The sequence below is a fragment of the Sciurus carolinensis genome, chromosome 11 (genome assembly GCF_902686445.1).
Source record: "Sciurus carolinensis chromosome 11, mSciCar1.2, whole genome shotgun sequence".
NCBI lineage: Eukaryota > Metazoa > Chordata > Mammalia > Rodentia > Sciuridae > Sciurus > Sciurus carolinensis.
The window spans coordinates 73525525-73597613 of record NC_062223.1 but is presented as its reverse complement, the minus strand read 5'-3'; the positions used below and the strand labels follow the sequence as shown (position 1 = coordinate 73597613).

At 37.4% G+C, this 72089-nt stretch overlaps 4 protein-coding genes across 4 annotated transcripts; 2 read left to right on the top strand and 2 right to left on the bottom strand.

Moving 5' to 3' along the window:
• The first annotated feature begins 20363 nt into the window (after positions 1-20363).
• On the top strand, positions 20364-21320 carry LOC124960507 (olfactory receptor 51H1-like). Its single transcript, XM_047519322.1, has one exon. The coding sequence runs from the start codon at positions 20364-20366 to the stop codon at positions 21318-21320; it is 957 nt and encodes a 318-aa protein (XP_047375278.1).
• Positions 21321-43121: 21801 nt separating this feature from the next.
• LOC124960275 (olfactory receptor 51H1-like) lies at positions 43122-44069 on the bottom strand. The gene has a single exon (XM_047518985.1). It carries the CDS (start codon positions 44067-44069, stop codon positions 43122-43124), a length of 948 nt encoding a protein of 315 aa, XP_047374941.1.
• An 11099-nt stretch (positions 44070-55168) lies between these two features.
• Positions 55169-56164, top strand: LOC124958167 (olfactory receptor 51T1). The gene has a single exon (XM_047515935.1). The coding sequence runs from the start codon at positions 55187-55189 to the stop codon at positions 56162-56164; it is 978 nt and encodes a 325-aa protein (XP_047371891.1). The 5' UTR covers positions 55169-55186.
• Positions 56165-63104: 6940 nt separating this feature from the next.
• LOC124959582 (olfactory receptor 51G2) lies at positions 63105-69396 on the bottom strand. The gene is made up of 2 exons (XM_047517987.1): positions 68479-69396; positions 63105-63152 (listed from the first exon to the last, which is right to left on the bottom strand). The coding sequence occupies exons 1-2, from the start codon at positions 69394-69396 to the stop codon at positions 63105-63107; spliced, it is 966 nt and encodes a 321-aa protein (XP_047373943.1).
• Positions 69397-72089: the final 2693 nt, after the last annotated feature.

The window sequence follows — 72089 nt, the reverse complement described above, 5'->3', positions numbered from 1 at the left end:
TCCATGTCCTGCAAGACCCCATTTGTCTTCATATTAACTCTGAATGAACTAAAAGAGACATTTGCAGTGCTGAGCATCAATCAATCTAACTGGGGATAGGTGGTATATCACATAAATTAACTAATAAAATAAAATATCAAACCAAGAACATTATGAAATATGAATACAACAAAGTACCTATGCATAGAGTGAGCATAACCACGAACACCACCGGCAGCAACAACGAAGCAAGCACAGTATCTGAGGTTGAGCAGTATAACTACCTAGGGAACAAATGGCTAGCTAAGGAATGTAAATAATAAACTGCCATGTTCTTAGCTTCCAATCTTTGTGGGTGGTTGGAATACAAGACAACAGGCAGGGTGACTCTCCCTATATTCACATTACTTCTAATGCTGTGTCTTCACCAGGGTTGTCTGTGGGATTCAGTTTTACTCAGAAGAACCCGGAACAAGGACCTCAGCAGATTATCATTAGGGCAAGAAGGCAAAAAAATCAGCTCAGTTTTAGGGATAGAGATAGCACCTTGAATTTTCAAGGTTCCCAAATCCACCATCCAGGACTTTGTCCATAAGTAAGTTTAGAGCTACACCACACAATTTTGAGACATTATTCAGCCAAAAGTTTGTCCATCAAAGTCTACTCTTTCTATTTCTAAAGAATGTCATTCAATTTTAGAGCCCTTTATCTCTTTGTCTAAGACCTTTACCCAATTTAAAATACTGCATACTGCTTTATAGCCCTGGCCTTTGTTCATGCAGCTATAGCTGCTTTTTCCCCATTTTCCATTTCATGGCCCAATTTTATCTTCCTGGAACTCATGCCACCAGATCCATCAGGCATTCTAATCTATTGCTCCCCTTCAGATGAATCACTCCTCTTTCTACCCTCTCTATACATGAACTTTAGGCGTCTCTATAGCAGAAACCAGCACACAATTGTAACCCTTTCCATGCCTTCCTATTACAGGGTGAGCTGTCTGAACATGGAGTCTATATCTAATATTTTTTATTTTTATACAAAGAATCTCTAACCATTATACCTGATGTAAATAACAAGTTGTATAACAAGTTGTCCTGAAGCACCTGCTTATACACATATTTCTCTCATTGCCTACAGCTCTATATCTTCCACTAAGGGCACTGTACTTTTCTTTCCACCTGCCCCAGCCTAATTTCTCACCCCATTTCCTGTTTAATTCTTCAAAAATTGAAATAACTTTCTGAGAAGGAAATTCTCCCTGTCTCCTTCCTGTCTTTCCTGACTTACAAAGAGGAAGTTTCACTCCTATCTCTCCTTTCTCTTTCCTCTCTTCCTTCATCATCTCCCCACTTCCTTGCTTCTCCCCACTTATTTTCTCTCTCACCCCATCTTATTCTTCTTTCCCATGTGTGTGTCTCCCTTTTGCAGTTCACTCACCACACCTAGCTTCTCCCAGCGACCCTCACACATTGCTTCAGCTGTAGTCTTTTTGTTACTGTGGCTGTACCATGTCTAGGGGGTTGGGTGGGGTGCGGGGTACAGGAAAGGTGAGCACAGGTGTCCAGTCTTTCTTTGCCAAGCCCTGTGGGACAGCCAGGGTGAGAATATGTGGTTAGTTAAGAGCCTGCTATTCTGCCCAGCAGAAAGATCATGATGACCTTTGAACTGTAGCAGGAATGGAAGAATCCCTCCATCCTTGCTATCTAGTCCTGCTCTCATAGCCCATAAAGCAGGTCCCCCATCGCCTCACATTAGTCAGGCACTCATAAGCCCTAATGCCCTGTCTTCTCATGACCTACCTGCCCTTTGGCCATTATCAAAAGCCCTTTCTGGTCTTTTTTTTTTTTTTTTAAGACACTGGCTAATGAGCCCCAGAGAGTGCCTTGGGCTCAATCCTCTGGGACACCTTTTGGTTTTGCAGCTTCTGGTTTTGACTAATTGCCATTAGCTCAGTGTGGTACCACATGGTGTTAATAGCACCAAGGTCACAGGCTCCATCTCTGTTGGGATCACTTATTCACTTTGCTTTGTACCTTCAGACTCAGACCATAATCAAGTTGAAGACCCCTTGGGCTATAGAGTGACCTCTTAATCCTTGTTATGGTTTGATCTCCATCTCTGGCCACGTGCATACTTTTTCATATAAAGTCAGATCTCTCTAAAATACATCATCAAGTTTGGGTCTCCTCACTCTGCTGGCTCATTTTGACTCACTTTTATCTCTTCTCTCTGTTCTTTGTGGTTTCTTATTTTTCCTACCATCTCTTGTTCTTCATAGATGCCTTGTTTTCTGATGGATCATGTATCCCAGTTTGTGGTTTTCCTGTCACACCCTGGGCATGATCTGTCAAATCCCCGTAAGCAGCTTGGGCACTCATTGTGTACCATGCCATCTACTGCTCCTCCCCTCCCTCTGACCTTCCAGGGGTGCTTTTGTTCCTGTAATCCCTGCAACAGGCCTGGGTAACCAGATCCCATATTGCAGGTTTATCCTGGCTGGTCCCTGTCACTCCTATACTCTTTTTTAGGAGACGGTGTGTTAATCTTTCTGTCCCCAGGGTATAGTCGAACATCCCTTGGATTCAGGTTACTGCATCCCTCCTCCCATTTCTTTCCAGACCATTTCATCTGGTGTGATCCGTTGAACCTAGAGGCTGCCCTCAAAAATACCAACTGTAGTTTAACTCCACCGTAAACGAGCAGGGAATATTTATTATATTGGCCTTAGCAGCTCAGAACCTGCACAGCCTTGTATCCATATCCTGCCTCAGCATGCCCCTTCAGTTCAACATAGCTCTCCCTAGCCCTTCATCACCCTGGAACATAAGGCTGTCTTTCCTCTGTGGGGCCCCTTATCTATCTGCAGACTGGTGTCCTTGACAGAGACATAGTAATTTATTAACATGACAACTGAACCTGCCCTAAAAGCTTAGAGAGAGAGTCAGAATGAAACTATTCCTAGGTCCCTCTTTTTCTCTTTTTTTCAGATGAATATGTCTATCATTTTATATTACCTTTCAGAGCCCACTGTATGGTGCCGTGTCATATCTAAACTAATCTGGGTGACATTCCTCACTTTTCTACTTTCTGTCTGTGAGGCTGTGAATCAGCTACTTCACCTTTTTCTTCAGTTTCCTCATCAGTAAAGAGCGTTTAGTTGTAATGTTAGTGAAATATCCAGCATAAAACATTATACCCATTTCTTACAGTATTTCCACATTAATCTCAGTTTCTTAAGTGTCTGAAATGGCTCTCACTCAGCAGATGGTTTTGAGCACCTGATATATGTCAGGTATTTTTCTAGGACATGACAGTTAACAAGGGACATGAGATTCTTTTTATGGATTTCATATTCCAGTAGGGAATAAACAAGTAGTCATGACAATTCAAGTTGACTCTTTACTAGGCATGTGAAACAATCAGAAAACAATCATAAGTTAATCCATGGAGAGCAGATAAATTCTATAGAAATGGTAACGTATCTGAAATGGTGATATTTAAGCCAAGACCTAAATGCTGAGAACAGACCACCCATGTGGAGATTTGGAGGGAAAGAGTTTCAGCTAGTGTGAAGGTAGAGAGGCCATGAGCTTAGTGTTTCTGAAGAATCAGAAGGTGCCCTGTGTACTTGGACTAGAGGGAAAGAGGAAAAAAATCACATGAAACAGCACTGAAGATATTTACAGGGCTGTACCAGATAGTGTCATCAGACATGGTTAGGAGTTTGTATTTTAAGTGCATGGAAAGATAATGGGGTATGTTTAAATTAGAGGAATGTGAAGATGAGGTTCATGATTTTAAAAAGTTATTTCTACTGCCATGTAGAGTAAGCATGGACTTTGGCAGACACAAGCAGAAGCAGAGAGACTCTTTAGGATAAACCATTCAAAACAATTAAGAACAGAGGAAAAGTGACTCGTTACATCTCTCAAACCAATACTTTTCTGCATATGTATCTCACACCACCATTCTTCTGTCAGGAAAAATTATAAAGTTATTGTTATTTTTCTTGACCATTCACTGAGTATTTAGCAAGTTCTGTTGAGACTCCATGGTACTACTAATCTTGCAACTTGTTCTTCTATCTTTTTTTCTGTACCTCATTTGTTCTGCATGAAACTTGTTTTGTCTCTGCTTCTCCATTTTCTCCTCCTCTTGTACAAAATATATCTGATCATTTAATTGTCTCTCACTGGATTTTTCCATTGTTCCCTCCTTGCCTCTTGGGTCCACTTCACATTTCTAAGGCATTCAAGACTCCTGATGCTGAGCTCCAAGGTTTTCCACTCTTCCCTCATTCTGCTAACCAGCAGTGTAGGGCTACTGCACTGTCTCCTAAAAATGCAAAAAATGCTTGATTCTTTTCACGGGATTTCATTTGTGCTCTTCTCTGACACTTGCCACTGACCAGCAGGACAAACTACACAGTACACTTCAGTAGTTCATGAAGCAGCTTCCGCTTTATTTGGATAACACCCTCAATATATAAGCAGTCTCATGCATAAGCAATTGTAATCAGATATGTCCATCCAATTCTATTAAAGGTCAAGTGATCACGAGCTCAAGCATACATGTAAGATATATCTGTCCATGCACTAGGCGGCTGAACTAATTATCATACAGCCAATGGTAAACGCTTCCTGTTTTTCTCAAGGCGCATTCAGCAGCCCTTTGGCTCTCTGCCAGTCGCCATCTTGGATGCATGTGGCGTAACCCTGGGTCCCGGGTCTTTCCCGCCACACTTCACTCTGCCTGAAATATTATTTCTAACAGCTCCTCAATCTAAGGTGCTAATTGTAAAGTCAGATGTGCGTGACCCAATGTGGCTGATCAAGGCTTTATTGGGGTTGGCTTTAGGGTGAGATTCACCATTCTCCAGGGTGAAAGCCAGGGTGGAGGGCCAGGTAATCGCACAGTGGCTCAGGATGGGGCAGCGTTTTGTAGTCCGGGATAGGTCAGGGAAGGCCTGAGGGTTTAGTGTCCCCCTGGGGTTGGCTGGGGACTCCATTGATTGATGGGCGGTTGCAAGAGGCCACTGGGGTTTATCTGCCGGTGTCTGATGGTGTCTGATTGGTTGTTCTTTGGCGCTCTCAGGCTGCCTGATGCCCACCCCCATCCAGCTGCTCAGATCTCCCTAACATGAATGATTCTCTAAGACTCAAATTTCACTTCTGACATCACATTTCCTCATTGTCCCTCTCCTCTACTCACGATGATTCTTGTAATTTGAAATCTCCACATTTTCTCTGATCTTTATAACCCATAGCACATTTAACCGTTCTACTGGTTATTGATACATTTGTTTTATTTTTTCCTCCAAATCTTTCATAGTCTTTTAAAAAACTGTGATTTTAAAAAAACATGTAATGTAAAATTTGCCATCTTAACCATTTTTAATTGTGCAGTTCAGTAGTGTTGTAACAGTGGTTCACTTTATGATTTGACTATACCCCTTGTTGCTCTAAAATTGACCAGAGTTTTTTCTTCGTACAAAACTTCTCCCTGAACTTACCCTAAACCCTCTCCTACCTGACCCTCTCCTTCCTGATACTCTCCTCCCTGATCTTGTCCTCCCAGGTCTTCTCTTCCCTAATCCAGGGTGCCTCTGTCTGGATCAGCTCTTTAAAAAATCCTTTTCTTCCTCCCCTACCCCCATGGGGAGAATCACAGATTCTGGGACAGGAGTACCCTGTGTTTTTGTTGTTAAAAAACTCAGTTCTTGTCTCTCATGCCAATCCAGCAACAAAGATGTAGTTTTGAGAAAAAGGAAAAAGAAGTTTTATTGCTTTGCTAGCAAAGGAGAAACACAGGGACTCCTGTCCCAGAGGCTGTGATTCTGCCCATCAACAGGAAGAGGGGGCTTTTAAAAAGGGGATTCAAAGGCTATATTCCACGTGTTGTGTTCTCTCTCTGTTGGAGTTGTTATTCTCTTGTTGATTTGGGAGATAATCATTTCTGAGATCTTCTGGTACAATCCCCAAAATCTGGGTTACTTCATTCCTGTGGTTGGTGTGTACTCAAGGACAGATAACTCTGCCTAGCATGGGGAAGAAAGGTAATCCTGTTTCCACTGAGGCTAGGGAGGGGGAGAGATTAGTGAGGAGCAGGGAGAGAGGAAGAGAAAGAAACATGTCTGTTGTAAAAATAAGTGACTGTGGCAGAACAGCAAAGGCTATCTTCAAAACATAAAGTGGACCACTGTTACACCATGAGCCACAGATAAACTTTTCCTACTTCAATGGCATAGTGGAGAAAAAATGACAGAAACAATCCTCCCAACGATAACCAAGGATTCCAATTTCTCTACATATTTACTAACTCATATTTTTTTCTGGGGTTTGTTTTGTTAATTGCTGTGAAGAGATATTGTAGTTAGATGATTTGCATTTCTATGATGATCTGTGATGTTAAATATCTTTTCTTAATCTTGTTGGTCATTTATTCGAAGACTATTTATTCAAGTACTTTGCCCCCATCCCTTATTTTTGTAGTGGGTGCTGGGTGTTGAACTCAGGACCTCACACATTCTAAGAAAGCACTTTACAACTGAGCTCCAACCCTTACCTTATTTTGCCCATTTAAAAATAAGATGATTAGATTTTTCTCATTGTTGAGTTGTAGGTGTATAATGCCAAATGTTTCTCCCAGTCTTTTTCACTCTATTATTTGTGATATTTGATATGCAAAGTTTTTAACTAGTCCTGTTTGTCTACTTTTGCATTCATCAGCATCATATCCAAGAGATCATTGACAAATCTAATGTCATGAAGTTTTCTTCTGTTTTCTTTTTTCAAATTATTTTAATTTTAATTTTATATATTTATTTGTTTCTGTGTTTTGCTGAGGATCGAACCAAGTGCCTCACTCATGGCTAGGCAAGTGCTCTGCCACTGAGCTACAGCCCCAGCCCCTCTCCTACGTTTTCTTCAAACAGTTTTGTAGTTTTAGGTATTACATTTAGTTAGTTAATTTATTTTGAGTTAATTTTTATATGGTATAAGGTAAAGATCTCTTTTTAATTTTTTTTGCTTGTTGATATTCAGTTTCCTCACCACCGCTTATTGAAAACACTGTCCTTTCCCCACTGAGTGGCCTTGGCATCCTTTCAAAGGTGATTTTACCATACATACCAGGCTTTATTTCTGACTCATGGTTCTAATCTTCTGGTCTATTTGTCTTTTAACTAGTGCCATAAGTAATGTACAAAGCTGCTCCCCCCACCCTTTCTGTTGCAGCCATTTCCCCGCCTCCCAACTACTGTCAGTCTGTGAACATCCTAGCTAGCTATTGGTTCATCAGTCAGCATGCAAGTGTCCTTCTCCATTATTGGTCCCCTGTTAGCCTGGCAGAATTCAACTGCTTAAGGGTAGCTACCCGGCCATTTTTTCTCTCTTGCTTTTCTCTCCCCCTGAGTCTCTTTCTTTCTCCTCCTCGCTTTCTACTCTCTAGCACGTGCCCTTTCTCTTTTCCTCTCATTTTCTCTCTTACCCTGCAGGGAGACACTCTGTTTGTTTAATAAACTCCCTTGTGTGATTTCCCGTGTCCGGTGTGGTTTTCGTGGGATTCCTTACACCATACCCTTTGTTTACTGTAGTTTTATAATATGTTTTGAAATCAGAAAGTGTAAGTCCTTCAACTTTCTTATTCTTTTCAGAATCATGTTTTCTCTCCAAGATCCTTTGGGATTTTATATGAATGTTAGGGAAAAGTTTCATTTTATTAATATATGTCATTGGGATTTTGATAGAATTGCATTGCATCTGTAGATTGCTTTGTGTGATGTGAACATCTTAACAATATTACATCTTTCAAACCATAGATATTAAGTCTTACTGTTTATGTGTGTTCTTTTTAATATCTTTGAATAATATTTTGTAGTTTTCAGTGTATAAATCTTTTCCCTTCTTGGGTAGGTTATAAAATATTTTATTTTTTTGTGAAGCTATGTTAAGTGGAACTATTTTCTTAATTTAATATTTGGATTGTTCATTTTTAGTGCATGGAAACATGGCTGGTTTTTGTGTGTTTATTTTGTATCTTGCAGCTTTGCTGAATTCACTTATTAATTCTAGTAGGGGTGTGTGTGTGTGTGTGTGTGTGTGTGTGTGTGTGTGTGTGATGTTTTAGGTTTTCTACATACAAGATCATGCCATTTGTGACCAAAGATAATTTTCTTTTCTTCTTCCAATGTGGGATATCTTATTTCTTTTCATTGCCTAAGTGCTTAAGCAGGATTCCAATACTACATTGGTTGGAAGTGGTGACAGCAGGCATCCTTGGCTTACTTTGGATCTTAGAGAAAAAGTTTTCAAGTTTTAATCAGTTAACTGTGACCTTTTTGTAAATGGCCTTTATTATGTTGAGGTAGTTTCTACTTTTCCTAGTTTGTTGAATGTTTTTTCATTAACAGACTCTGAAAAATGTAAAATGCTTCCTTGCATCAGTGGTTTTGTCCTTCATTCCACTGACATGGAGTATTGCATTGACCCATTTTCATATGCTAACTCATCCTTGCATTCCAGGTATAAATCCCATGTGGTCTTGGTGTATAGTCTTTTCAATGTGCTGCTATACTTATTGTTAGTATTTGTTGAGGAATTTTTGCATCAAGATCATTAGACCTATTGGTTTATAGTTTTTTTGCAATGTCTTTGTCTGCCTTTGGTGTCAGGGTAAAGGTGGTTTCACAAAGAAGCTTGAAAGTGTTCCCTTCACTTCAGTTTTAGAAGAGTTTTAGGAGGATTGGTGCCTTTTTTTTTTACAATTTTGGTTGACTTATCTAACGAAGGCATCATGTAATTTGCTACACTGACTCAATGATCTCCAATAACCTATCTTATTCTTTGATGATTATTTTCACTGCCTGGCTAAGTCTGCTATTGAGTCCCTCTAGAGTGAATTACTCAATTCATTTATTGTATTTTTCAGCTGCACAATATTCATTTTGTTCTTTCTTTGAAATATATTTTACATCCTTGTTGATGTTCCTCTTCTGTTCATGTACGATGTTCCTCATTTTATTTAGATGTTGTTTGTGTTGTCTTTTATTTAACTGAGTATCTTTATGGTGTTGTTTTAAATTTTTTGTCAGGCAGTTCATAAATCTGCATATTTTAGGGTTAGTTTTTGGAGTTTTATTTTAGTTCTTTGAACTGTTTCACCATTGATATGTCTTGTAATTTTTGGTAGGATTTGAGCATTTGAAAATGCAACCTAATCTTCTGGTTTGTGCCTACTGGCTTTCAGTAGGAAAAGATCTTCACCAAATAGCCAGGCTAGAAGATCTCTCAAGTATTTTCTGACCTTTTGGTCCCCCTGGTGTCTGCTTAGGGGACTGCAGCTGTACCTTGCCTCTGTCTTCTGTTTTCAGCAGCTTCCAAACTCTATTTCAAATCCGTCTGTGCACCAAATAAAGTGATACAGAAACCAGTCCTTTGAGCAGCTCTCAAACAAGCCAGAACCCCACACGTATGGTTCATTTCTTTGTTTCTATTCCAAAGGAGGAACCCGGGGATAGAAGGTTTCCTTTTGGTTGCAGACACTTCCTTGGGTACATCAAAGAATACAAACAGAAATGTCATGAATTTTCTTGACTTTTTGCTGGAATGACTTCTTGGTTTTTACACTGGTCTGAGTGCTGTAGTTACTCAGCTGGCTCCTACTGTTCTCACAGTGAAATTCTCACCTGTGTGTTGTGCTGACTTGTGACTTTGGAAGGAGAACTTGGAGCTTCATCATTTGTCTTTTATTGACATCACTCTTCCTCATGGGATCTTTATGTATTATTATTATTTTATCTCTGCAAATTTCTGTATTTATCAATATACCTAGAAAGTGCCTTTAATATTGTTTTCTCAACTACTTTTTAATTGATCTATTAATGAATGATGGCAGAGATGTCCCAGGAAGCTGAATCTGAGCTGTGAGTAAAATGGATAAGGGCAGAGACTAGCAACATAGAAATAGTCAAAAGTCCAACACAGTTGGACACATGGGAGATAATGAGTGCCTAGTTTTGGGCTGATGGGGTATTGGTGTAAAGGAATAGGTAGATGTACAAGAAGCATTTTAAAGAGGAATAGCATCTGTGCATGATACAGTGTAGATTAGTTTCTGCTAGTGCTGTTGTAACCTATCAACCCATATGCACATGTCTGCTGCCTATTTCCGAAACACTTTTGCCTGATATTCAAGATCTGCAACTGTACATTTTCTCCCTCTCTTTCTCTCTCCATTCTTTTCCACTGTCCCATGACATGGATTCTATCCAGGTAAAACTAATGACCTCATGTTATTACAAATAAGTGCATCTTACCTGTGGATTTGTGCCTATGTAGACATAATAACTCTCCTATAAAGCCCACATTAACTCATAATCTAATTCTTTACATCTACCAAACATTGTTCTGAGAAGCTTCTAATTTCTACATAAGATCTCACAGTATTCTCATTTCATGAATCCCTGTGATTTGAAGACATTTTTATGGTAAATGATATTGTATATGATTTCTCTGAGAGTGTCAATTATGTGCCTTGCCTCTTAATGGCCAAGTCCATTTTTCTCATTATTCCTTAATTCAAGAATGGGTACAGAGACGTAAGGATATGTCTTACACATGTGTTAAATGGAACTCTGTGAGTCAAGTAAATTTTTGTTTCAGATCTGCAAAACTATGCAGAAATTTGATATTTCCTAAAGCCAATGGTTTAGTTAGCTTTTTTGCTGCTGTGACCAAGACCCAACAAGAACAATTTTCAAGGAAGAAAAGTTTATTTGGCACTCATGATTTCAGAGGTCTTGGTTCATAGATGGATGACTCCATTGCTCTGGGCCTGAGATGAGGCAGAACAATATGGAAGAAGGGTGTCGTAGAAGAAAGCAGCTCAGGACATGGCAAGAAAAAGCAGAGAGAGCTCTGCTCACTAGGGATAAAATATAAACCCCAAAGGCACACTCCAAGTGGCCTATCTCCTTTAGCCATGCCTTAGCTGCCTTCAGTTGCCAACTGGTTAATTCCTATCAGTGGATTAAGATCCCAAAAAACCAAAGGATGAATGATATCGCTAATAAGTGGATGATGACACATAATGGGGGGTGGGAGGGGTTAGGGTTAGGGTTAGAGTTAGGGTTAGGGAGGGGGGCAAGAATGGAGGGAGGAAGGACTGTATAGAGGGAAAAGAGGGGTGAGAGGGGTGGGGGGGAAGGGAAAAAAATAACAGAATGAATCAAACAACATAACCCTATGTAAATTCATGATAACACAAATGGTATGTCTTTATGCCATGTACAAATAGAGAAACAACATGTATCCCATTTGTTTACAATAAAAAAAAGAAAGAAAGAAAAATGCCTCCCAACTAGGGAAGGATTAGCAAATGGCAGGTGGTCTGAGGTAGTAGACTGAGCTGGAATCAGAGTTCTAGTTCATTCAGGTCTGGAGACTTGAATTTGTCACTAACTCTGTGAGCCACATTTTGCCCATAGATCAGTGAGAACACCCATGCTCCATGGAATGCATGTGAGTCTCAAAGAGGTGTGTGAGAAGTGGACAAAGGTAATATGAAGACACAAGGAAAAACAAAATCCCAAAAAGCACTGTTTCTACATAACCCTAACTGGTGAGGTTGGAAAGCAGCAATCTCAGGTCATTGGCTTTCTCAAATTCCACTTGTCTCCACAGCCTTAAAACAAAACCAAACAAAACTTATTAAAGAACTATTTAATTTTATTAGGCATCTCCAACTCATCCCATCTACAAATTGATAGGTAGGATGCTAAAAAAAAAAAAAAAAAAAAAAAAGATCCACCTGATTAGGTTACACTGATTGGGTCATGGCTCTCATAATCTAACCATTCCGCCTCTGAATATTCTTGCATTGTCACACATGAGTTTTGGTGGATACCACATTTCTAAACCATAACAGTCAAAAATCTATCTTTTATCCCTGGTCATATATTCCATTTCTAGAATCTTGAAAAAAAATTATCTTCTGTGTCTTACTGCCCAACCTCCATCTACACCATTCTACTTGATGCCTTTCATAAACAACCCCAAGTGCTAAACATACCAATATAAACCTAGTGAGTTATCAGACTGGAGAGTAGCAGACTCCAAGTTGAAATTCAGCAACCATGACAGGTTATACCCAACCCCTGGGCAGATTAAATTACAACTGTTTTTTTCTTTTCTTTTCTTTTTTTTTTTTTTTTTTGCTTTCATTCATTTATTTCTTAAATTAACAAGTATTTCATCCACATGATCTGCATTGACTGATAAAAATGAGAGATTGTCTCCAGAGTCAACAATGTAATAACATAGGGGTGATAATCACAAAAACACACTATCAAAAATGATGCACTGCAGTGCAGTAATGGAAACTGGAGTCGATATTATAAAGCAAATATTTCCACTTTTAGTCAAGGAGAAAAGATCCTGGTGGTTTTTATGTAGAGTCACTCCTGTTACTAGGACTGCCACTGTGAGGGAGAGTGAAGGTATCCCTTTCCACCCTCGTTCTTCACTTCCCATCCATACAGCAGAGTGAAGCAGTAGAGTAGGGTTGAGTGGGGTCGCGCTGTCTCCAGCATTGCCTGCTTAAGCCTCCACACCCACATTACAACTGAGCCTAAGAAGAGAGAATTTACTGAAATTGTGGAAAGAATGGACATGTATGCATTTCAATAAGTAGCTTAAGGTAGGGGGATTGAGAGAAATCAGATCAAATCACCAAAGGTTTGAATAGTAGGGAAAGTTTTATGTATAGGAAGTGATGAGTCAAAGATTCAGTTGAGGAGGGAGTTCATTTTATGGTGAATTTTTGAAATCGCTTTTGATATGAGATAACTATTCAACCAAAAGTACATTTAAAATAATTAACAAAATGCAAATTCCCTAAATTAACAGAGCTATAAAATCTGACCAAATATATTGTCTTTTCAGCTTTCAAGATGTTAAAAGTTTTTAAAAATTTTTATTCATTTTTATTTTTACACACTGCCTTTTGGCTTATTGTGCACAAATCGGGTACAAATTTTCATTTCTATGGTTGTACACAATGTAGATTCACACCATTCATATAAACTTACAAGTACATAGGGTAATGATGTTTGTCTCATTCCGCTATCTTTCCTTCCTCTGCCCCTCTCCTCCCCTCCCCTTCCCTAATTTCCCGTTACACAATCCACACTTGCTTCATTCTTCTCTTATCCTATCCCCCGTTATGTATCATCATCCACTTATCAGAGAAAACATTTGGCCTTTGGTTTTTTGGGATTGGCTTATTTCACTTAGCATGATATTCTCCAACTCCATCCATTTAACTGAAAATGCCATAATTTTACTTTTTATGTCTGAATAATATTATATATATATATATATCACAGTTATATATATATGATATATATATATATATCACACACACATATATATATATATATGATATCATAGTTTCATTATCTATTCACCTGTTGAAGGACATCTAGATTGGTTCCACAATCTAGCTACTGTGAATTGAGCAGCTATGAACATTGATGTGGCAGGATCACTGTAGTATTCTGATTTACCCTTCACCAAATAGAAGAAAAAATATACCCGAATCTTCGTCATGTTGGCTTAGGACCAGACTTCCTTAACAAGACCCCCAGAGCACAAGAAATCGAATCAGGAATCAATAAATGGGATGGGTTAAAACTAAAATGCTTTCTCTCAGCAAGGGAAATAATCAATACTGTGAAAAGAGAGCCTACAAAGTGGAATAAAATCTTTTCCACATGCTTTTCAGATAGAGCACTTATAAAGAACTTAAAAAACTTTATACCCAAAATACAAAGAACCCAATCAATAAATGAGCAAAGGAACTGTGCAGATACTTCATGGAAGAAGATACACAAGTGATCAATAAACATATGAAAACATGTTCAACATCTCTAGTAATTAGAGAAATGCAAATCAAAACCACACTAAGATTTCATCTCACTCCAATTAGAATGTGTATTATCAAGAATACAAGCAATAATAGGTGTCAGCGTGGATGTGGGGAAAAGGCACACTCATACATTGCAGATGGAGTTACAAATTGGTGCAGCCACTCTGGATAGCAGTATGGAGGTTCCTCAGAAAACTTGGAATGGACCTTATTTGACCCAGTTATCCCATCTTATGTTACCCAAAGGACGTAAGATGTTAAAATTTAAAAAGAGGTATGGTGACATTTGCTCAGTTTTATACATGAGTTGTCATTGTATGACAGAAAGTTAAAAGAAATCACAATTATATGAGATAGAAATGATGAACTTGGATAAGTAATAAAACAACTTGGTTGAACAATTATAAGAAATTTACAGTGATTTAATCAATACCTTGGAAGAAAAATATGAATAAGAGCATGACTGAGCTGCAAGATGATATATTTATCAATAGTAGAAGATAGAGGACACAATATTACAGACATGAAATCTGTTATTAGTTAATATGTAAATTAATATGTTCGTTAGTTCAAATCTGTTGAAGGTGTGATTATGTGATACAGATTTGAATTTTATGATATTGAAAGAACAATCTGCACCAATTTGCAGGCCCACTAGCAGTGTATGAGTGAACCTTTTTCCCCACATCCTCACAAACATTTATTGTTACTTGTATTCTTTATAATTGCCATTCTGACTGGAGTGGGATGGAATCTCAGTATAGTTTTAATCTGCATTTCTCTAATTGCTAGAGATGTTGAACATTTTTTTCATATATTTGTTGACCACATTTCTTCTTTTGGCAGTTCCTTTGCCCATTTATTGATAGGGTTATTTGGTTTTTTGGTGGTGTTTTTGAGTCCTTTGTATATCCTGGAGATGAATGCTATATCTGAGGTGCAGAAGAAGATCATGCTAAATGAAATAAACCAGTCTGCCAAAACCAAAAGACGAATGTTCTCCCTAGTATGTGGATGCTAACCACAAATAGGGAGAGATAGGGAGGCGAAGAGTAGAAGTTCATTAGATTAGACAGAGGGGAATGAAGGGAAGGGAGTGGGGAGGGGAATAGGAAAGACAGTAGAATTAATTGGATATAACTTTCCTGTCTTTGTATATGAGTACAAGACCAGTGTAACTCCACATCATGTACAATCACAAAAATAGGATCCTAATTAGAATAAGTTATGCTCCATGTATGTACTAAATGTCAAAATGCACTCTATTGTCATGTATATCCAAAAAGAACAAATAATAAAAAGAAAGAACAATCTGCATAGATATTGAGTTCTTCTGGGACTGTCATGTAGAAGAATGGTGGGTGACTGAGCGTAGTGTGTGAACCTCATTCTGTATGAACATTTTTCCTTACATACCCATGCTGATCTAAGAACTGTGATCTCTAGAGCACATATAAGGCAGTGAGGAGCCCCTGCTCTTTTACTTCAATCCTAAGTGATTTCTATAATCTAATTCTTACAAATACCCAGTGTCTGGGTCAGTTTTTGGTGTGATCCTTTAGTCTCCTTACTAGTGAGGATGATAATACTCACTATTATCATCTACTTCAGGAGAATTACTGTGAAGGTTTATGAGTATTATAATGATTAAGGTAAAAAAATGAATGTGATAAATAATATTACTGACAAACTTCAGAATTAATATAGGATATTTTTGGTTATTACCATTGCTGTGGATGTATTGCTTTGTTATTTGTTATTATTATTATTATTCACAGGGCATGTAGAGAGAGTAACATTATCTGAAGATCATAATTGGTTACCAAAGAATATTCAATGTCTCTTGATTGATTGCATTGATTGATCACTAATTGAAGGGCTTCCTGCTTTCCTTTTGCACAGGACATAACTTACAATTATTAGGTTGATATTAAAGCCTGAAAAATATAGGTAAAACATCAAAACAATTACTTGCTGGGGAGTCATTTCAACTTTGGAATAGCTTTTAAATGCAAAATCCACGGAATCACTTTCTCTTGAAATTTTCCCCTGTTAGTTTGCTGATATTTTGAAAAAACAAAGGCATGGTTAGATCATGGAAACAGTGGGCTGGCACACATGGCCCTGAGAGACTGTGATTGGGCTGTGACCAGCCACTGGAGCTTATGCATGCGTGCGCACACACACACACACACACACACACATACACTCTTTCTCTCTCCATCCTACTCTCTCTCGATCCTAGTAGCTTCCTCGGTGACTCCTATTTCCCACACATGGTAGCTGGGCTGGTTTTACAGCCCTGGAGAGACCTCCTCAGTATTGGAAGCCCCTGGGATTAACTCTGCTTGTTGATCTGTGAATCTCTGTGGTACAGTAAGCAGAACCAGAGCAGCTCAGGGCATAAAAGTCCTCACTAGGTAGTAACCATGTTTTTGCCAGGTGAGCCTCAGGCTACTTAGGAATCCTCTTCTGCAAGTGCTCCTCTCAGCAGCCAGGTCAGTTTTAAAACAAGAGGGTAAAGTGCCATGGACAGCATATTTTAGGGTATCATTACCCACCACTTCTTTCTGTGACTCTTTTCTTTCCCTTGTTTTTCATTCCCCAACCCAAGTACCCTGTGTCCTGTGTCTTGTCCTCTCTTTCACTCACACCTGCTTTAAGAGAAAAATGTGAAGCCAACTACCTTTTTAAATCTAATGGCATATAGGATGACCCTTTTCTAAGAGAAGGAGAGATATTTGATCCTTTAAAATGAGTGCATTGTCTCTGACAGGGAATTCCTAGCCACTGGAATTAATGTAGGCAGAAGGCTCCTGTCATCTTTAGAACGTGCTGTGCATATTGCTATATTTGTTAGACATTGAATCTTTGAAATTCCTTTCATTAGACACTGATGTTTGGAGTTTGAAATTTTCCCCTTTGAGAAGGGAATTCATGCTCCTACCCTCCTACAAGGAGGGATGGTTACAATTAACCTCTCCATGAAGAGAGTTTATATTCCTATTTCATCCAGTCCTCCCTCCCTGTCATAGGTCCCAGAACAATGAAGGGTAAATGTCTTCTGTTAGTTCCAGTCCCCTCTTACTCTGTTATCCACCACTGTCCTAGAAAGCCTGGAATCCTGGACGTTCTTGACAGCAATTAAAGTTTCATTGTTTGCTGCTCTCATATAAATAGATTTTATAATTTTTTTTAATTCTCCTTGTGCTTCTTCAACACAGAATCTGTAGTGAGGCCACACAATTCGTGGCAACTAAGGTGCAGATACAGAACAATTGCTTGGTCTGTTTTTTCCCAGATGCCAGAGATGAAGGTCGAATAAAATGCCAAAGCATAAACTGAGGCCTAAGAGCTTAATCTTCAGGGTAGACTTGAACTCCATCTATTTTCTAGGTCTTGGACAATACAGATTAATGACAAAAAAATCTGAGGACTTATATGAGAAGGTCAGGAGATGCGATTTGGATTGTCCTCTCTGATGGAGTCCCCGGCTCCCGTTGCACTTAGTTGTAATTTTCCTCAACAAGGCTGTGTAGTTTCTTCCCCTATTTTCTCCTCTGGTTTGCTAGTAACAAGATGTGAGCCAGGTAAAGCTATTTTCATTGTCTAAGCTTTAGGACTTTGTTTAATAGTGAAATAGATTGATTTTTTTTTAAATCTCTGCTATTTTTGGAATTAGTTTTTTCCCTTTTTCTCTCATTTCTCTCCTCCTCTTACCTAAATTCTTCTCCTTCTGTCATTTTCTCACCTCTCAAAAATTTTCCTCATTCACTTTTTAGTTATTTGAAAAATTTAATAAACTTTTTCTTAAAAAAAAATTACTGAAACAGCCCAAAATGTAAACAGTTTATAGGAAAGATAGAAAATCTATGGTGGAGACCTAATAGGTCATGTATTTGAATAGTCAGTCAGTTATCTTTCATAATAGCAATGGAAGAAAATGGCTATTTATATAAATAAATAAAATGTTCAGGCTGGGGAAATCTTAATTACTAATCTTTAGAGAGGGTTTTTTGGGAGTTTTTTGAAAAGTTACATAGTTTTTTTTGATTCAGCATAAGAATGGGTCAGTCAGTGATGGGTACAGAGTCTGGGAGTCAGATGTTCAATAATTACAAAATGAAGGATAAAATATTTTTTTAATTTATTTTTTTATTTTTAAAAGACTGCATTTTGATTCATGGTACACAAATGGGGTACATCATTTCATTTCTGTGGTTGTGCATGATGTAGATTCATACCATTCATGTAATCATACATGTACATAGGTTAATAATGTCTGTCTCATTCCACCATTTTTCATACCCCACTTCCCTCTTGTATTTTTAAAAATTTATAAATTAAATGTTATTCTTTGTGTTAAGAGAGTATCTATTAGTTTCAACTTCCACTGATTGGAAAGAGCTCTAGCAAAAAACAACAACAAAGAAAAAACAATAAGGAAAAAAAAAACAAGAAAAAAAATCTAACCTCAATACTAAGAATATATGAAGCCAGGTGCAGTGGTGCACACCTGTAATCCCAGCAACTCTGGAGGTTGAGGCAGGAGGATTGTGAGTTCAAAGCCAGCCTCAGCAAAGGTAAGGTGGTAAGCAACTCAGTGAGACCCTGTCTCTTAATGAAACACAAATAGGGCTGGGGATGTGGCTCAGTAGTCAAGTGCCCCTGACTTCAATACCTGGTACTCCCCTCAACCAACAACAACAAAAAAATAAATAAGGAAAAAAATCTGAAAAACAAAACTTTTTATTCCAAGTAGTCATAATAAAAGCATAATAAGTCTAGAGTCTTTACATTTTATTTTATTTTATTTATTTATTTTTTTGACAAAATGGATGTTTGTTTATTATATATAAAAGCACAGATAAACTTTACAAACATAATTCTGAGAAAACATACCACACATGAAGACACGAAAAATCCCATACTGTATAGTCTTATTTTCTATAAAGTTAAAAAGAAGACACAATTTTCTTTTCTTTTTCTTTTTTTTTATTGTAAACAAATGGTATACATGTTGTTTCTCTGTTTGTACATGGAGTAGAGGCATACCATTTGTGTAATCATAAATTTACATAGGGTAATGTTGTTTGATTCATTCTGTTATTTTTTCCCTTCCCCCCACCCCTCCCACCCCTCTTTTCCCTCTATACAGTCCTTCCTTCCTCCATTCTTGCCACCCTCCCTAACCCTAACCCTAACCCTAAACCTAACCCTAACACTAACCCCTCCCACCCCCCATTATGTGTCATCATCCGCTTATCAGCGAGATCATTCATAGAGTCTTTACATTTTAATTCACACATTGAGCCTATGGGATAGGCATTATTATTGTCCACTTGTTCACACACAGGAACCTTATGGTAGGAACTCAATATGAAATGTATGTATCTAGAATTCTTAACAAACTCAATTCCAAAAAATTGATAAAGACAACAGATGAGAATCTTAAGGCTGAGAGCTTCTGAAAAGAGCATGTTCTACCTCTGGCTTCAATCTTGTCATGACTCCATTAAGGGACTCTCTGAGATAAGCAGTTACTGGTTCCAATATGATCATGTCTTCCAGATCTCCATTAAGGCCTTTATAATACTCCCTCAGTCAGGTGTGACATGATCACTGTGCTTTAGCAGAAGATTATGATTGATTTGTCCTAAAAATATCTTTAGGTGAGCCCTGGTCTCTTAATTCCATTTGGATATAATGGATTACTCTAAAATGAAATTTTCTTGTTGTTTTCCCAAGTATAATTTACTCTTCCTTCCACTAAGATCTTGCTAATGTAGAAATGACAAACTCATTTCATTTTAAATTATTTAAGCAACTTTCTGTGGTGCCTGGGATAAACATGATTCTGAGGTCACATCTAAGCTCAGGGGGATGAAGGAAAGTTAAGCTCAAAGTAGAAATATCAGCATGTGAACTGGATATTTCCCTCTCTACCAGGGACACAAGTCCTGCTGTATTCTGGAAAGCTCTGTGCATGAAGAGGTATGAATGTTGGTAGTTGCATCATTTGTGGAGAATTGGTTTCATATTTTTTTACTGATTCTGTTAGATTTATATGACTGTGTTATTTGTCCTCACCTCTGATTCACCAGCTCGAGAAATATTGATTAGAAAGCAACGGAAGGACAGATAGAAGATTTTTATCAAATTAATTCATGCCACAATGTGTGCTTTAAATTGAATGTAACTTATTTATCCTTGGGTGGGTCATTTTTCCCTGAGCTAGTCCAAATTCCTCAATAGGACATACCTTAGAGCAGTAATTTCAGGATCTCTGTTCTCTCCTATGCTCCCCCTTTCCCCTTTCGCATTGCCATAAGGGAAATAAATGGGTCCAGGGAAGTCAGATTTAAACATAAAATTAATCCCTATCACTGTATTTTTTAGGAAGCCACTTATCGGGATCCTACCATCTCCCTGTGTATACACATCACATTGGCTTCATGGCAGATAATAACCACTCCCACTTCCAACACTCATATTTTGTCTTAACTGGAATTCCAGGACTTGAACAGCAGTATTACTGGATGGCATTCCCTCTGGGCGCCATATATGTCATTGCTCTCTTTGGAAATGGCATCATCATCTCCACCATCAAGTCTGAATCATCCCTGCACATCCCCATGTACTACTTTCTGTGTATGCTGGCATTTGCAGACATGGGGCTCACTCTTTGTACTTTGCCCTCTATGCTAAGCATATTCTGGTTCGACTACAAGTTCATTGCCTTTGATGCCTGCCTTGTTCAGATGTACTTCATCCACACCTTTTCAGCCATTGAGTCAGGTGTGCTGGTGGCCATGGCCATTGATCGGGTGGTGGCCATATGGAACCCCCTTAGGTACAGCACCATCCTAACCAACAGAGTGGTCTGCAAAACGGGGATGGCCATCTTGTCAAGGGCAGTCTGTGTGGTCTTCCCCATACCTTTTCTCATCAAGCGGCTTCCCTTCTACCGCTCCAACATCCTCTCCCACTCCTTCTGCCTCCACCAAGATGTCATGCGACTTGCCTGTGCCAGCACCCGTGTCAACAGTCTCTATGGCCTCATCGCAGTTATCTTCACCAAGGGTTCCGATTCCCTTTCTATCCTCCTCTCTTATGTGTTCATATTCAGGACAGTGATGGCTCTTGCCTCCAGGGAGGGCCAGCGGAAGGCATTCAACACCTGTGTTTCACACATCTGTGCTGTGCTCATCTTCTATGTGCCACTGATTGGGGTTTCTGTCATTCATCGCTTTGGAAAGCACCTGTCACCATTGACTCATGCCCTCATGGCTAATGCTTACCTTGTTGTACCTCCCGTGCTCAATCCCATAGTCTATACAGTGAAGACCAAAGAAATTCGAAAGAAGATCATCCAGATATTTGTTCAAACCAAGATTACTGCAGAGGGATAGTCTATCTGTTTTAGAGAGAAAGAGCCTATTCTGTGAAAGCTCAATTAAGACTATGAGAAATAAAGACATTTATTTTTTTCAAGTTTTCTGTGTGATTTGATTTGGGCAAAGAAAAATTCCCCTGCTCATGGAAAACATTTGTTTTTTTCCTAGGCCAAATTGTCTTTTGTTTATTAGAGAAAGAATAGCATCTAGAAGAGTTGTACTTCCCTGTAAACTTGCATTTAAGACCAGGAACATGTCAGCTTAAGGCAGGAAATATTAATAATCCCACTTTTAAAAGTAACTCCTTTGAACTAAAATAGGCCACAGGTTTTATAACTCTTAAACTTAAGTTGATTAAATTAAAATTCTAGTTTAAGACTTAGAAGTTACCTTCATGAATTTAATAGGGAAGAAATAAACTATATCCATTAAATAATAAGAGAAAACCCTGTTATTAAATAGAATATGAATCAGAAAAATAATCACATTTTAGAATTAAGACTAATATATATATTAGTCTTAATATATATATAAGTCTTAATATATATATATCAATGAGCAGGGGTCAGTGGTATTGTATAATTTGAGATAAAAAAATTGAAGGTGAGTTTTAGCTATTCCAACTGAGATCTGTATGACATTGAACATTAATTTCTCTTAGTCACAGTTTTTCAATTAGAAAATGGAAATAATACCACTTTGCCTCCGGTATTATTATGAAATTAAATTTAATCATAAATTTAATCATCATAAGTAAAACTATCAAATGTGTAATTGTAAGAAATATTCAAGAACTTTGAATATAAGGGAATAAGAGGACTTGTATTTATAGATTGTCTATGAAGTAAAAGAAACATTACCGAATTCTTTTAGGTTATTTTACTTGATAATCATGACTTCTTTATCAGCCAGGAATAGAGGTGCACTGCTGTAATCCAAGGGACTTGAAAGGCTGAGGCAGGAGGATCACAAGTTCAAGACCAGTCTGGGCAATCTAGCAAGGTCTTGTCTCAAAAAAAAAAAAAAAAAAAAAAAAATAAGGACTGGGAAATGTAGCTTGTGAAAACAGTCCTGGGTTCTATTTCCTGCCACCCTCCCCACGCATGCGCACATACACACATGCACAAAACAGTTGATTTTTTGGCTAAGGCATGGTCTGGAAGATTTCCTATAGAATGTTGGACATCATAGGAGACAGGTAAGATGGATTAGGCGGAAAGATGGTGAAGGTATTCACAGAAGAGATTTAAAGAATCATTATGGCTTTTATTTGAGGCGATATACACTAAGTATAAGAAATGGAAAGAACCATGGTATGTTTATACTCTGAGCTACCTGTATCTGTTTACATGGTCAGATTATTTATAAAGTATTTGTCATTGAATTATTGCTCAAACCAGAGACTATTTTATAATTTGTAAGATTAATTCATTAAGATCGTACATACGAAAAAAGAGTACTTCCATTTACTTTCTGCTTTCATGTACATGATGCCTTACCAGATAAATTTTAGTTAAATAAAATAAGCTATTATTCTTAATTTTATAAGGTAAAGAGGTGTATTACAGACATACATCAAAATAATATAAATATAAAATGTCATTTAAATCTTCTGGACTTTATAGTTGACTTGAGGTCCACTATGCCTGGCAGGATTTAAGGGTTCACCAACACTACCACAGCTGCCTTGAGTCTGGAGCAGGGAATAAAGCTCCAGATCTCTTCTTGTTGCTAATGAGTCCTGCATGATGCATACCTATATTAAAACATCAGATTGTTCCCCATAATATGTATAGCATTTATGCATCAATTAAAAGTAAATAAATACAAATATATGCTAAGGAAAAAAGACTAAACCAAGAGGTACTTTCTCCAAATTGGGGTAGTAGGTCCTAGAAGCAGTAAAAAGTGACCAAGATTTTCAAGGCATGATCCTTGTCTCTGAACACATATAGGTCTTAGGCATTTTCCTCCATTTCAGAATTTTAAATTTAAGTGAAGGCAAAGAATTCTAAAATCATAGTCTGTGCTTTAGAGACAAACAGAAATGTTCTTCATAGTTATTTGAATTTGGTGCTTTAAGTAAATAAAGGTTGGCCTCAGAAAAAAGAGTAATGGTGAAGGAGATTGGGTGTTTCTCTCTATTCACTTTCAGACTACTTCTTATTCCCCCTTACAGGTGAAGATGATAGCTGCAGGTAAGTATTAGAAATAGCAACAATATGGTCTATGCCATCTGTTAACAGAAATAACTGATGTTTTGGATATTATCTTATTATCTCCAGAATTATTTCTATGTGAATATATTGAAAGCAACAGCTTAAGTGTTACATACCTTTGGATTTAAAACCTGTCTGTGCCATTGATTATCTGTAGTCGTGGACAAAATGCCAAATTAATTTAATACTCTCTATTCTAATCTATGTAATCTGCATAGGGATATTGCTTATTTTGTAGAGTTAAGGAGATTAAGGGAGTCAATGTATATAATATCTAGTTTAGGGTCTAGAAAGAGTAACATTCAAGAATTATTGATATTATATAATTATAATTATATAATTATATAATTGATATTATATTTATTCTCAGTTGAAAAATACACAAATTTTATAAACAACTATAATTCACAAATTAAAAAGTAAATACATAAATAGAAGGAAGATCAATAGAGCAGAATAAGGGGATCAGGTGGAGGGAAGAGATAAGGGTCAGAGGATGTACTGGGAAATGAAATAGAGCAAACTCTGCTATATGCATTTATAAATATGTCAAAATGAACCCCACAATTATATGCAACTATAATGCCCTAATAAAAAATATACTGAGGCACAGTTTTGTAACTTTATCTGGCTCACATGGCAAATAAGTGGGCACAACCACAACCTGAAACCACATCACTCTACTTCAAAGTTCATGCTGATTTCCACCAGGTTTCTCATTTCCTCTCCTGTGTATACTCAACGACCGTCTTCTGCTTCCACGAGGAAACAACTGCATAATACCCTCAAAATAAGGAAGTATAATCTAGTTCCTCTCTGTGGTAAGATTTCAGCTCTCCAGTAGATATCAATGAGAGAAGCTTAAAAAGGGGGCGATTTAGTGCAGTGTGATTGAAAGTAAGGTCTCGGTATCAGTTCTGACTTGGGAATGGTCTGTTATCTATCTATGCTGAGGTGAACTCAGAAAGAGTGTTTGGAAAAAGCTCAGAAAGAGTGTTTGGAAAAGTTTATGGCAATCTGACTTCTCAGTGATACTGAAGCAAATAATAATAATAATTATAATAACCAACATTATATTGATCTAAATGATTTGGAAAATAAAAACAAAGCTCAAGTTATTTTATTATGGATAGTTTTGAGAAACATGGGTTTAAGAGGGATGCATTCTATATAATTTTTGTAGTTTAATATATATATGTGTCTATGTATATGCACACATACATTCACGCACTTCAGTGAAGCACAGTAGTACATAATAATGAGGATGAAATCTAGAAGTCAAGCGTTGTGACAAAAAAAAGTACAGTGGAATGTTGGAAAACAAAATGTAAGCAAGAGGAATACCTTCCAGTTATCTGAAGATCACCTAGAAAGTGAAAAGTGCTATCTTCTTTCCCAGGTAAGGATGTCCTAAAGTCAGCATGATTTTTGACATGTAGACTTAATACTTTCAGTGCTGCAAATAGAGTCTATAATCAGAACTTCCAAGCTAAATTTAATGAGCCATGATATAATCCCAATTTTTCTATACCAGTTTTAGGAATCTAGGTTATGACTTTTTTTTAACACTCACACCTATGAATGAAGAATCAAGGAGCAGCCAGATGCTGTGGCACATGTCTGCTATCCCAACAGTTTGGGAGGCTGAGGAAGAAAGATCATGAGTTCAAAACCAGCCTCAGTAACTTAGTGAGCCACTAAACAATTTAGTGAGACCCCCATCTCAAAAAAATTATATATACATAATTTTAAAATTATATGTAATATATATGTATACATAATTTTTTTGAGATGGGGTCTCACTAAATTGTTTTTTATATATATACATACATATATATACTTGTATATATACACATATATATGTGTATATAGTATATATACATTATATATATGAACCTGTGGTTTAGTGGCTAAGTGCCCCTGGGTTCAATATCCAATAAACAAACAAACAAATAAAAAATAAAAGAAGGAACTCCACATTGATCTAGAGTCCTCCAGACAGACTTTCTACCCTTGCTCTCTGTTCACATTCCACTCTTAAGATCACAAACTGTGGTAGACAGGATAGTGGTCCCCTAAAGAGGTCCATGACCTAATTTCTGGAAAGTATGTTACATGGAAATATGGTCTATTTTAGAGAAGTGCCCATGTGCTGTTGAGAAAAAAGTGTATTTGCTCATTGATGGATGGAATATTCTGTATATGTCTGTTATGTCTAAATTATTGATTATGTTATTGAATTCTATGGTTTCTTTGTTTAGTTTTTTTTTGTTTTTTTTTTTTTTTTTGGCAGATCTATCCGGTGGTGAGAGAGTCACCCAGTATTCAAGTCACCCAGTATTATTGTTTTGGGATCTATTCGATTCCCGAAATTGAGAAGTGTTGTTTGACCTACATAGATGCTCCATTGTTTGGGGTATAAATATTTATGATTGTTATGTTTTGTTGATTTATGGTTCCCTTAAGCATATGAAATGTCCTTCCTTATCCTTTCTGACTAACTTTGACTTGAAGTCTACTTTATCTGAGGATGGAGACTCCTGCTTTTTTACTGAGTCCATGTGTGTGATATGTTTTTTCCCATCCTTTCACCTTTAGTCTGTGGGTGTCTTTTTCTATGAGATAAGTCTCTTGAAGGCAGCATATTGTTGGGTCTTTTTAAAATCCAATCTGCCAGTCTATGTCTTTTGATTGATGAGTTTAGGCCATTAACATTCAGGGTTATTATTGAGATTTGTATGCCTGGTCATTTTGGCTTATTTTTGGTTTTTAACTTGACTTGGTTTCTTCTTTGATTGGCTTTTCCTTTAAGGTAGTTTCTCCCTTTGCTGACTTTCATTGTTGTTTTCCATTTCCTCCTCATGGAATATTTTGCTGAGAATGTTCTGTAGTATAGGCTTTCTATTTGTAAATTTTTTAACTATGTTTATCATGGAAGGTTTTTATTTCATCATTGAATCTGAAGGTTAGTTTTGCTGTATATACGATTCTTAGTTGGCATCCATGTTCTTTCAGAGCTTGAAATATATTGTTCCAGGCCCTCTTAGCTTCTAGGGTCTGGACTGAGAAATCTGCTGATATCAGTTTTGGTTTCCCCCTAGATGTAATCTGATACTTTTCTTTCATGGCCTTTAAAATTCTATCTTTATTTTGTATGTTGGGCATTTTCATTATAATGTGCCTTAGTGTGGATCTGTTGTAATTTTGTACATTTGATGTCCTATAAGCCTCTTGTATTTGATTTTTCCATTTTATTCTTCAAGTTTGGGAAATTTTCTGATATTATTTCATTAAATAGATTGTTTATTTCTTTGGTTTGTATCTCTATGCCTTCCTCTATCCTGATAATTCTTAAATTTGGTCTTTTCATGTTATTCAATAATTCTTGGAGGTTCTTTTCATGATTTCTTACCATCTTCTCTGTTTGGAAACTTTATTTTCAAGATCAAATTTTTTGTCTTCATTGTCTGAGGTTCTGTCTTCCAGGTGATCTAGTCTGTTGGTGATGCTTTCTGTTGAGTTTTTAATTAGTTTTATTTTTTCCTTCATTTCAAGAATTTCTGTTTGCTTCTTTTTAGAATCTCTCTCTCTTTATTGAAGTAATCTTTTGCTTCCTGCACTTACTCTTTTAACTATTTATTGAAGTGATTTCTTGTTGCTTACATTTTTTTTCTCTCATCCTTTACTTTACAGATCATGTTAAGTATGTACATTCCGAACTCCTTTTCTGACATCTATGGTGCTGTTAATGGATTCTATTAATATAACATCTTGAATTGGGGCACTTTTTCCCCATGTTTTTTCATGTTGTTTGTGTATCTTCCCCTCTAGCAGTGTGTATCCAAGGTATTACAGTTTCCACTCTGCAGATTTAGAGTGTCCCTTCAGGTTTCCAATACCTCACCTTTAAAGGGGAAATCAATATTAATAGCACCCAATACAAACAATATATAATCTTAAATCAAATAGCCCCCATTTAGACATTAACAGTATTGTTGTAATAAACAAAGATAATGAGTTTGATTATTATCTACAGCATAAAAAATAAGGTCTATAATTTCTAATGGTGGATAAAGAGGATGGGGGGGTGTAGGATGTAATGTTAGTGAGGTAAGAAATGAGAATGTAGAGATACTAGATAATAGGAAGAGTGAAAGTGGAATCAAAAGAAGTTGGTTGTTAGCAGGAGAAAAGGGAGAAAGATACTCTGAGGAAACATATAAATAAGAGGAAAACAGAGAGAGTGAGAAAAATAAAAAGAATTTTAAAAACTACAACAAAACTATAATATACTATTTGAACTTCCCAGTCTTCAGTATCTTGATGCATAAAAGGTACTTGATTTCAAAGATAATGGGGATGTGAGCATGGGAAACAAAAAAAGAAAAAAGAAAAAAAATGGAGAAAAGAAAAAGAAAAAAAAGTCTTGAAGGAAAATTGAACTTTTGTTTCTGTTGGAGTTCAGTATCTTCTCTGCCACTCTTTTGGTAGGTGGGGTTGTCCGGAGTTTGCTGGTAACGCCACCCTCAGGATGATGAGAGTTACTAAGGTGGGAGGATTAGACTTGGAGGCAGGACTCCTGGAGGTTGGGTATAGTAATTGCCAGTCCCTCTGGAAGACAGCACCCCAGGACTCTCCTTTGTGGTCCCTCGTGTAACATAGGATCCTGGTCTTAGCCCCTTCCCTCACTTGTGGACCCCACAATTCCTGGTCTATAATTTAGTCTCTAAATTGTATCTCTCCTGCCCCTGCCCTTTGATTTCTCAGTCAAGAACCTCTCTCCCAGGAGATCCTGAGGGTTGAGCGCTGGGACCTGTGTGTCTTTCTCTGAAAGTTGTTCTGTATTGGGCAAATCAGGCATTGAAAGCTGTGGGTCAGCCAGGTAGCTGCAGGCACTGGGCTGGTTGGTGGCTAGGGGATGGTTGGGAGACTGGGGATTGAGTAGCCAGAGAACCCTGTTGATTGCCAAACCAGTGGGACTAGTTGCTGGGTGGAGTCATGGACCAGGCTGATGTCCGTCCTACCAAGTGCTCCTGAGTTGTCTCTGGGTTCCCAGTGGGTACCAGGCTGGTTGGCTGAATGAGCTGGGATCAAGATGCCCTCATACTCTTTTCCTACCAAGGTTGCTAATAAAAATGACTTTAAGATAAGGAGATTATCCTGGATTACTTAGGTGAGCCTAGTGCAATCACAGAGTTATCTAAAGTGAGAAATGGGGTCAAAAGCATACAGGCCAGGGTGATACCATGTGATTCCAGGATGAATTAAACTGACATAGTTGGCTTTGAAGGGGCTCACAAGCCAGGAATGGATACAGCCTCCAAAGGCTGGAAAAGATAAGAAAATGAATTATCCCCTATAGCCTTCTGAAACTAAGCCCTGTTGACATTTTGGGCTAAATTGCTGAGGTTCTCACTAAGTTGCTAAGGCTGACCTCAGACTTGTGATCTTCCTGCCCCAGCCTCCCAAGTTGCTGGAATTATAGAGTGTGCTCCACTGTGCCTGTCTCCAGGGCCAATAATAATAATAATATTAATAATAATAATATCTCTCTTATCTTCAGTCTGCACACAAATAATTATCTTTAATTGTTATTTGATTCTTATGAATAATTATATAATCTCCATTAGCCAAAAGCCATGGAGACAAAACTGTTTGAGATAAATCTTTCTTTGCCTTGAGTTTCAGGTAAAGTTGCTTTAGGGTGATGTCCTTAAAATTCTTAGAGGGTCTATTATTTAACAGAGGACTTTGTAAAGCACATCCTTAAGATCCATGAAGGGCCTTTTATCTGTTGTCAAAATTTACTGGGCACCCTCTTTTCCTCCTATGTTCAATGAAAAATTTATAGTCGTATCCCAGGTTTGATCTTTGCCTAGAAGCCATTTTTTCAAATTTGAGAATATAATAACTGTAGGGCTGGAATAATAGTTCATTGTTAAATCTAATAAGCCCCTGTTCATTTAGCTGTCCTGTATATATTATTAAAATGAAAGCCTGGCTTTTATTCAGCCCATCTTTCCCCTTTAGTATGATACTCTAGGTAGGTAGAAGACAAACATCACTTTCATCTCAGCTAAACTGTTGATTCCATTAGACGGATTTCCAGTTTCCCATGTTATTGCAGACAATAGTATTGATAAACTTTCTCTCATAATATGACAACAGTGACCTTTACTCCAAATGTCAATAATATTTGTCGCGTTTTTTCTTTAAATGCTTTCTGATAGCCCCATAAGGCCCTTGGGCTTCTGTTAGCACTGAACTCAAAGCCCTTCAGTCTTTTGCCTACACTCTCCTCTAGTCCCTGTAGGCCTCTGAAGTCTCACTGATGCCCTCCCAGCTTCCCAGCTTCGCTGGCTGCCTCCCCCAATGGGTGAAGCTCATTGGCTCCAGCAGAGGCAATTCCAGCTGCTTTAGCTGTTGGTTACAGCAGCATCCTACTCCAGTTGACCCTTCTGTTTCAGTTACCCGTTACTGCAAAACAAATCACCTCCAAAATGGTGCCTTAAAAGAAGAACAGTCATTTATTTACTTATCTGAAATTTGGACAGGGTTTGATGGCACTACTCTGGAGGCTTCAGCTAGGGATTTTTTGTTTTTTAATTTAACACTGGGGCTTGAACCCAGGGCCTCCTGCATGTTAGGTAAACACTCTACTACTGAGCTGTATTCTTAGCTGCTGGAGCAATTCAAAGGCTGTGCGATTTTACCTACAAGGTTTGCGACTTTTCTTGTAGAAAGATTTGTTCTGTTGAAATGTTGACTTGTGCTGGGTAGACTGAATTTGAGGGGTCCCTGAGAGGGTCAGTGAGTACATGAACTTAATAACTGGAAGGTCAGAAGTTTAAATTAGATATAATGATTTTGGGTCAATGGACTGTAAATGTCTGTTGAACCATTGGTGAACAGATGAGTAGAATAGAGATATAGGAAAAAACCATCAATGAAACTGTGTGGGTTGAACTCTGAAAACTATTGATGTTTATGTAATTACACATAGGAATAAGAAGCAGGTATTACAGAGGAAAGAAGAGAACTTGGATTGGTGATATTTTACCAGCAGAAAAAGGAGATGGGAAGAAGAAAGGACCGTCAGCTGGTTAACTATAACTATAGCAGATAGACAATACGGGTGTGTACATGCACACAAACATACATACCCCCACACACATATACACAAATGGAAAATTTTGGGATACATGAATCAGACTTGGATGTTACAGTCAGGGTAGAAATGTGATGCCCAGTGAGTAAAGATTGATAGCTAATCAATCATCAAGTACATATGTTGAGTCATAAAGATGTTCAGTGCTGTTCAAAGCCTAGAGTGTTTGACAGGTGATAAATCTGGCATGAAAAAGAGGAGATGTCAAAAGACACTTCATTCAGTATGCAGCAAGAGGAGCCAATAGAAGGAACTTCCTCTTCTTTTACTTTAAGAATGTTTTCAAAAACCAATGCCTTTAATGAGAGAAAAAAGATTTTTTTTTTTTTGGTAGCAGGGATTGAATTCAGAGGCACTTAACCACTGAGCCATACTTTTTTATATTTTATTTTGAGACATTTGCTTAGGACCTCACTAACTTGCTGAGGCTGGCCTTGAATTTGTGATCCTCCTGCTTCAGCCTCCTGAGTGGCTGGATTTGCAGGTACGTGTCACCCAGTCCAACCCTGCTTAACATCACTGAAAAAAGAGATATAGGTGAAAGAGTATGGTCTGTGCATTTTTTTAAATGATTGTTTATTTTTTAACAAATCAGGCACCCCTATGGCTCCATCTCTGCTCTGTGTTACATTCAGTGGTCAAGATCTCTAACTTATTTTCTTGAAGAATGAGGCCAAGAAGGTGTTTAATGAAAGTATCTTTAAAAGAGTGATGGTGGACTTTGGTAGCAAAATATGTAATAAGTCTTCATAACTCCTTGCATATCTTTCTCCAGGTCCATTGTTTTACACACAGCAGCTGCTAATAATAGTTTGCATTTCTCCATAAGATCTCATCAAAGCCAGCTTGGCTGCTCATATTCTCCTTTCCATTTCCTCTCTCCTGACCTGGGCTCTTCCCAGCTATGTGCAGCTGCCCTGAAGTTGAAGTACATGAGGAAGAAAAATTTTACCCAAACTGAAAACTGAATAGTATCTAGAAAATTTGCATGTCAAATTAAGGTGAGAGCAAATTTCTGTGTTTCTGTCAATGTGTTTATGGGCAGTACTTTGTTGGGGAGGAGACTCTGTGGCAATTGTGTAGTTTATATGTTTGATTAGGTAGTCACATATCAATTTGCTTATCTTTTATTTTCAAATTTATTGTGAGTTGGTTATGTTTAATTGTTTATATCTGATAAGGAATTTCAATTGTTCCCTAAATAGTAACTGCTGATAATAGATAAACACTTGGCAATGACAATGACAGGTTTCAGTTCTATGAAACAAATCAGGGCACCAGCCTAGCAGTATAGATGCTTATGTAAATATTCCACATCTAGTTCCCCAAACTTTTTAGAACCGGCCTGCTACTCCATCTGATGCATTCATCATTAACACATGTATTCATTTATCAATGGAATATTAGCCATAAAAAGAACAACTTTATGACTTTTGCCAGTAAAATAACTTAGTTTCTGATTGGATATTTGTCAATTGTTGCTGGCTCTTTGCAGTACCAAATACGTGGATATTTGTCACCGCCTGCAGTAACAATTTGTGCGGGTCTTTATGGGTGGTGGACTGGAAACTGAGCTACTTCTATTTCTGAGCTACTTCCTTCCTTGCTTGCTTGTTTATAGAGGATAGAGGAAATGAGTTTACTTGCTTTGAGAGGAGAGAGAGAGAGAGAGGCTTTGCTTATTGGAGAGAAAGAGAGACTTTGCTTAAGAGAGAGAGAGACTACACTTTCAGAGATCCATATCTTCTTAGTTCTGCTGCTTCTTCTTAAAGGTGCGTCCTGATCCTGTGAACTAAGGATGCGTCTATCTGAGGTGCTTTAGTGATGTGTCCCGCATACTGCGATCTGTGATCTGCAACCTAAAGATGTGTTCTCAGTGCTCTGCAATCTGCCTTCTGCCGCTGCCCCTACTTGCTGCTTCTATCTGCTTGCCACTTCTTCTTCTTCCTTTCTGCTAATGGCTTCTCTGCTTCTTTCTGCTAGCTGCTGCTCCTTGTCTTCTATCTACTGCCCGCTTATATTCCCTCCAGGAGGCAGAGGGCGGGGCCACGCCAGTTGAGATCAGGCGAGGAGTCAGCTGTCCAATCACGAGCAGGCACGAGCAGGAGAACTCAGAAACACCTGTGCACGTGTACCTCCAATGTGATCAAAACAGCTTCTGGCTGGCTGCCAGGTGCCATCTTGGTGAGTCCGCATGGCATAGCCTCCAACAGTCAATATGTTTCATATTGTATGAAAGGAGAATGTTTACACTTTTAAAAACAGAAAGTTGGGGGGTTTTCAAGATGGCGGACTAGAGGGTGGCTGCATTTCATGTTGCTCCAGGATGCAGGATTCAAAAGAGGAGATAGTGAGAGACTTGGGACCAACTCAAAGCCTCCGGGAGAGTCTCTCCCGTTAGGGAGTCGTCCCGGATGGGGCGGTAGTCCCAGAACGCAGGGAATTTTGTGAAGTAGAGTTGCCCAATGAGACACCCCTCCCCCCGCTGGAGCAGTGAACTCGGACAACTGGGAGCATCGTAGAGGTGGCTGCTCAGAACAGCGCTTGGACTTGGAGCAACCACTGGGGCTCTGGGCGGCTGCCTGAGGAGGAGATACGTAGCAAGTGGTTTGGACTCAGAGTGACCGCTTCTGAACACGGGGGGGGCTGCCCGGAGGAAGAGGAGGAGCGCGGCGGGTCACTTGGTCTAGGAGTGACTGCAGCAGAGCTACAGGTGTTTGCCAGAGGAGGAGCTGTGCAGCGAGCTGTTTGGACTCAGAACGACCGCTTCTGAACACTGGGGGGCTGCGCAGAGGAAGAGGAGGAGGAGCGCGGCAGGTCCTTGGTCTAGGAGTGACTGCATCAGAGCTCCGGTGGCTGCTCAGAGGAGGAGGCGAGTGGTGAGTTGTTTGGACTCAAAGTGACTGCTCCTGAACACCGGTGGCCTGCCTGGAGGAGGAGCGTGGTGGGTCGCTTGGTCTCCGAGCAACCGCTCCTGAACACCCGGGGGATACAACGAGGAGGAGGAGGAACAGGGTGAGTCACTTGGACTCAGAGTGACTGCCTAGGGCTACGGGCGGTTGGCGGTAGGAGGAGACGCAAAGTGAGTTGCTTGGACTCCTAGTGACTGCGTCGGAACACCGGGCGGCTGTTTGGAGGAAGAGGTGTGTGGTGGGTCTCTGAGACTCGGAGCTATTGCATGGGGCTCCAGGTGGCGGCTCAGAGGAGAAGCCGCAGAGCCAGGCGTTTAGGTGCAGAGCAGGGTCCCAGGACCTAGGCGGCTTCTTCGTGGAAGGGCTACACAGAGACACGCCTAGGGGCGGAGCAAAGTTTCCGGGACTGCGGGCAGATTCTCTGAGGAGAGGCAGCCTAAGGAGACTCATCTGCAAAGGGTGAGGCTCCCAGGCCCAGGAGGTAGGTCTGGGCCCCTGGGAACGTTGCAGAAGAAGGCAGCCCAGCCCAGGCGGTAGTTGTAGATTGAGGGGAACCTCTAGGAGGGGAACTGACCAGCGAGACCTCCCCACCGGGTGAGTCTTCCCCGCCGGTGAGGTTTTCCCACAAGGATGGTAAAACCAGAAACAGGCACAAACAGGCCTTCCCTCAGCTTGCAGTCTAGTTCCCCTTTGGATGACCATTGGTCAACAAGTGGAGGCATCTCTGCCTACTATCAGGGAATATACCTCACCTGAAAGTCACCACCCCTAGAGAGGCAGCTTCCTTGTGGAGCACTGCATTATCAACCTCCTCCAAGACTTCAGGCTACTGAAGGCTAAGAGGGGATATACTAGAAATCTTCAGGGACATTATAATTCAATGGAGTAAATCTGGAATATCCCAGCGGTCCACTGATACCTGAATAATATGAGAAAACAAGGGAAGAAAATGCCCCAAACAAATATAGATGTTACATCAATAAAATCCAGTGACACCATGGCAGAAGAAATGACAGAAAGGGAGTTCAGAATGTACATAATTAAAATGATCAGGGAAGCAAATGATGAGATGAAAGAGCAAATGCAGGCATTGAATGATGAGATGAAACAGCAAATGCAGGCATTGAATGATCGCACCAATCAACAGGTAAAAGAGCAAATACAGGAAGCGAAAGATCATTTCAATAAAGAGTTAGAGATATTGAAAAAAAACCAAACAGAAATCCTTGAAATGAAGGAAACAATAAACCAAACTAAGAACTCCATAGAAAGCATATTCAATAGGATAGAACACCTGGAAGTCAGAACCTCAGATATTGAAGACAAAATATTTAAGCTTGAAAAGAAAGTTGAACAAACAGAGAAGATGGTAAGAAATCATGAACAGAATCTCCAAGAACTATGGGATATCATGAAAAGGTCAAATTTGAGAATTATTGGGATTGAGGAAGGCTTAGAGAAACAAACCAAAGGAATGAACAATCTATTCAATGAAATAATATCAGAAAATTTCCCAAATCTGAAGAATGAAATGGAAAATCAAGTTCAAGAGGCTTATAGGACTCCAAATACACAAAATTACAACAGACCCACACCAAGGCACATTATAATGAAAATACCTAACATACAAAATAAAGACAGAATTTTAAATCCAGACCCTAAAAGCTAGAAGGGCCTGGAACAACATTTTTCCAGCTCTGAAAGAAAATGGATGGCATCTGAGAATCTTATACCCAGCAAAACTTACCTTCAAATCTGACGATGAAATAAAATCATTCCATGATAAACAAAAGCTAAAAGAATTTACAAAAAGAAAGCCAGCATTACAGAACATTCTCAGCAAAATATTCCATGAGGAAGAGATAAAAAACAAAGAAGCAAATCAGCCAAGGGAGGAATTATCCTAAAGGAACTGTCAAATAAAGGAGGAACCAAGGTGTGTCAAAAATAAATAAATAAATAAAATTTAAAAAATGAACCAAATGACTGGGAATACAAATCATATCTCAATAATAACCCTGAATGTTAATGGTCTGAATTCATCAATCAAAAGACATAGACTGGCAGATTGGATTAAAAAGAAAGATCCAACAATATGTTGCCTGCAAGAGACTCACCTCATAGAAAGAGATACCCATAGACTAAAGGTGAAAGGATGGGGAAAAACATACCATGCACATGGACTCAGCAAAATAGCTGGAGTATCCATCCTCATTTCAGATAATGTGGACTTCAAGCCAAAGTTAGTCAGAAGGGATAAAGAAGGACATTTCATACTGCTTAAGGGAAGCATAAATCAGCAAGACATAACAATCATAAACATCTATGCCCCAAACAGTGGCTCATCCATGTATGTCAAACAAATCCTTCTCAATTTCAAAAACCAAATAGACCATAACACAATAATACTAGGTGATTTTAACACGCCTCTCTCACCACTGGACAGATCTTCCAAACAAAAATTGAACAAAGAAACCACAGATCTCAAAAACACAATCGATAATTTAGACTTAACAGACATTTATAGAATATACCATCCAACCAAGAGTGAATACACTTTCTTCTCAGCAGCACATGGATCCTTCTCTAAAATAGACCATATATTATGCCACAAAGCTAATGTTAGCAAATACAAGAAGATAGAGACACTACCTTGTATTCTATCAGATCATAATGGATTGAAGTTAGAAATAAATGAAAGAGTAAAAAACAGAAACTACTCCAACACCTTGAGATTGAACAATATTCTATTATATGATGAATGGATAACAGAAGATATTAGGAAGGAAATTAAAAAATTCTTAGAGGTAAATGAGAACAAAGAAACATCATGTCAAAATCTTGGGACACTATGAAAGCAGTAGTTAGAGGAAAATTTATTTCATGGAGCGCATTCAATAAAAGAAGTAAAACTCAACAAATAAACGACCTAACACTACAGCTCAAAGCCCTAGAAAAAGAAGAGCAGACCAACACCAAAAGTAGTAGAAGACAGGAAATAGTTAAACTCAGAGCTGAAATCAGCGAAATTGAAACAAAAGAAAAAATACAAAAAATTGACAAAATAAATAGTTGGTTCTTTGAAAAATGAAACAAAATTGATAAACCCTTAGCCACACTAACAAAGAGAAGATGAGAGAAAACCCAAATCACTAAAATTTGGAATGAACAAGGAAATATCACAACAGACACGGCTGAAATACAAAACATAATTAGAAGCTATTTTGAAAATCTATACTCTAACAAAATAGAAAATTTCAAAGACATCAACAGGTTTCTAGAGACATATGAATTGCCTAAACTGAACAAGGAGGACATATGCAATTTAAATAGACCAATTTCAAGGAATGAAATAGAAGAAGTCATCAAAAGCCTACCAACAAAGAAAAGTCCAGGACCAGATGGGTTCTCAGCCGAGTTCTACAAAACCTTTAAAGAAGAGCTCATTCGAATACTTCTCAAAGTATTCCATAAAATAGAAGAGGAGGGAACCCTCCCAAACTCATTCTATGAAGCCAATATCACCCTGATACCCAAACCAGACAGAGACACATCGAGTAAAGAAAATTTCAGACCAATATCCTTAAAGAACATCAATGCAAAAATTCTCAACAAAATTTTAGCAAATCGCATACAAAAACATATTAAAAAGATAATGCACCATGATCAAGTGGGTTTCCTCCCAGGGATGTAAGGTTGGTTCAACATCAGAAAATCAATAAATGTCATTCACCATATCAATAGAATTAAAGTCAGGAATCACATGATTATTTCAATAGATGCAGAAAAAGCATTTGATAAAATACAGCACCCCTTCATGCTCAAAACACTGGAAAAAATAGGGATAGTGGGAACATTCCTTAACATTGTAAAGGCCATCTATGCTAAGCCCATGGCCAATATCATTCTAAATGGTGAAAAACTGAAAGCATTCCCCCTAAAAACTGGAACAAGGCAGGGATGCCCTCTTTCACCACTTCTTTTCAATATTGTACTTGAAACTCTAGCCAGAGCAATTAGACAGACCAAAGAAATTAAAGGGATATGAATAGGAAAAGAAGAACTCAAACTATCCCTGTTTGCTGATGATATGATTATATACTTAGAGGAACCAGGATATTCCACCAGAAGACTTTTAGAACTCATAATGAATTCAGTAAAGTAGCTGGATATAAGATCAATGCACATAAATCTAATGCATTTTTGTACGTAAGTGATGAATCTTCAGAAAGAGAAATTAGGAAAACTACCCCATTCACAATAGCCTCGAGAAAAATAAAATACTTTGGAATCAATCTCACAAAAGAGGTGAAAGACCTCTACAATGAGAACTACAGAACACTAAAGAAAGAAATTCAAGAAAACCTTAGAAGATGGAAATATCTCCCATGATCTTGGATAGGAAGAATTAATATTGTCAAAATGGCTATCCTACCAAAAGTGCTATACAGATTCAATGCAATTCCAATTAAAATCCCAATGATGTACCTTACAGAAATAGAGCAAGCAATTATGAACTTCATCTGGAAGAATACAAAACCCAGCATAGCTGAAGCAATCCTTGGCAGAAAGAGTGAAGCAGGGGGTAATCGCAATACCAGATCTTCAACTCTACTACAAAGCAATAGTAACAAAAACGGCATGGTATTGGTACCAAAATAGAAAGGTGGATCAATGGTACAGAATAGAGGACACGGACACAAACCCAAATAAATACAATTTTCTCATACTAGACAAAGGGGCCAAAAATATGCAATGGATAAAAGATAGCCTCTTCAACAAATGGTGCTGGGAGAATTGGAAATCCATATGCAACAGAATGAAACTAAACCCATATCTCTCACCATCCACGAAACTAAACTCAAAATGGATTAAGGACCTCGGAATCAGACCAGAGACCTTGCATCTTATAGAAGAAAAACCAGGTCCAGAGCTTCAACATGTCGGCTTAGGACCTTACTTCCTCAACAGGACTCCCATAGCACAAGAAATAAAAGCAAGATTCAATAACTGGAATAGATTCAAACTAAAAAGCTTTCTCTCAGCAAAGGAAACTAACAGCAATGCGAAGAAAGAGCCTACAGAGTGGGAGAAAATCTTTGCCAATCATACTTCAGATAGAGCACTAATCTCCAGAATCTATAAAGAATTAAAAAAACTCTACACCAAGAATGAAATAATCCAATTGACAAATGGGCTAAGGAAATGAATAGACACTTCACAGAAGAAGATGTACAAGCAATCAACAAACATATGGAAAAGTGTTCAACATCTCTAGTAATAAGAGAAATGCAAATCAAAACTACCCTAAGATTCCATCTCACCCCAATTAGAATGGCGCTTATCAAGAATACAAGCAACAACAGTGTTGACGAGGATGTGGGGAGAAAGGTACACTCATACATTGCTGGTGGGGCTGCAAATTAGTGCAGCTACTCTGGAAAGCAGTGTGGAGACTCCTTAGAAAACTTGGAATGGAACCACCATTTGACCCAGCTATCACACTCCTTGGTCTATACCCAAAGGACTTAAAATCAGCATACTACAGAGATACAGCCACATCAATGTTCATAGCTACTCAGTTCACAATAGCCAGATTGTGGAACCAACCTAGATGTCCTTCAATTGATGAATGGATAAAGAAACTGTGGTATATATATATAATGGAATAATATTCAGCCATAAAGTGATAAATTTGTGGCATTTGCAGGCAAATGGATAAAATTGGAGAATATCATGCTATGTGAGATAAGCCAATCTCAAAAAACCAAAGGACGAATGATATCGCTAATAAGTGGATGATGACACGTAATGGGGGAGGGAGGGATTAGTGTTAGGGTTAGAGTTAGGGTTAGGGAGGGAGGCAAGAATGGAGGAAGGAAGGACTGTATAGAGGGAAAAGAGGGGTGGGAGGGGTGGGTGGGGAAGGGGAAAAATAACAGAATGAATCAAACAACATTACCCTGTGTAAATTTATGATTACACAAATGGTATGCCTTTACTCCATGTAGGAACAGAGAAACAACATGTATCCCATTTGTTTACAATAAAAAAAAAAAATAAAAATTTTTCCTGATACTCTAAGAATATGGGGAAAATGTGCTTTACCTACAAATATGAAAAATGGTTATCTTAATACTTTACTGTTCCATGTTCCTAATATTAAGTCACCTAAATATTGCTGTAACTGATATTTAAATTTTAGGCATCTGGACAACTTTTTTTCCAGAAAATTCTTCCTCCTAATTTTTTCTGAAAATAAGCAGATAACCATGTGATCGTTTGTCTTTTGTGTAATCCAAAGACTAGATAAATAAGATTTTATGGCAAAAAAAAAAAAAAAACTTACTGAATATTTTCTCTTTTTGTATTTTCTCTTTTTGTTAAAACTCATTTTTTTATTTATTTATTTATTTTTATTTATTTTTTTGCATTTGTAGGCAAATGGTCGAAATTGGAGAACACTCATTTTTAACTGAATATTGAGTGAAGTTATCAGTTTTGTTAGAGTATCTTAGAGTCCAGTGGATTTTTCTTTTTTTTGCGGGAGACTTTTAATGATGGAGTATTACTTAGATTTGCCAAATTGATGTTAATAATAGTGAAAATTTATTATATTGATTAGCTAGTCAAATAGAAGTTAATACTAAAGGTTTAACTTTATTGTTTCACTTTTATTTTGGTCAACTGTCTGTAAAATAAACTCATTTAAAAAAAAAAAAAAAAAAAAAAAAAAAAACAGAAAGTCATTACTATGGGCCAAAGTCCAGTATTATATCTGGATTGTGTGATAATTCAGGTATTGAAAAGCTCCAGATAGTAATTGCATACAAGCAGTCAAAAAGGAGAAAGAATTTTATAGGACATCAGTGTATTCATTTCAATAAATAGAATAATTTGAATTATTTCACCATAAAGAAGTAATAAATGTTTTAAAAGTGTTTATCCTAATTTAGATATTATACAATGTATGCATGTATCAAGATATCATGTGGTATTCCACTAGTAAGGGCAATATTTATGTTTTTTTGTGTATCAGTTAAATGCATTTAATTTAAAATTTTAAAATGAAGATGGGGGGAAAGAGAGAGATTAATTCATACTGCTGTATTTTAAGGCCATTACCATGAATAACATTTTGGAAGAAGGGATTTACTGAGATAACAGGAGGCACACTGAGAAATATCTGCATCTTGTATGAGAGGAAGCAGTGAAGGCAGGCAAGAAAATAGCAGGTAGAAGTAGAAGATGGGAAAGGTGCTATGAAATTAGCAAAAGGATTAAAAACAGAGAATTGTAAATATTTGAAATATACCCAAAGAAATCAAGTTGAAAATGAATTCAGATGAATAATGAATTTGTTAATTAGAAAGAGACCAGAGCCGGGAAACATAGTTTTCATGTAGCAATGAAGATGAAAGTCAGACTGTAGGGGTCAGAGGATGGATTGCACAGTGAGGATAGGGAGGTACATCTGAAGAGTGCTTGTAAAAAGCATTTAGGTTTTTGATCTTGCCAGCTCACAATCCCATCAGAGAATAAGGGCATTGAAAAGTCATCTTCCTCTAGCTTTTGTTATGTATTTAAAAAAAAAAAAAAACTGTGTGTGTGTGTTGTGTGTGTGTGTGTCTTCCAAGCATACATACTCCATGGTTGGTTGGTTAACTTTTTTCCTTATTCTATGATATAGTATGGTTATGGTTTATAGTTATGAATCTGTTTAAATCAAACAATGAGGACCTTTTCTAATATATCATATGGTATATTTACTCATTCAAAATGTATAGATAGGCACCACTATACTAATATATTATCTACATGAAAACATATAAAAAGTACTTTTGAAGGCTAAGATAAACTTAAATACATAAATTCTGTGACTTTCTCTCATAGGCTAATGGACTATAATGGATTCTCTTGAAGGTACATGCTCCCTATTTAGACAGCATCAATATTGAGACCTTGGTCAATAAAAGAATTGTACTTCCTAATCTCCAAACATGTACATTTGTGTTTTTCACAAACCAAAAAGGAAACATATAATTTTTATTGAAAAGGTAAACTCCTTGTCAATCTTTCAAGCTTATTCTTTATCTGCTATATTTTCTGTCTATTTTTACCAAAATGAACCTCTTAAGATCTCAGCAATATTGATTACTAAACTTATTTCTCACACATCTTTATTTTAAACCACTAGTCTTTTTCTTCTCTGTGTAATTTGCTTGCAAGTATAGGAAACCCTGACGCATGGGTCAAATCTCAATTTACAAACTTCAGAATCAATAGCTCTAAATCTGAACCTAGCCATTCCACTTAGAAAGGGCATAACCTTGAGCAAGTAACTTAACTGATCTGAATCCCATTTCCCTTCCATGTAAAATGTCAATAACACCTATTTTCAAAGGTCGTTGGGAGACTCTACTGAGATAGTATACAAAATAATTATTAGTGTTAACAAATTAAATATGATACTCTAATGTAACTTGCCTTTTTTATTGTATACATATTTTCTAGATATATATTCTAGAAATTGAGTGTAAATGGATGCATTTTTCTCTGTAAACCTGGAGGTTACCATAATGACTTGCATTTTGTTAGTGTTAAATACATATTTGTTGAATGAATAAATAACACCCCAGCAAACTGATTGCATAATGTTTAACATAATTCTTAAAACAGGCATTAGCATCAATGTATAAGCACATTGCATTTGACATATTTATTGTTACACATATTTGTACTGCATCCTTAAATCTTCTCCTTATGCTGAGAATTTTTACTTGCCTTACATAAATCCCAGAAGTAGTTTTATTCTGTAAAATTTTACTGGTTCATCTACTACATAGCAAAATTGGTACCATTCATGTTGGATCAAAAGAGTAAAGGCAGAACACGCATTAGTACACTAAGTATTTGACAGAAAACTAGAACTATGTTAACATTATAGACAGATGATATTACTTAAAAGAAAAGGTATGTATTAAGTAAGCACACATGAATCTGATTAAATTTCCTCAGAGATACCATTCACCCATTAAATATCTAGAAACATATATGTTGCTTGATTCTGTGACATTTCTCTTTTCTCTATCTAAAAATAAAATAATATTTCATATACCCAGTCCTTCAGTAGAACTATAGGACTTACTGAATTTTTCTTGATGTAGTTATTACTTGGTAACTAAAGAAAAATATTACTCAATATTACAATAATAAACATGAGTTATTTGTATAAACATATAATTTTATATCAATGATGTTTATCTCCATTCCAAAGAATAAAAATTACTGTGTTCCTAAATTAAACTGGATTTTTTGACACCAGATATCAAAATGCACATGTTCCAAAACAGAATACAAGCAGAATGAGAACGATTTGTTTTGTATCTTCACCCATAAGCCTCAGCAACCCCATATTTTACCAGATGTGCAAAATTTGAATGGAATCTAGTGCTGAAAATGGAAATATTAATTTTTTCAGTGTCAACTTCTTTATCTTACAGGTGATTCTGTTCCACTAAGCCCTGTTCTTTCTCCCCTGGAACACTTGGATGATCCGTCTCCGTATCTGCTTGGTCCTCACACTATATACAATGGGGTTCAGCACAGGTGGAAGTAGCAGGTAGACATTGGCCATAAGTGTGTGCACTACTGGTGATAAGTGTTTTCCAAACCTGTGCATCATAGTGACACCAATGAGAGGAACATAGAAGAGGAGCACAGCACAGATGTGAGAGAGACAAGTGTTGAGGGCTTTGAGCCTCTCAGCTCTGGAGGCAATGCTCAGTACCATCTTCAGAATGAGTACATACGAAAAGAGGATAATAAGGGCATCAAGCCCCAGCGTGAGGATGACGATGATGAGGCCATAGAGGCTGTTGACGCGGGTGCTGGCACAAGCTTGCCGCATGGCATCTTGGTGAAGACAATACGAATGAGATAAGACATTGGAATGGCAGAAGGGCAGTCGCCTTATAAGGAATGGCACTGGGAAGACCACACAGACAGCTCTGGTGAGGACAGCTATTCCAATCTTTCCAATAACACCACGGGTGAGGATGGAGGCATAGCGTAGTGGGTCTCGGATAGCCACAAATCTGTCAAAGGCCATGGACACTAGAACCCCGGATTCTACTCCTCCAAAGCTATGGATAAAGAACATCTGGGTGATGCAGGCATCAAAGGAAATTTCGGGGACATTGAACCAGAAGATGCTGAGCATAGTTGGCAAGGTGGACATGGAGAGACTAACATCAGTTAGAGCCAAGAGAGAGAGGAAGTAGTACATAGGCTCATGGAGACTCTGATCTACCTTGATGACTGCCAGGATGGTACCATTCCCCAAGAGGGTTAGTGTGTAGAGAAATCCCAGTGGAAAGGCCATCCATGGGTTCTTGTCTGGCATCCCTGGGATACCTGTCAGGATGAAACTCTGGTGATTGGCATGTGATGTGCTCAAGTTCATGATGGTCTTCTCAGTACTAGGTGAAGTCAGACTCCCACTTGGCTCACAGCTCCTAAATTGAAAAAACATTCTCATATGAGATAAATAAATGACTTTATGAGTACATAGATTTAAAAAAAAAAAGCAGAAGGAAGAATTGGGTTACAAACCGGTGTCAAGGCATTTCCCGTATCACTTTGTATTTTAGCTTCCAAGAGAGTCACATATAATTGCCTCTGATTCCTTAAATTTAACTTGTTCTAGAAAAGTGAATATGAGACTAAACCCCCAGAGTTTATACAAGAGAGAAGTTGGATTGTTTCTCCTTTGACAATCTTCAAGATCTGGAAAAGAAGCAGACATATCCAAGGTCTTAATAACAGAGTATTTAGCTAAATAATAATAATTTTTAAACCTGCTTAACTCAATGCCATCACCACATGTATACACAATTCCACTGCCAACACAAACCCACATCATATAAATCCATGTGAGTATACTTACACACACACACACACACACACACACACACACACACACACATAGTCTAGGCATTTATTGCACTGTATTTGTAATGAACTACATCTGCAGATAGTCACAATTAATTCATGTATTTCAAAAACACAATATTTTTCTTAACTTCTTTTTAAGGTAGCAAAAATGGAATAAAATTTACTGACTCATACATAACCTCATATAAATTATCCAGGAATGTATCATGCACACACATTTTATTTTGAGAGTCTTCTAACACACCAGGACTTTGGGAGTTATTCCTGAATACTCTTCCTCCATCCTACCAATATTTAAACAATTTCCCAACTTGTCTCTAAAGCATATAAAATGTATTTCTTCTTCCTATTTTTATAGCTAATAAATATTATATCTACTTCTTTCAGATTCCCTTAACTGATCTTTTCTGTATTCACGAGTGCATTCTCTAATATATTTTTCATTCAGTCAGAAGTCTTTTATACTAGAAATCTGATTTATTCATCATAAGCAAAGTTTTCTTCAAGAGTTTCCAATGTACATAGAGTTCTAAATCTCTATATTAGTCTTAAGGATGAGCATAATTCAGCCCCAAACTATCTCTCTAGCACCGATTTATACTGTTTAGTCTCCACTTTGGTTTCTTCAATACAGCCACATTTGCAGTCTTTCAGTTCCTGGATCTCACTAAGATATTCCCTGATATTGGTTTTCTTCCTCTTTTCTTTTATTTCCTGTGTGTGTGTGTGTGTGTGTGTGTGTGTGTGTGTACTGAGGCTTGAACTCAAGGGCACTTTACTACTGAGTTACATTCTCAGTCCTTTTTAATTCACTTATTTGTCTATTTATTTTTTATTTATTAATTTATTTTAAATTATTATTTATATTTTTGAGACAGGCTCTGGCCAATCTCCTGAGACTGTTGATCCTCCTGCTGCAGCCTCCCAAGTAACTGGGATTACAGGTGTGTGCTGCCACACCCAACTTTGATATAAGCTTTATACAATGTTTTCCCCAGTTGCTTCTGCTTTCGCTCACTCTTTCTATACTTCCCCTTTCCTAGCCTGTCTGATCTTCTTAAGTAAGTTATTGCTAAATGCTTATGGTAGTTTAATCTTTCTTGTATGCTATTTTCATATTCTGGGCTTTTTTCTTATTATAAATGAATATAGCTAATTACACATTGCACAAGTATTTGTTGAATCTCTCTCTCTCTCTTTCTCTCTCTCTCTCTGCCTAGAAGTTAAATTTCCATGAAGAAAAAAAAATTCTTGTTCCTCACCTCTTTGAGCACATGCAAAGCAATATATGAGCATTTGCATATGTATTGAATAAGGGAACAAAACAATGAATGAATATGGATATTTGACGGTCATTGTTTCTTTCAAGGAGACTTGAAAACCCACAGACATCTCCCAGATGTTCTTCATATGGATTGAAGAGCCAGGGAGACAGGAATGAGTAAAGAACAGTTTTTACATTCAAAATTTACTCAACCTAGTGAAAATAAATGAGGCAAGAAGCCAAGGTAAACCTTAATTAAGGACTTCTACTACATGGAGAAATGGAACTGCTATTCCTACCTGGAAGAAGATGGAATGACTAGATAGGAAAACAGAAGATGGCTGAGATTTCTGTGTCATTATTTCTCTTTTTGGCTGCTAAGCACATACATTAAGAGTAGATCTCTTTCTTTGTGGTAAACAACCAGGAATCCCTCAGCAATGTATAATCTATTGAATCTCCTCCAACAGTATTTTACATATACTTTTATAACATCTGAATTATTATTTCCAGATCACATTTCTTTCTCCAATCAGAATGCCAACGCTTTAGGAAAATAAATGTCTCAAGAGCTGTTCTACGGACTCTCAGTCTGGAGGAGATCAGATCCATAAAACAGATGGCTTCCCCACTCCTGCTCCACAGTTTCTTTACTGTAGGATGAAGATTTGCTGTTTGGGAAACATGATTACAAAGAAACTAGTTTCTGTTTGATATGTTAGGAATCTTGAAAAGTTGTAGAGTTCACTTATGAAAATTGTTGTGTCTTGTAAAGAGAATCCAGGCTTCTCTTCAAAAAATAACCAGGGTCAAATCAAAGCAAGCACTTTGTGATGCCTGTCTAGTTTCCCACTGTGCTCTGAGGAAGGAGTTTTGCTACCCTTTACATAGTAGGTGGAGTCACACTTCCTCAGGTCTGTTGATTCTTCATTCAAAACAACTCTGATGACTTTCAGTTGGGAATGATCAATTGGCTCATTCACACTGGTTATTTTTCTTGGGAAATTCTTGAAAAATTTTCAATCAACTTTAAGTCGGGTCAGTTGAAACGCTGTCCTTCAATGCAAATAGTTCATTCTTGTTTTCCCCTCCCATTTTACTGTTCGCGGGTCTGCTTTTCTTTATCTTAATGTGTTTTACCCTACCTTCTCCTTTCCCCCGCCTCATTCCTATCTCCATTCTCCATCTTTTCTACTTTCATTTCCTTAGCTAGTCAGCCCCCTCTTTTTCTTTATCACCTAATGAAATTCCTATTTATTCTTTCTCCATCTAATTTTTATTTCATATTTTCCATTACTGTATCCATTCCCACACAAAGTCTTCTTTTATTCCTAATAATGACACTCATATTTTACCTTTTCTTTCTCTTTCAGTTATCCACCACTAAATGATGCTCTAGACTATTTTCATCTGTCTTGATCATCGCCTTTACTAATATTTCTTTGAGAATTTAATGAAGTAATGAACATAAATAATCCTACCCAGAATTTTCTGTGTAGAGGGTGTGAAAAAGTTCTGTGCTCCAAGTCAGCATTGCTTTGGTTCTGACCTTCTCTGACACTAGCATGCAGAGCACTTATGAAGATTACTCAAACCTCTGGTGGTATAAGAAACCATCATGATTCTACAAGGATTTTGCAACTATTTTCGGAAACTATCCCTTGAGGGGTGTTATGTTTTGCCACCTGGGCCATTCCTTCCTGAGGTCTCTGAGAACTCTAAATCCTTCCTTCATCAGCCAGACAGCCCTTTCTGCAGTCAACACATCTCAAATTTTCTTCATTTTGGTTATGGTAGCTCTCTCTCTCTCTCTCTCTCTCTCTCTCTCTCTCTCTCAGCCTGATTTTGGTACAGGTCTTTTAACTCTAAAGTTAGTTTCAGACTCAATGATGACATTGTATTGTAATTATCCCTGTTAACACAGGGCTGGAGACCACTTTTGCTTTTGGATGGAGGGGAAGATTGCCTACATTCTGTCAATCAGAAAAATGTAGGCTATTTATTCTTTCCTGCCTATATTTATTTATACATCTTATAAAATGAAGTGTATACATGTAAGGTGTTGGAAGCAGGAAAGGGAAGTTAGAAATAACATGTGCAAAGGATGAAAACATGGTGCATCAAGCGAGCTGGAAAAATATGGAATTCCATACAGACTTTGGATAATTTCAACCTCGTTTCTGTGTGGAGGGCTAGTCCAACTTTGTTTGCAGTACTGAACTTCAAACCCAGTGGTGTTTTACCAGTTAACTACTTCCCCAGTTCTTTTTATTTACTTATTTCTACTTTTTTTTTTTTTTTTAACAGATTGGGAAAAAAACCTTTACTGCACCACAGGTAAAGCATTAATCTCTAGGGTATATAAAAACTCAAAAATACTTAAATACCAAAAAAAAAAAAAAAAGAGAGAGAAAAAGAAAAAGCAATCAATAAGTGGGCAAAGGAAATGAACACTTAACAGAAGAAATACAATCAACAAATATATGAAAAAAATGTTCAACATCTCCAATTTTAGCTTCCAATATCTATAACTCAAGTCCCACAATCATTCTTCACACAATGATAAATGAATAGGCAACAGAAAGACTAAAAATCAGTTATGGCAGCTGCAGACTACAGGATACCGAGTAAAGTGCAGAGTCAGATTTGCTGTAGGTGGTCAGATCAGATTTTAACCAACCAGTTCTGCAGAGTAGAGGGTCCAGCAGTTTCAGTTTCAGATCATCAGCTCCAGGTACAGTTTGGAGTGGGCCATGTGCAGTCATCAGAGGTAGGAAAAGCCACACTCCACTGAAGCTCAATGGGGGTAGGAAGTTAGAGGTTTGTCACTGTGGTGATTTTCCCAGGCAAGGCTCATGATGAATGACCAGGTGACAGGGTTCAAAGTGATGCCATGTTTAGTCTCAGTGGTCTTTTCCTTTTATGGGTCTTGAGTGAGGAGATTGCATCTGCTGATGTCAGTAAGCTCCTGCTTCTTATCTTCCTGATATTATTTCTACTTTTGAGAAAGTTTCATTAACTTGCTAAGGCTGACCTGGAACTTGGGATCCTCTTGTCTCAGCTTTCTGAGTAGCTGGACATATAGGAGTGTGCCACTACACCCTGTTCTGATCTGATCTTTTTAATTTTTTTTTTATTGGAGAGGGGTTAGTTTCTTACACTGTGTGATAACCTAACAGGATATGTTCCTTCTCTGTTATTCTACACACTTCATAGAAATAAGTATCTTTCCACTTCATTGTATTCCAGGTGCTTAAGGTGGTTCAGGACATACGGTGGAATCATAATGATTTTTTAAATTGAAGAATCAATGAAAAGTGCTTTATTAAGATTGTTTTATGTTTCTCTCTGTACTCATCCAAAATTCATAAGTTTCTCTTGAAGTTTTCAGAGTCACTCATCTTTGTTCATGGGACCAGAGGAAAGGGTGTTGTTTATTTGTCATTCTGAGCATTATTTGACGTGTAATTTATGGGCTATTTAATCTTTTTAGATACTGATTATGATTAGTACCTTCCCTCAGTGTGATTTACACAGATTCAGTGAGAACCTGGATACAAAAATGTTTCAAGGAGTATGAAAAGTCAGAGAAAATTAAATATTATCAGGATTATTAATTTACTCTGTTGTGGAGAGTCAGATTCTGGTTAAAATGACACTTAATCCGGATGCAAGCATGTAGTTGGGAATCAAGCAATTTATAGGATGGATTGACTGAGGATGACACATTGAAACCACATTTCCTGAAGATATGAATGGATATGCATATTTTTTAAAGATCAAGTGCTTTGGAATGAGATAGACATGGTCTTAAGCATCCACTCTGTTGTTTGTTAATTTTTAGTTGGGTAAAATTATTAAAAATCTCTATGAGTTTTAATATCCTCATTATGAAATAATGGAGAACAACATTTAACTCATAAAGTTGATCTTAATTGAATACAATGTATTTAAAGGGAATAGTCCAGTTTCTGATATATATATATTAGAAACATTATATGTATATGCATATATACATATATACACACACATATATAAAATAAAATAATATAAATAAAATATAAAATAAAAACTATATGTAGTTTTTTTATAAATATATATATATACATTTATACATACATATAAAGTTTTCAAATATTAGATTACTTATGCTTGGAAGGTAGGTTGCTTGCAAATGTGACTCAGGATGACTTCACAGAGGGGTTCCTGTGGAGGGGCATGGAAATGGTTAGACAGCTAATGAGGCCTATTAGGAAGAATACATATTGGGAACAGAGAACAGAGAAATTACTCTTACTTTTCTATCTTAATCCAGTTCTGACATGCAGAGAGCCTCTCTGACTGAGATTGTAGCCTGAGGCCTGGGGAAGAGGAATGGGTGTAGTCATCTGACACAGGCAGGCTGTTTGTGCAGACACCTATTATTGTCAGCCCCTGGGGCTAGAACTTTCTCTTAGGCCCTGATAGATGGGGTGTGCCTTGGGCCTGGGAGCAGGGTTTGAAGCTGTTTCTAAGCTGCTATAGAGAAACATATTCTTATGGGTCCCATCACTCTTGCTCCAAGCAGCACATTTAACTAATCAATATTACTTTCTGTTGCCTGGTGACTTTACTGGGTTATTGCCTATAAACAGCCTACCATGGGACTTGGTTTAGTCCCTGCTCTGCTGTGGGCCTGAAGAGAAGCTGCTGGTTCTTCCCACTAATGTGACCAGGTAAGGAGAGTGCATACGTGGGAAAGAATTAAATGGAAAAGAATTTAAAAAATGAAGAATGGTAGAAGGATAGGAGGAAGAAAGAGCAATGTGTTCATGGGAGTTATGAATAAGGCAATTGAAGAAGTGGCAGTAATGGTATAATGAATCCTTGATGAGATTGGGATAGAGAGATAAAAGATAGAAAGGAGAAGAATGGACAAAGGGAAAAGAAGATAGGACCCAGAACTCTTCTCTTGTGACTATAATTTTTCAACAATTAATTTTGTTAATTGAAACAGCTATTGTTTGAGATCTTGCTTTAGCAGCTAACATGGAGAGATGGAGAGCATGTATGCCCATACTATAAAGAACCTCACACTCTAGGAAGAAAGAAGAGATGACACTTGGGCATTTAAATTATCAATAGTCACTTTGCTTCACTATTAAGAACCAGAGTACATTTCCAAGCATTAAGATGCACAAAGCAAAGGGGAATTATCAATTTAACACATCCTGGAATTGTCAGGGAAAGACTTTGGTTATGGAGGGAATAGAATTCAGTATAGGCAAGTGAACAGAAGATTGCAGTTGGTAAATGAAGAGAATGGGTCCAAATAGCTATTGATGCCAGAAAACAGGGATTTGACTTGTAAATCATTAAGGTATAGAATTGGGTGGGTCTTATTCAGATAATCTTGTCTTGCTTTTTTTTTTTTTTAATATATAGGAAGATGTTATCTTCTACCTAAACCAGTCAGATGGAGACTTGTACCTGAAGATAGAAAACATTAGTCCATTTTTCTGGTTAGTGGACAATGTAGGGAAAACCTTGATGAACTTAGCACTGAACTTTGTCTTACAGTTAGCTCCCAAGTATATCAGCTTATCAAGAGAGAAAATTCTGCTACTCCTCCTGCCTACACATCTTCATCCCACAGGACACAAGTTCTCTAGCAGTGTGAGCCACCTTCTTCTCTTCTCCTACCCACCTCTCATTATCCAGTGTCATTTTTTTATTGTTGTTCTTTATGAGATGATATACCATTCAAAGACCAAAAGTTAGTGGGTATCTGCTTTATGGGCATTTTATCCTTACCCTTCCATTGTTGAACTTCCCTCTACATACACCCAACACATGAAGACACACAATACAAACATGCAGACATTCACACACATTTCCAAATACACTTGGACTCCACAAATACTCTTTAGAAAGTGATGAAGACAGAGATTTTTTTAAATTAGTTTTTTATTTTTACAGACTGTATTTTGACTCATTGTACACATATGGGGTATATCTTCATTTCTATGGTTGTGCACAAAGTAGATTCATACTATTTGTGTAATCATACATGTACATAGGGTAATGATGCCTGTCTAATTCCACCATTTTTCATACCCCTGTCCCTCCTCCCTCTCATTTCCTTCTATGTAATCTAAAGTTCCTTCGTTTTTCTCTCACCTCCCACCCTCCACCCCCGTTATATAGCACATCATCCACTTATCAGGAAAATTATGTTCATCTCTATCCCTCCTTTGAATTATATAGCTATATAAGAAAATATAATTTTTTTAATTTTAAAAGAAGAAAATCACAGCATCCAACTTTCTAGATTATCTTATAAGGTTGACATCTCTGATGGTCTAAAGTTTAGCAAGATATAATGGACTTTATAGTTAGTAAATCTGATTTTGAATTTCTACCTTGGCTACATTATTTAATATGTTCTATTTTATTTCTTCAAAACAGGAAAAAATATCCATTTTAAAAATATACTGGGATTTTATAAAAGTACACAGAAAGGAGGTTACCAAAATGGATAGTACACATAAAGAATCTTAATTATTTTCATTTTCTGTTTATCTACCATCTTTCTTATCCTAGTTAACTGGATAATCTTCAGGGTGTCTAGACAGATCTATTTCCCATGGATCATTCCCTCAAATTTTCTAGATCCAATCTATATTTCTTTCTTCTTCTATTGTAATGTCAAATATCTAGTATGATTGTAATGTCAAATATCTCAGAAAACCTAAAATTGTCAGAAACATTTGCCTGAAGTTTTTTGTAACTAATACAACAGAATTTTTGGTGTTACATTAAAAATAAACTAACCCAAGGGGAAAAAAGTCTATCAATACATCTAACGTAAAATTGACTGAGTTTTTATTAATTGCCACTCATTGTGCTTGTATCTGAGAAAATTTAAAGATGAACAACTTATTTTTTTTTCCTAAAGAGTTGGCATTCTGATTGAAGAAAGAAATGTGATCTGGAAATAATAATTCAGATGTTATAAAAGTATATGTAAAGTACTGTTGGAGGAGATTCAATAGATTATACATTGCTGAGGGATTCCTGGTTGTTTACCACAAAGAAAGAGATCTACTCTTAATGTATGTGCTTAGCAGCCAAAAAGAGAAATAATGACACAGAAATCTCAGCCATCTTCTGTTTTCCTATCTAGTTATTCCATCTTCTTCCAGGTAAGAATAGCAGTTCCATTTCTCCATGTAGTAGAAGTCCTTAATTAAGGTTTACCTTGGCTTCTTGCCTCATTTATTTTCACTAGGTTGAGTAAATTTTGAATGTAAAAACTGTTCTTTACTCATTCCTGTCTCCCTGGCTCTCACCACAGTCTGATTAAAATTGTCAGGATTATTTTGAATGTTTGATTTGATTCAGCATGTTTGTAATCTTGTCCCATATGGCATCAGTTTAGGAAAACTGATTCTTAGTGTTTTTTTCTAATCAAATCCTAGACAGGTACAATACAATAATCCTAAATATAACAGTATAAAATCTTTTTTCCCATTGAGTTAGGAAGGAAGTATTTCTATTATCATCATCAGTAGGTTGAAGGAGGTATATAAATTAACATTTCTCATATTTATCCTTCTATTATGCTCTGGAACTAGCAACTTTCTTGGATTTACTCTGTCAGCAGTGCGTAGATCTAGACGACTGGAAGATGAGGCCCTTAGAACTGACCATGTCCCTACAACAATGAGGCCAGATACATCATTCCGTGTCAGCTCTTTGAAGATGACTAATTGGCCTAAATAAAATGAACTATCAGGAATTGTTATTCTTTGGACCAACCGTCCTTAAACAATTTTTGAATGGTCATCTTAAGAATAAAATCTATACTTCTGCCTCCTTGTGACACCATTTCTGTTTTTTAATTTTTTTTTCATCTGTCATTCTATGGATTTTCTCATGCATTGAACTACTTGTTATTCCAACTTGTGGTGTCCATTCAGCCTGCCTGTCCCTGAATTGGTCTCCTTTTATTTGTCCCTTCTTCCATCTCATTTACAATTTTTCCAAAGTAATTTATGACATGATCCTGAGAGTCTCCCATACGTTTCACCTTGTTTGTAAATAATCTCAAGTCCATTCCAACATGGACTTTGCAAGGCACTCAAAAATAATTTCATCAACTGAATAATTATTTAAATTGACACAATTGTCTTTTTTTTTTTTTGGTACTGGGGATCGAACTCAGGGCCTTGTGCTTGCAAGGCAAGCACTCTACCAGCTGAGCTATCTCCCCAGCCCTGACACAATTGTCTTAATCCATAAAAGAAGAAAAATAAGGAAGGAGGAATGCAGGATTTGTTCTTGTATCTTCCCAATAACAAAAAGTGGTACAAACATTCATGGGCCCATCATATTAGTTAATGAAGCAAGGCATGGTCTCCACAGTGAATCATTAAATTTCTATCATAACTTTAACACATTATCAGAAATGAAGTACAAACTGATAATGGCAGGGTATTTTGTCTAGACTTACTTACTAGGATTAAATAAGGATAACTGAAGTTGTATATTCCAGAAAAATCATTGAAAATCTGGATAGGATTCATTAGGACAGTCAAGCAAAGTTGCCTAGTAGACATCAATGGGAAGGAGTAGAAACAAAAACCCTGAAGTTTTTTTCCCTGAGGAAAAATAGAACCTGAAAAACCATATAGAGAAACAGAATTAGAGGACACAGTGAATCCCAGTCGCACAAATACATGGAGTGGTGAAGGACAGAGTTATAGGAATTACCCACATGCAGGAACTGCAATAACAAAGTCCTAATACTAAGAGGAATTTCTAATAGGAGAGTATGAGGAGAGTGTGGTCCATGAACTAGGTACAAAGATACCTCTGGATATGTCATCCTGGACCAGTTTCTAACAAAGACATTGTGGAGTACGCCCCAAAGGTACCCAGGGTGGTACTTATGTACTTCTCTATTATTCTCGTAGTAATTTATATAGCTAGGAGACTTAATATAAAGACCCATTAGGTTATAATTGTAACTGTTTTTGTTTGCTATGTATGCTTGTGTTTTACCCGTCTGTAAGAATTTCTTATTTCAAGTCAGGCTAGTCTAGAAAATAAGGTGAAAATGAGATTAGGGAGACTAATGGGTATAATCTGGAAATGATTATGATCTGGAGACAGGAAAATATGGTCAGATCCTAAAAAGAACCATCCAAAACACTGCAGAACGATGTGATAGACACAGTGATTAGATTGGGAATTTTGAATAAAGAGATCCATTTTGTGTAATCTAGGAAGGGTTTATGCAAAAGTTAGGATTAAAAAAAGGATTAAATGACAATATTATCATTATTGTTTTTCTTTTCAGGGTGTGCCCTCAACTCAACATGTTAATTTTCAATAACACCACATCCTCCTCCTCCAGCTTCCTACTCACTGCCTTCCCTGGGCTGGAACGTGCTGATGTCTGGATCTCCATTCCTGTCTGCTGTCTCTATACCGTTGCCCTCTTGGGAAACACCGTGATCTTGTTTGTCATCATTACTGAGCAGAGTCTCCATAAGCCCATGTACTATTTCCTCTCCATGCTAGCAGCTGTTGATCTATGTCTGACCATCACAACCCTCCCCACTGTGCTTGGGGTTCTCTGGTTTTACGCCCGGGAAATCAGCTTAAAAGCTTGCCTCATTCAAATGTTTTTAGTGCACTTCTTCTCCTTTCTGGAGTCCTCGGTGCTGGTAGCCATGGCCTTTGACCGCTTCATGGCTATCTGTAACCCACTGCAGTATGCTATTGTCCTCACAGACATGATGAGCCTGGTGATTGGACTAATCATCTTCATACGACAGGTGATTTTCATGTTTCCCTGTGGTCTAGCCTTGAGTAATGTGTCTTTCCGCGGAGGCCAAGAACTTTCCCACCCATTTTGCTACCACCCAGACATGATCAAATTCACACATTCCAACCCCTGGATCAGCAATTTTTGGGGCATGTTTCTTCAGCTATTCTTGAATGGCACCGACTTACTATTCATTCTCTTCTCCTATGTCCTTATTCTCCGTACTGTTCTGACCATTGTGGCCCCCAGGAAGCAACAAAAAGCTCTTGGCACTTGTGTCTGTCACATCTGTGCTGTTACTGTTTTCTATGTGCCAATGATCACCCTGTCGTTAGCACACCGTCTCTTTAATTCTACCCCAAGGGTTATCTGTAGTATTTTGGCCAATATTTATCTTCTCTTACCTCCTGTACTGAACCCAGTCATCTACAGCCTGAAGACCAAGATGATCCGTCAGGCCATAGTTCAGCTGTTCCAGTTCAAGAGGTCACGGCACCCCAATGTGAGGGGCCTTAGAAGAAGGTGAAATTAAAGAGAGAAATTTATTTGGGGAAGTGTTATCTGAAGGCATTTTGGTGACTGAGGCAATTCCATTTGGAATATAAGAGTGGGAAAAAGAGAATAGAGTTTCCTTGAGCTTACTGGAGTTTTAAAAATACCACAATTCAAAACCCATTTAATTGTGTATATGTTTTCAAAACATTTAACAAAAAGATGGTGTCTCCTGTGTGATCACATAAAAAGAACAATAAAGACATTTTAATACAGTGGAACAATTTATCTGTTTTAAAACATCAATTCTTAGACCAGAAATAAATGACAATAATTTTATATTTGCATTCAGCTAAAAATCTTTTTTTTTTTCACATTCCAAAGGAGCAATGAAGATTTTCTTTGAGGTGGTAAAAAGAAAAGTTGCATGTGTATGCAAAAGCATGCACACAGAAATTTGTGATTACACACTATAGGAAAATCTTGCATGCTGGTTTCAACTCTTAGGGTCACTTCTAAAGAGGACTGTTTACTCACAGATGTACTCTTTGTACATCTTTTTAAAAATCCCCTCTCTCTCTCTCTCTCTCTCTCTCTCTCTCTCTCTCTGTACACATATACATTTACAGATTTACACAATGGTGTATGCTTAGGTGTCTCTTATTTGTTTGCATGATGTTCAATATTCTCTGTTAAGTCATAATATTTTGTGTTAGACTACACTAGAAGGTTTTCCTTTAATTCTCTACTGGAATTAGCAATTTGTTGTTCTTTTATGTGTGTTTAAGCTTATTTAAGCATATTTTAGTCAGTGAGTATTAACGTTTGTCTACTAGATCTCCCCATCACCAAACTGTAAGCTGCTTTATAGAAGGCCTATGTCTTATGCTTCATTTGATCCTTAAAACCTGATACACTGCCTGGTACATGCCACTTAGTTGTAACATTGTGTTGCATGGGTGAATGGTAGCATATAATATTTATATCATGGTTTAGGTTATGATGTCCTATTATTTAACATTTCAGTTATCCTTGACATATATCCATGTAAACATATATTTGATTGTGCCACTGATTATGTTATGAGAGTCCTAGTAATATGAATTATTCAATTTAGAAGGAAACAAAATAAGTCTAGTGTAGTGACTGATATTGTAGATTTTGGAATCATACTACCTGCATTAAGATTCAAACTCTGAACATATTAGACCTTTATATTCTTGGAAAAGTTGTTGATTTTTTTAAAGCTTTAACTTCCTAATATACAGAATAGAAGTAATTAATAAAATATAACACTCTGTGCTCCTGCAAAACTTAATGGTGTTTTTGTTTTGTTTTGTGGTACCAGAGATTGAACTGAGGGGCACTCAACCACTGAGCCACATCCCCCAAATCCCCAGCCCTATTTTGTATTTTATTTAGAGACAGGCCTCACTGAGTTACTTAGCTCCTCACTTTTGCTTGAGGCTGGCTTTGAACTCAAGATCCTCCTGCCTCAGCCTCCCAGGCCTCTGGGATTTCAGGTTTGTTAATAGAGATAAACATAGGCCAAGAGCATGACACCTGGTAAACACTGGGTATATCCTATTATTAATTTCTAATTTACTATTTAAATGTTATTCATATAAGCAATTACCTTTTAATAAAACATGCTTTTCCTTTTCACTTTTGCATTCTTGTTTTCTTAGAAAATTGTTCCCATCCAAAGATAATATTTTTACTTACATTGAAGTAAATTTTAAAGTTCCTTTAGCTCTCAATTTAGTTTAATTTATCTTTGACACAATGTCATGCCCACACATATGAAACATTACACTGTGATTTTTTTTTCCTACTAGAGTTATTTGACCAATCAATCTATATTGCATTATTTTCTGATATTGCTTTATTATATTTTAAGTTTTCAGGTCTTATATGGTGTGTTGCAATGTCTTGGTTCTATTTCCTTCCTCTGTCTATTGAGTTGTTGAGTGAACCACCAATTTTACACTGTATAATAAATGTCATCACCATATTGAGCTTTATCCTAGTTTGTTTATTTTTATCTTATATTCTCTAGTTTATGCTCATAACTCAATTTTTAGAATTATTTTGGTAAATTTCCAAAGAAATGTTACTGTAAGCTGGATTGGAAATGTATGAAAACTATATGAGAATGGAGAGAACCAGTTAACCTATTCAGTCTTCTGGTGTAGAAACAAGATTAATTGACACGTTATCACGTGAGAAATTCCTGTTTGGCATAGATTTGAATTTCTGAGTTTAGGGCAAACACTAAACAGGGTATAAACACTGTTTTTCATTTCACTCATGAAAATTGTGTGTGTGTGTGTGTATGTGTGTGTGTGTGTGTGTGTGTGTGTGTGTAGTTTAACAGAACATGAACTATTTTTCAGGGCAACCACAGGACTTAAAATTCTGTTACTGATTTTTTTTTTATTAGAGAATTACAGTGATACATAATAGTTGGGCTCATTTCAACAGTCATACATGCTTGGTATTTGCTTTATTCCATTTAGGTCCCTGCCCCCCTTTTCCCTCCCTCCCCCATTCTCCTTCCTCTAATTTACTGATCTTCCTTTTATGCATCTATGTATTTAACTTTGGTTGCTGCTTTTTACCTGTACACGAAGGTGGAATTCCCTGTGAGACACACACACACACACACACACACACACACACAGCATGTTTGTGTTAGATTTATTCTACAATTCCACTGACTGATTCTTACAACAGATTTTCTATCACTCCGGATGTTTTTTGTGCTTGTAATAATCTCTAACTTGTTGAAGACTCTTTTATTGTTAAGACTGTTTCTCAAAACAAGTTGGGAAATGTTGTATCAGGCTCCCCACCAGATGCCATTCCATATGCACTGTACAAGTACTAGAACTACACCAAGAAATTCGAGTTATGCCATTCTTTTGTGGAAACAAAACAAAAGTAAGAGAGACAGACATATGAGCTAATCATTTTGACAGAATTGGAGAATGTGTGGGGTCCCTGAGAAAGAATTGAGTAACAACGTGGGAAGAAGCAAGATTCACCCTTTGTTTCCTGATTAGGGCATTAGTCAGGATCAGCTATCCAACAGTAAAATTTCAGCTAAACTCACCTGGGGCAAAAAATAAATATGACTATTTATCCATCAAAGAATAACTTCATTAAAATGATTCTTTGAGATGGAAATAATATCATTTGTGAGTTCCATTTAGGCAATAAAATATTAAAATTTAATAACAATAGTATTTTTCCCAATTCATAAAAAAAGTGTTAAGAATTGACTTCTTCTAAATACATATGTATATGTGTGTATGTATATATATAGGTATACATGTTTACCCATATTAAGTGTGTGTGTAATCTATATATACTATGCATATACTATATATACATATATATACATTACATATACACATATGCATATGTATATACATATATAGTATATATAATACATATATAAAGTACATATATGTTTTATCTACATATAAAAATATATATATTTTATATATATATATATATATATATATATATATATATATGAACACACACACCAGGGATAGAACACATGGTTGCTCTACCACTAAGCTACATCCCCAGCCTTTTTTATTTTCATTTTTTGAGATAGGGTCTTGCCAAGAGGCTGAGGACCTCACCAAAATACTGAGATTTTTTTTTATATCTTTGCCTGTTACTAAGCAGACACAAATAAAAGATGAACAAGAAGCAAATGATTTTACAGAAAACAATTTGTGGGATCCAACTAGCTTTAGCTGGTTATTATCTTTTAAAATATAAAATCATATATGCATGCATAAGATTTTATATTACATAGTATAGAGATACTTTCTCCTACTTCAAAATTATTTCTAACTTATTTAGTGTAATTGGTTATATCATAATTTTAAATACCAAATACTTTAATAATCACAAGAATCATGTTATAAAATTTCTTTTAAAGCAGTTAATAATATTGTTCTTTAAAAACTACCATATATATTTCTTTTCTTTCCTACTACTTACCAAAAGTACAATCATCTGTCTACATAAAATAGTTTTTACTTCTTAAAACTCTGTAATAATGTGGGAAAAATTTTTTGTTTGTTTGTTTTTTGTTTTCCTTAAAGAATGTCATGAAAGAGTTCGTTGTCATAATACAGAGCTATGAAAACTGAGGTAAAAAAATTACTGGTTGTCCCTATTTTATCGTTAAGGAAGGAAGAGAAGAAGAACATTGTTATACTTCACAAGAACAGACTTCTTTCTCTTACATGGGAAATCAAGATTTCCTACAAAATAACTAAAGTTTCCTTGGTGAATTCCACATGAATTCAGTCACCTGAAAGAAAACTGACAACCAGATTGGAGTAGCATCCTTTAAACTCTGAGTTCTCTGATATTCATTACCTGCATGGGGACAAGCTTACCGGCACATGTATTTACCCTTGTACTATAAGCAGTGCAACTAAAACAGTATATCAGTGTATTAATTCACAATTATTAGTCATGCTATTGTATAATTGTCCCAACATCCCTATCGAAGTCCATGTAAGTCTTATGCTCACATAGTAACCAGCTACACTTAGTCAATATAGTAACCAACTCATAGATTATACTGATTATAAAGATGATTTTAAAAGATAATGATGAATCATTGATAATCCATCCCTTTGAAAGATATTCTTTTATTCCCCATCTTGGCTGGTTCTGCTGTACTTTTTTCCCCATATTTCACTTTAGACCTAGTTCTTCCAGAACTCATATCAATTTGCTGTGTCTTCACCCAACATGCAAAGGGGGTTCGTCAGAGGTAGCACTAGTAAGAAAATATCAGCAACAAGGATCATGGCAAGTGTGGACTTGTGCTGGCCAAAGTGATGTCTGGATGCTAAAGCCATGGTGAGCACATAGAATCTGAGCATGGCACCGATGTGGGAGACACGGGTGTCAAGGTCCTTCAGTACTATCTATGGGATCCAATTCTTATCACTATCTTCAGGATAAATGCACAGGACACAGCAATAACACCCTGTCTGACATCATACAGAGGTCAATGAGGAAACCACAGAAAAAAAGTGGACTATGTTTTCAGAGCAAGTCTACTTCATGAAGTCCTGATGGAGACAATAGAGTGAGAAAGTAGGCGTTCCCTACAGTACGTCAAACAGCACTAAGAGTCTATTTTAAATCGGAAACAGCTGACCCGTTTTGGCAACTCTGACACTAGAGAGGACATAGCTGAATCTCAGAGGATTATGGTTTGTAGTCAAAAGACATGACCAGTCCACGTCAGTGGATCCATGGATAAAGATTTCTTAAAAACCACAACAACAACGACAACAACAAACAATTGGGGAAATTGTAGAGACATTGATCACAGAGATTTGCAGCATAGAAGGGAGGAAGGAGCAGGTGGGGGACAGGTCCAGGTCAGCAACAGCCAACTTGGAAAGGAAATAGTATGTGGGTACAAGGAGTGAGGACTGAGTCTTGACACAAAGAATGCAGCAACTCAGTGGTAGATGCTTGCCTAGCACACATAAGGCTCTGGGTTTGATCTTCAGTAACACATAAAAATAATACATAAAATAAAGGTATTGTGTTCACCTACAACTAAAAAATATTAAAAAAAAAAAAAAAAGAATGGTGCAGTTGCCTAAGCTGGCCACCAGGTACAAGAGGCCCCTGGGGATGGAGTTCCACACATGAGCATGCTCCAACCCCGTGATTTCAATCAGAAAGGGATGGTGATCTCAATTTGGAAATTATTTATTCACAGGTCTGAAGTGACACAACATGTGTCTGTTGTGCTTATCTCTCTCTTTTTAGCAAGTTTGATAAATGAGCATAGAAAGTGCAATTTATAAAAATGTCATTGCTGGTGCATTATAGTAACACATAATAGTGAGGATCATTTCACATATTCATAAATGTATATGAAGTAATTTGCTCCATTTCAATCCCTAATACTTCTCCTTTCCCTCTTTTCCTTACTCTCCCTGATCCTTTTCCTCTACTCTATTGTTCTTCCTTCTTATTTATTTATTTATTTTTTAATTGGTGCTTTATACTTTTAAATGAAAGTGGAATTCATTGTGATATATTCATACATACATATCACATAATGTGGTCAATTTCCTTCTGCAGTTCCTCCTCTTTCTCGTCCCTTCTCCCTCCCCCTTCTTCTGCTCCACTGTTCTCCCAATGTTTGTAAGTTCTCCCCCTTTTATTTTTTTGCGGTGCTGGGGATTGAACCCAGGGCCTTGTGCTTGCAAGGCAAGCACCCTACCAACTGAGCTATATCCCCAGCCCAAGTTCTCCCCTTTTTAAAAATCCTTATTTCTCCCTAGCTTCTGCATGTGAGAGAAATCATTTGACCCTTGATTTTCTGAGGAAAAGATAAAATTCAGGACCTATCGGAAAGCTGATTGAGTCTCTAAACACTGAACTTGGTGAATTTAAAGAAGAGTGTATTTGAACCATGAGGAAGATGGATTGGACTTGAGAGAAATTAAGCAACTGCTCAACAAAAAAGAATGCAAGAAACCTGTGAAGAGATGAGTAGGGGATGGGGAGGGAGAGAAGGAAAGCATTTATAAAACAAACATGTAGTTTGTAGGAAATCCACAAATTCCACTAAAGGACTAGAAATAACTTTAAACTCACTGTAAATCTACTAATTAGACTATTTTGGTAATATAGTCTTTCCCTTGTTCTTTAAAACAAAATGAATCCCTCTCATGCGTTTTGTGACATCAGATTCATTCAGTATGCAGAATTTTGTACCAAGACATTCTTCACCAAATGTATATTTTAAACTTATTCTCCTGTATAGAATTATTTTAAGGAAATGTCGGAAGATTGAATAAAGAACAGAAAATTCAACTGGAAGGAGGGCAATGAGTTGATTGTCATGACAGTCTGTGTGAGGTACTGAGGTGTCAGTATTGCTATGGACAAAAAAGGAAAACTTTTCAGAAACTGGAGGCTGAAATGATGAATTCGAATTTTGTCTTGAGAATCTGGCAGAGATGACAGAATATTTCAAGACTGACATCCTGCAGAGAGCTTGAAACAGGAGGCAGGCATGCGGCCTCTGTGGCAAATGTAACATTGCAATGGCTCCTTTACAAGGTGACCATACTTGGGTGTGGATATGGAAGCTTCTCCAGGTCACCTACATTTCTCCTCTCATTGTCCCCTTCCTCCACCTTCAAAGTCAGCAATGCGACATCTGCCTGTGCTGTTTGCCTTCTGTTACCGTTCCCTCTGACCAATGATGGGAAAGGGGCTCTGCTTTTAAGGATCCACATAATTAAATTTGGTCCACCAAGGTAATCCAGGATAATATCCCTCTCTCAAGGTCTTCAGCCGAGGTCACATCTGCAAAGTTATCTTTTGCTCTGTGAGGTAATATATTCACAAGTTTCAGGGGCTAGGAAGTTGAACTCCATGTAGGAGGGTGCATTTTCTGCCTATCATGAATATATTGCTTCAACTTCTCTTTATTGCATTTATTTGTCAAGCACTACATTATATCTGTTATTTTTTATAATATTAGAAATTGAAATTGTCATTAAATAGGTTTATTCATTAAAATAGGAATAATAAATGCATTGCATAAGGAGCACATTTTTTGAGCTTGAAGAAGTTAAGCTCCAACTTGTTAAATATACAAGAGACATCACACAGAGAAATAATATTTCACATGTGATTACTGGTTGCAACAAAATGTTAAGTAGATATTCATTTTCTTTCTTTCCATGATTTAAATGTGCTCATTGAGTCTTTTGAATTCTTTCCCGCTTCTGTTTTTGCTATTGTTTCAATGCACCCTCAGTCTCCCCGCTCTTGATAATGTGTGCAGGTTCAATGAAGACTTACATGTTCAATAAATGTTAAGTATAAACAGTGAACATATATTCATGACAAAATGAATACAAAGAAACAATGACCATAAGAAGAAAATAGACTATGTTCAACAGATAGATCAGCATGTAGAATAGTTATTTATATAGAACATTTTAAGTTTATTTTATGTTTTCATGGAAAATGAATTCTCATATTTTTCCATTTTTAAATTATAATTATTGACATCTATTAAGTGTACAAATTAATGGCATTCACTGTGACATTGCCACACATACAAACATCAGGTATCAATCATATCAGAGGATCACCCTTCCTGTACCCTTGCCACTCTCCCTTCCATCACGTTTCCCGGCTTCTTGTAATCCCTCTTCCATGCTAAGGTCATCTTTTTTTTTTTTTTTTTTTTGAGAAACAGACATGAGATACTTGTTTTTTGTATATCTTATTTATTTCACTTAACGTGATATCCTCCAGTTTCATCCATTTTTTCCTACAGATAAAATTTCATTCTTCTTTATAGCTAAATAATACCCCATTGTGCATGTGTGTGTGTGTGCGTGCATGTAGTGTTTTTTCTTTTTTAATGGATTCATGTATCTCAGTTATTGTGAATAGCACTGTAATAAACATGAGTATTCGGGCATTTCTTTTGAATGCCAAATTATTTCCTCTGAATTTAGACCTAGAAGTGGTATGGATGGATCATACGGTAGTTCTACTTTTAGTTATCTGAAGAACCTTTACACTGTTTTCCATAGTGGCTGTACTGATTTACATTCCTACCAAGAGTGTATAAAGGCTCAATTTTCTCCACAGTCTAGTTAGAATTTATTATATTTTGTATTTTCTCATTTTTATGATTTTTTTTTGTATTTTCACTGTTTTTTTGCAAATTTCAATGTTAGAGTTAATAGAAGATAGTTGAATTATTAGATATACTTCTAAGTTTAAACTTTTGAGGTAATGAATGTCTTATAGCCTTTGGAAAACTTCACAATATGATTGTGAAAGAATGCAGATCGAAATTATAAAACAAATATAAAATACTAAGATCATCTTAATACTACTATGAAAGTAGTTATGAACTCAGAAATCCCCAGGAATGTCTCAGAGACCATCCAGGATGCCCGTAAAACACTGAGAGGCCCATATTTGTTAAATAAATGCAAAGTTTCAGTTAGAAATGACAGAGGATCAATCACAGTGATGCATAAACACAAAAGACATGATCTCTACCCTGAAGAGAATTCCCCTCCCCACAGAAGTGTACACTGGCAATGGAGTTGTGAGCTCGCAGGCACATCTGTTTGGGGGAGCTGATGTCCTGACGGTGATTCTGACATAGACAGGGCGTGAAGCACAACAACTTGACAAAGTGTTCATGGCTGCACACAAGGTATGATTGCATGTAATGCTGTGACCACCATAACCTGAGGGTGTCATCCTATTTATGCCATAAAATTGAAAATTATTATTTTTTTCCAATTGTATGCAAATCTTTGGCCTCAAGCCCACTGTAAAATTATAGTATGGGATATAGGAACAAATTACACTGAATTCAAAGAAGAATGCAGGAGTTTGGGAGACAATTGTTGACTCCAGAACCTTTAAACTTAAGCTTAGTATGAGTCATAAATTTCATAACTATTCTGTTTATATTCCCTTAATAAAATTGCCATCTGTCCTCCTTATAATGTCCATTCTACTACTTTCCCTGTTTCACCACACAAAGTTAGATTTTTAGGCTTAGCCATTCTCATGATATCTATATCCTGAAAATATTCTATCAAATTTACTGGTGAATATTTTCCAATTTGTCAACTTCACCTCTGTTGCTTCCTCTTGTCTCTTAAGATGATCTCTCACTAGAACTGCAGTATTGTCTTCTAACTGTTCCTCTATTCTCCAGTCTTGTTCTCTCCAGTTTTTCTTTCTTTCCTTCTCTTCCCTCTCTCTTCTCCTCTCCAACCCAGGTGCCATAGTGATTCCTGCACATGACTTAGTAGATCATGTTTGCCTTCATAATAAGTTCTTAACATCTCTCATTCAACCCTTCAACGAATCTTGTTATTTCTTCATTATACATTTTGTAAAATTTTTCCCTCTACTTCCACAATCACCCTCTGCTCTGAGCCTGTCCTCTCTTACCTAGATTATTATAATGATCTCCTTTTTGTCCATTCCCTCCTGCTGCTCTCTTGTCTCCTGCAGATGATCCTGTAAAATATGAACCATATCAAGTTACATTCCTACTGGCAATTCTCCAATGACTCCCCATCTCATCCTGAATTGAAATTCCAGACCTATCAGTGACTTGGGTGACATGGTCAGCATGCCCTTTCTTTCCTCCTTCCTACTGTGTTATCCATGCCACAGTGGCAGATGCAGCGGCACTCCCAACATACCTAAGCATGAGCCACGTTCCTGCTCTGCACCTTGCACGTGCTCTTCTCTCTATTGGAACCTTTTTCCCAAGACATGCTTGTGCTGCATCCTCACATTCTTGAAATATCACCTCAGTGAGACTGTCCTTGACCATCTTAAAATCACAACTTTCCTCAACTCGGTGCTTACTCTCCTTTTCTATGTTAATTTTTCTCCCGAACACTTTTTGCTAATAGAAAAGGACATAAGATGTCCTTTTTTATTTCTAATGTTTATTGCCTGTTTAACCTCACTATACTCCTGAGGGCAATGTTTTTGTTGGTTCTGTTTCATTGTTCTATTCCTAAAACCAAGAACATCACCTGGTATATTAAAGTATAAGTACTCAATAGTTATTAGTTGAATGAATTACTAAATACACAGTCATTGTAAATTCTGATCCCTGTGTGTTTCTGGTTGCACCTTAAGACAACTCCTCCTCTCAGTCTCAAGAGAATTCAAGTCTGAGTGGTTCCTGCATATTTTGTGTTTTTATTTTTTGCAGCTGGGGTTCAAATGGAGGGCCTCATGCTTGCTGTGGAAGCACCACACCACTGAGCTACAACTCCAACCTCGAGCAGTTCTTGACGAGAATTGTTTATAGTTTCTCAAACAAGTAATGTTCCCTCTCATCTTTTGGCTTTTTTACAGAATATTTGCTTTGCTTGGAATGGTATTTTTACTCAGCTTTACCAAGATAATACCAAGTTCACCTCCAGAACTCAATTTGTATATCATCTGGAATGATGAAATATTTACTAGAATATGAATTCCTCAAGGATGAGAGACTTGTCTTGTTTGTCAATTTATTCCCTATAATTGTCATAGAAGTTTGTTTCTGAGTGTGGAATAATAAACAAATGCATGAATGTAAGTGTGGTACTGGCTCTACATTCTATTCCATGCTTAGTGATAGACTCCCACCCTGCTGTAATTATTGTCTATTCCCTCTCTCTCTCTCTCTTCTTTGCTGTGCTGGGGTTTGCACTCAGAGCCTCACACACGCTAGGCAAGGATTCTACTGCTGAGTTACATCATATCTTTAAGTTAAGTAGGCAGCCTTGCAACATAGACATTTTTATGTTAATTCAATAGAAAATTGAGTTCATTTAAAAAATTTGTTCTTTTTAGATGTACATGACAGTAGAGTCTATTTTGACATATTATATGTACATGGAATATGTATAGTATGAAAAGTAACAATTTTCCAAAGGCACACAGAAATTAGGACTTTCTAAGTCAGACTTTGTTTACTGCACTTTCTAGTATATCAAAATAACATGAATTCATTATAGGACATAAGAAAACATAACTAACGTGTGGATATAGAAATTATATAGTGCACATCAGAAAGGTAGATTCCACCTGTACAATTAAACATGTGTCTCAATTGTTTCCTGGGTTTTAGGATGGTGTGTGTGTGTGTGTGTGTGTGTAAGGGAGAGGTACCAGGGATTGAACTCAGGGACACTCAACCACTGAGAGCAAGACCTCTTTTGTATTTTATTTAGTGACAGGGTCTCACTGAGTTGCTTAGTGCCTCCCCATTGGTGAGACTGGATTTCAACTCAAAATCCTCCTGACTCAGCCTCCTGAGTTGCTGTGATCACAGGTGTGTGCCACCAAGCCTGGCTAAAGTTTTGAAGTACATAGACACACGATATAGTAAGTACTCCTGACATACACGTAATCTATTTTATTATATTTGCTGTGTGTAGCTAATCTTAATTCTGCCACAGTATCATTCTCAAGGTTGACATAGTCATCAAACAAAAACAGTTTTCTCATATTAGACAGAGGAGGCTCTGGTGGTGGAGGGCATGGAAAATATAACTTACCAGTATCATACTCTATTGTACCCCTCCACGTTCATCTGATGAATGAGAACTGTGCGAGAGCTGTGGTTTGCCTGTTCTTGTATTTGTTGTGTAAATAAAGTAAGAGTTTCCTCTATTTTATGTACGTGAGTAATTATAAAGGCAGAGGAGTAAGGATGCAAAGGAGACAGTGCCTCCAAGACTTGACCAGGCTAGTAACAAAGAGCATGGTCACCCGATCACGGATCTGTTTGGTCTTCACACTGTAGACAATGGGGTTCATCACAGGAGGGAACAAAAGATACACAAAGCCCATAACTACCTGGACCAGATGGGGTGCCTTCTTTCCAAAGCGATGGATGACAGACAAACCAATCATGGGCATGTAGAAGAGGAGCACAGCACAGATGTGGGAAACACATGTATTAAGAGCTTTGAGCCTCTCAGCCCTGGAGGCGATGGATAGCACGGTTCGCAGGATCAGAGCATAGGAGAAGAGGATCAGCAGTGAGTCTACACCTACTGTAGAGACAATGACAAACATGCCATAGATGCTGTTGGCCTTGATATCTGCACAAGCCAATTTCATCACCTCTTGGTGGAGACAATAGGAATGTGAGAGGACTGGGGAGCCACAATAGGGGAATCTTTTGAGCATAAAAGGCAATGGGAAAATGAGTGCTACACTTCGGCCCAGAGATGCAAGGCCAATCCTGCCAATGACTGTGTTGGTGAGGATGGAAGCATAGTGCAGGGGGCGGCAAATGGCCACAAAACGGTCAAAAGCCATAGACAGTAGCACAGAGGACTCCAGGAAGGACAAGCAGTGAATGAAAAAGAGCTGGGCAAAACAGGCATCATGACCAATATCTCGTGCCCCAACCCAAAAGATGCCCAGCACTGTTGGTAAGGTGCAAAGGGACAGCCCCAAGTCAGTCAGAGCCAGCATGGAGAGGAAGAGGTACATAGGCTCATGGAGGGAGGGCTCTGTTTTAATGATAAAAAGAATGGTGCAGTTGCCCAGGATGGAAACCAGGTACATGAAGCACAGTGGGATGGAGATCCAGATGTGCATGTGCTCCAGCCCAGGAATGCCACTCAGCAGGAAGGAAGAGGTCATGCTGCTGCTGTTTCTCAAGGATCCCAGTGTCATTGTATGTGGAGGGAAGGAGTGAGTCTGATTTCCTCCAAAATCCTGAAATGGATTGTGGAAGTGCTGTTGATTGCAGTTTGAAAAAATTGAATGTAAGGGAGAAAGGGAGAGAGGGAGGAGGGAGAGCAAGAGAGAGAGAGAGAGAGAGAGAGAGAGAGAGAGAGAGAGAGAGAGAGAGAGAGGGAAAGGGAGAAAGATATTAGAATTAAATAGAAATAGAACTGGAACTATACAGTTGTTCTAAGAGGCTGTTTCACTCTTCTCTCTGGCTTCCTCTTATTAACTGTTTGAAGGAAATATTTTGTTATCTTGTAGTTTCAATAAGATAGACATGGGATTGTCAAATGACTTGCTAATGTTGTGCTACTTTTAAGAGTTAAACTGGGTGAGTTGATTATTCTGACCATTGTATCAACCAGGTTCCCTTGCCTTCTAGGGATATTTTTTTTTTTTAGTTGGTTGTCTGGTTGATTTTGAGCTCATGGGCTTAAGGGATTCTTCTGCTTCAATCTCCTGTGTGTGTAGATGAGACAATAGGTGTGTGCTACCTAACTCAGCTTTAAATTTTTATTGGATTTAGTCACTGCCTCAGCAATGTCCCCAAATTTCTTTTATCTTCTCTTTCCTCTAGCTTGCTTTGTTCCTTTGCTCTTCTGCAATCTTACATCAGTCAAATAAAACCTGTAACCCTAGACAAAGGCAAGCCCTTCACTCACCTCCTCTGATCTTCCCAACACAGAAGCCCAGCCTGCTCCAGAGTGTTCATGAATGCTGCCCAACTCACAACTCTGGAATGAACCGGAGAGCGTGTGGTGATGGCTGTTTGTGAAGCTATTCCTGACTGCTACATAAAAAAATCAAAGTCCTGATCCTCCACTCAGTCAGGAACTGGCATTTCCCAGAAGTCTAGGAATCCAACTGCTGAGGAACTGGGAGAGAATGCAGCACCATCCTCCAAGGCCACATTCTCTATCATGAAGCCAAGTCCACAAGAGTCCACAGAATAATGGTGAATGATGCTGGTAGGGCCCATTCTTCTAGAGATGGAGAAATACAGGTTTGAGAGTTTTGCTAAGGGGCAGAAGTCATATGCCAATTGAGGTTTCTTGACTTCTAGAGCAGTGATCTCCTCACACCCCATGGATAATCCCACTGGAATGTGAGCTCAAAGAGGGTACAGGCTTTGCTTCCTTAGCCTCTATGAAGCCTGTGCCTAGAATATGCCCTGGCATGTAGCAGGTGCTCAACTTTTTTCTCTTACATGAATAGAGTTTAATTTTATTTAGTTAACTATTAGTAACTCGGTACATTTTTAATTTCCTTAAAAACTCCTGTGAATGGTGTTTTTATAATAGTGCCATTTTACAGATGAAGAAATAGAGACTTAAAGAAAATTATGAACATATATAAGAGCAAAGAAATGTAAAAGGCCAAAATGGGGTTTGAAGCAAGAGTTCATTTTGCTGAGTCAAGACTCAAATCAACTGTTAAACCTTTTTTTAATAAATGGTAATTCAGTGTCAAAAAGCAGCAGTTAGCACAAAAACCAAAGTTTAATAGATCTTTAAAAAGTACTGACTCCTGATTTCTATCGAAAATAAATAAATGAATTGGTGATATAGCACAGTGATAGAGCACTTGCCTTGAATATGTGGGACTCTGGGTTTTTAGTCCCAGCACTGAAAAAAAAAAAAAAAAAAAAAAAAAAGAAAAAGAAAAAACATGAACAAAATATTGATCAGAGAAATACACATAAATATATAGAGACTTTTTGTCTTTCACTCCAGTGTCATTAATAGCCTCTGTCATGAACTCACATTGTCCACTTGAAGGAGAGGTGGCTTTCACATTAAGTTCCTCAGTTTCTGTTGTGGCCATCATCAGTGGTCACTACCTTATTCATCACAGTGAATTCAGAAAAGCCAGGATAAACTTACCTGTCAGGGACAGGCATGCTGTGTCACAAAAGACAGCATAACTTATAAAAATAAAGGCAGAAAATTCTCTTGACATCAGTGTGAGATAGAATGATGGAAGATACAGACATAATTCCCTAATAAACGTCTACTATACACCATGTATACACCAGGACCACAGCAAAAATGATCACATTATGGTCTTTGAGAAACCTTGCAAGTTAGCGTTATTATCTCAACTTGCAAATGTAGAATGAGAGAATTTGATAAAGTGCCTGAAGTCATACAGTCCATGGGGCAAAGCTGGAATTCAAACTTAAATTTCTGAAGCTCCAAAGCACATACTAAAAATAAGGGAAAAATTAAATTAACAAATCAGCTGTTTAGTGGGTGAAGGTTAAATGACAAAAGATATAAAGAGATATCAAAAACGTTTGGTTCCTACCTTCTGTTTGTGGTAAGCTAAAGACATACTCTCTTTGGAATTGGAAATTGTGCTTTCTAAGAGTAAGTGGTAGTGGGTGGGGTCCTGAATGGGAACCAGAGAGGGAATGTTGAAGATAGGCTGGAGGAAAGGACATGGAAATGAAAGAAATTCCAGAATAACAAATCCAAGAGACTTCTGTTTGGGAAAGATCACATTTTGTTTTAGCTTGTTGACCAGAAAGATGTTGGTAAGATAATGATTCTAAGTGCTTCTTATATTCAGAGTATATATTGTCAAGTTTGGGGAAGAGTCCATTGTTTCTAATTAGTACTAAAGCAATTATCAAAGGT

Excerpts from the sequence above, each read along its gene's own strand:
- LOC124960507 (XM_047519322.1), top strand. The coding sequence starts at position 20,364 with ATGGCAGATAATAACCACTCCCACTTCCAACACTCATATTTTGTCTTA.
- LOC124959582 (XM_047517987.1), bottom strand. The coding sequence starts at position 69,396 with ATGACACTGGGATCCTTGAGAAACAGCAGCAGCATGACCTCTTCCTTC. Across the intron at positions 63,153-68,478 it reads CCAAACAGATCCGTGATCGG|ATTCTCAAGACAAAATTCGA; the intron begins GTGACCATGCTC and ends CATCTCTGCCAG.
- LOC124960275 (XM_047518985.1), bottom strand. The coding sequence starts at position 44,069 with ATGAACTTGAGCACATCACATGCCAATCACCAGAGTTTCATCCTGACA.
- LOC124958167 (XM_047515935.1), top strand. The coding sequence starts at position 55,187 with ATGTTAATTTTCAATAACACCACATCCTCCTCCTCCAGCTTCCTACTC.